This window comes from Eulemur rufifrons, chromosome 7, assembly GCF_041146395.1.
Source record: "Eulemur rufifrons isolate Redbay chromosome 7, OSU_ERuf_1, whole genome shotgun sequence".
NCBI classification, from domain to species: Eukaryota; Metazoa; Chordata; class Mammalia; order Primates; family Lemuridae; genus Eulemur; species Eulemur rufifrons.
This window is the reverse complement of record NC_090989.1, coordinates 223,032,186-223,104,274: the sequence shown is the minus strand read 5'-3', so window position 1 is coordinate 223,104,274 and position 72,089 is coordinate 223,032,186. Positions and strand designations below refer to the sequence as shown.

General features: G+C 35.2%; 1 protein-coding gene across 3 annotated transcripts; it reads right to left on the bottom strand.

Annotated features, from left to right (window-relative positions):
* Positions 1-33,135: 33,135 nt before the first annotated feature.
* Positions 33,136-71,471, bottom strand: PTAR1 (protein prenyltransferase alpha subunit repeat containing 1). Of its 3 annotated transcripts, none has more exons than XM_069474131.1 (8): positions 71,362-71,471; positions 61,854-62,023; positions 53,282-53,348; positions 47,662-47,766; positions 45,638-45,851; positions 35,876-36,180; positions 33,507-33,541; positions 33,136-33,425 (listed from the first exon to the last, which is right to left on the bottom strand). In XM_069474131.1, the coding sequence occupies exons 1-8, from the start codon at positions 71,445-71,447 to the stop codon at positions 33,199-33,201; spliced, it is 1,209 nt and encodes a 402-aa protein (XP_069330232.1). In that variant the 5' UTR covers positions 71,448-71,471; the 3' UTR covers positions 33,136-33,198. The 3 variants fall into 3 exon arrangements, with proteins under 3 accessions (XP_069330232.1, XP_069330234.1, XP_069330231.1); XM_069474133.1 differs by having other exon boundaries at positions 33,136-33,422; XM_069474130.1 differs by having other exon boundaries at positions 33,136-33,541.
* Between the last annotated feature and the right edge of the window lie 618 nt (positions 71,472-72,089).

Here is a 72,089-nt window from a genome sequence, read left to right as displayed (position 1 = left end):
AAATGCCATATAAACAAAAATAATAATTGTTATTAAATATAATGGCAGCTTAGAGACCTCCAAAACTAATTAGTTACCAAATATTCATATGTGGAAATCTCCCTCTCTGCCCGCCCCCCATGAAATACACAGATATCCCTATTTCTTTGGGACAATGTGAATCATTGTCTTAAGTGCTCATGTTAATCTTTGTGCCTTGGCTGGCAGGAAACTCCAAGCCAAATTTGTAGATCAATGTGGGAAATGGGTGGATTCATATCTATGCCTTAACCCTTCCTTTGGTCTTGCTCTATTCTATCTATAGATTTCCTGTGTCTGCTTTGTTGGTATTTTTCTACTTTTGAATAGATTTCTTATAAGCCACTTCAAATATTTGTGTCCACTTTCTATTAACAGAGGTCAAAACTGCTATTCAATATGTCAGGAGGCAGCATATACTATAAAATACTGGCAACCTGCCAGCCATTGTAGCAGGCAACAATACTAAAAACACTGTGCCAAGTGACTTGAGTTTAAAGTAAAGCCCTGTCCACCATTGCATTGGGATCAGAAGTCTCTGTGCATGCTAATGTATGAAGTCTCATATTATCGGCAAACTTAAATATGTTTGGCTCCTTTAGTGTGATCTCTGGGGTCCCAAACTCCCTGTCAGCCCCCCATACCTACAAGTATAGATGGTTCCCAACTTATGATGGTTCAACTTCAATTTTTTGACTTTATAATGAGTTTATTGGTGTATTAAATACATTTTCAATTTATTTTTGACTTAGGTAAGCCCGTCATAAATCAAGGAGCATCTGTATATCTTACTGATACAAGCACTGTTTATCACTTGGTAAGAGAGCAGGGATCCATGAACTTTTATTCATTTAGGATTCTTTTTGTCAGCAAAGACCTGAAGATTCCAGGACTCACTAAATTCATTCAAACTCCACAAAAGTGACCATATCTTCCAGCCTTTGTCTAGAACAGCCACTGTTGTAGACAGTGAAAATTGGTATGTCTCTTCTAATAGCAGTAGATACTTCTCCTTGATTTTGAGTTCTTTAGTGATTACCTTATTTCTATCTCTTATAAACTGAGGTTGTATGTAGGACAAACACAGAACAACCTTTTGTTTTTCTTAAGGATTTCAGTTCTGCTAATATGTGGTAGTTCAGCATCATTTCTAACATACAGTGTAGCCATTTTGTCCCAGGATTTAAAATGTATGAGTGAAATGTATGATTATAAAACGTGTGTGTCTTAAACATCAATGAGTTTGCTTTTATATGCCAATACTTATTTCACCAGCTTTTTCTTTGAACATAAATTCTGTCCTAGGTACCTATAATAGTCAGGCTCTCTCTTTCCTGAATCACATCCACTGTGCCCTTTAATGGTTCCAAGAATTTTATACTATGACTATGTTTATCTGATACATTGGAAAGCATTCTGGTGCCACATATAGTAATTCTACCTCTGAAAATGAAGTTTTTGAGTAAAGAGTGTCATGAGAACATTTTGACTTTTTAAAATGGTTATTTGCCCATCCCCTGAACCAGCCTTCATGGGCAGGGGCATGGGTTACACTGACTAACTTAAACCAATCCTGGAGCTGGGCCAATCCTCCCCAAACCGCACGGCCAATTGAGGATAGAACAAGATCTGGGAACCACAAAGAGGGTGAAATGGACAGAGGGAAACAAAAACATCAACTACCCTGCTCATCTCAGGCTTATAATAGTGAAAAACTAGAAACTTTAACCTAAATGTACAGCAAGAAGGTCACTGGTGTATAGATTGGTATGTCTTTACAGTGGAATTTTATGCAGGATTTAAAGATACCATATCCATAGATTTTTTTTAATACCATGAAAAAACTTCACATCTTAACTGAAATCTGGATACAAAATTGTACAGATGGATGATCACAACTTTTAAAAAATTCACAGGAAAAAAAGTACATCAAAATGTTAATAGTAGCTTACTCAAGTAGTAGGGTGATTTTCTTCTTACTATGTTTTGGTAGTTTAAAAATATTTTTAAGAATGTACATATGTCCTTAATTTGAAAAATAAGATTATTAAAAATGTGGCTGTGAAAATTAACACCCCCTACCACCAGATGCCATAAAAACTATTGGGTCACTGTGCATTTCTAAAGCATTTTTTCCCAAATGTGATTCATCCTTCAAGATTTATTTCAAACACCACATACCTTAAGAAAACGTTTCTAGACTAATGTTGCTCATTGACAGACCTTATTATTTGAGCATCTGTTTGTGGCACTAGCAGTCTTACAGACTCTGTAGAATGTCAGCATATAAATAGACAAAAATTGATAAAATTGGTTGCTCATTCCATTTAACACTTGCTTATATACTTACATACCAAATGTATTTCAGTAGTAAAGTACCTGAATATGATGGTCATCTGGTAGGAACACCATAAAATATTGATATATTTAATTCATCCTACAAACCAGGGACAATTTTGCCAAAAGAAAATATGACATTGCATTTGTATATAAAATGTACCATTACAATTAGTAATATATTTCCTTAAAAATAAGAAGCTGTGAAATTAAGTGCTCAGCAATTTCAGAATTTTTTTCTCTTACTATAATATGTGTTTGCTACAGATGTATATCTTTTTGCCACCTTATTAATTAGATTAAATGGTACTAAACACCAATAGCTTAAAGAAGATATCTAGGATAAAAATATAAAATTGAGAAAATGCTAATCAATTTTTTTTTTCTTTTACCAATTTGTAGACCAAAAGAAAATAGGCTACCATGGTGTTGTTTCTAGAATGGCAATGACATATGGAAGCATGATTTAAAATCACTGTCTGTTCCTGTTTTCTGTTAGGTATTTTGTTCTAGGTATGTTGCTATCGTCTCCCCAGGTAGTTCATGAGCCCTGAAAGATCAGTGACCAAATGTCAATTACATTCCCCCGGTATTTCCTCCACCAAACATCTAGCATATTATAGAGTAGCTAAGCAGTACTCATTAAATATTTGTTGGCTGATTGATGTACAGACAGATACTCCGTGATATGCAGTGGGGTTACAGTTTCAACTGAATGCGTATAGCTTTCGCACCATCCAAAAGTCAAAAAATCTTAAATTGAACCATGGTAAGTCGGGGACCATCTGTCCTTACTATCTTTCCAAGTATTCCAGTTAGATTGTTCAAGAAGATTATCAAAATGATTTGCCTTTAAAATGATTTCCTTTTCCTTTGCTACTATTTTTATTAGTATTCAGTAGTATCTGCAAAAAAAGTTATGGATATGTTTATTGACTCAAAAATCAGGAGCCTGGGCAAGGCTTCAATAGTATATAAAATCAATGTCAGCAATTTTATCAGAACTTCATCCCCTCTGTCTGCCAGGGTAATTCATATTCTCTCTCTCTCAACATACACATACCATAAGTGATATCCTATGAAATTCTATTTCAATTAAGCACTACTTCCTGGGAATTTTTCCCATATGCTTGCACAGTATCAGTATTCAGCATGAGGAATAACAATATAATTAACAGTCATGACTATATTGAACATTTCCAGTAGCTTATACTATTAAACAGCCAGATCAGAATATTTAGATCTTCATTCCACAAGCTTCATTAATCTCCTATTATGTGCTAGCTAATCTGGTAGGCATTTGAGAGTCCAAGCCAAATATCACAAGCTCTATCCTCAAGGACTTTTCTATTTGAGGACAGTCAGACCTGTAAACAAATAATTTCAGTGACGTGTATTGGCTATAATAAAAGATATAAAAATGAGGGCCTGGCCAAATGATGTTTTTATGGTTGTCATTTGTTTGTTTTGCTAAATCTATGTGTTTGGGGAATTAATTCTCTATCTTTTAAAAGTCAAGTCTATAGTTAAATGAGCAGAGTTTTTCCCTTAAAAGGAACTTTATTTCCTAATAAAAACTATTATCACCTAGATTGGATGATTTCCATTTAACCAGAAGCTTGTGAGTTTCTCTAAGGTGAGAAAATTATGTATTTAAAAACACTATGGGTAGACAAATGTGTCTGCTTCCAGAAAAAGTATAGAGATGATCATCTTTCTATGGATAAACCTTCTGATTGTTGAAAAGAAAGAACGTAGGGTCTTGATATTTTCTGTCAAACAAAAAACTGACCTTAAAGGGACATTCATCAGCATATAAACCCACAACATTTTCTAGTTTTATTTTATTCCTCAGAGAAATTTATCCTTCCTCTGCCTTTTACCTCAAATTCATATCTTTTTATTAAATCTGACTGTGGAGATGCTTCTAAGTTAGGCCAGTTTTGCTACGGATTGAATTTTGAACGCACATTTTAATTTCAGCATTCATGTAGCTGAACACTGCTCAATTGAACAGGCTGTGGTTATGGGAACTGCAGAAACTGAGATGGAACCAAGAAATCTGTTACTGGAGGAACCTTTTGAGAGCTGACAGATTTTAAGGCACTCTCAGTAAGGTCTGATAGGTTAAGGAGTGACATGTTGTGGGATTCAGGAAAGCAGCTTTTCACCCTTCCTTGCCATTTTGGAATTATTTTCATCCTCACACTGCTGCAAACCTATCAAGAAAACTGAATTGAAATGGTTCTCAGTGAGCCGTGTAGCATAAATCTGAACCTTGTGCAATAAGAAAATTCTCTTGCCAAGCGGATAGGTAGGGCTGTGCTGGTAGCATGCTTGTCAAAGAGCATCAGGTATGCATTGTAACTCTATTTGCATAGAACAAAGAATAATCCCTTAGGCTTCTGTATAGTCTGCTTAAAAAAAGTCGTTGAGAGGTTTCAGCTATAGACTCTCTTGATCAATGTCGAATCTTAATATTATTATAATAGGAAGTCAAGTTTTCCCCAAGTTCTTCCATGGATCACTAGTTCTGGGAGAAGACAGAAGTTATTATGTGGAAGAAAAAGGTTCCAGGATCAAATGAGTCTGGAGAACTCTGGAATAAACTAAAATGTACAGGTTTTTGTTTTTGTTTTTAAATTGCAGGGCTTCTATAAGCCTTTAATTATGAATTTCCAGGAGGGGAAGAGAGAGGAAGGAATTACCAAACTTCCAGTGTTCCTTTTGCAAGAAACCTTTTGAGGGACAGGCAAGGCTGTGTTATGAATTTTGTGGGCCTCTTGCTCCATAAACAAATATTAAAGATTTTATTTTGTAACTATGTTGATATAAAGATGAATAGATTAATATTGTATAACAAAACATTTTCTTTGACCCCAAAGTTCATTTTCTTTTTGTTTCTTATTTTAAAAGAAATTAAAACATTTTTGTGGGCCCCTACATGTATTGTGCTTAGGCATCGTACCTACTCTGTCTAATAGTTTAAGTCTTCCCTGGAGCCAGAGATTACATAGGAGGAGTGAGTCATTGCACAAAACCCACAAAATGGAATCTAAAGGCACAATATGGCATTCTATCAGAGATACTGAGATTGTAGGATGCAGGGTCATTCCTTTCCTTCATGCTGTGGTAACTGAAGAAAGAGTCTCTCTCTCTCTCTCTCTCTCTCACACACACACACACACACACACACACTATGACAAATGGTAGACTGTGGCGGGTCTCCATGCTGTTGATTCTGTGTGAACTCTACCCATTCAGAATGTTCCCTAAGATAAAATACTACATCTATTTTTAATGTTTTCAATGAAAATCTACACAGAGTTAGATGCACTGCCTGGAAAAGGAGATTCTTAGTAAGTTACTCACTTCTACATATATATCTAAACATTCATTCATACTCAGAGCATCTTTGAGAGAGAAAGTTCCATTGCTTAGATTGATATTATCAACCTCTATTATACATAAGACTTTCAATTCAGGGGTCTATTATTTTGTCACAGTGAACTCACTGGCCGGAGATATTGAAGGATGAACATTGTTAATCCTTTGACAAGTAAAGTTGGGGTAAGGACCTGTAGGTAATGCTCACAGTATCTTGGGAATAATACTAAATTTGACTTTGTTAGCCATGTTAACCAAAATTCCAAAGACTGATGATTCTTGTTGCAAAATAAGTTAGTACAAGGGAAGTTTCCATATCGTCTCGGGATGTTCAATTCCAGAATAAGAATATTTTCTCAACTGGGAGTATATTTACAAAAAGAATTGCCATTTTCTGGCTCAGAAGCAGAGGTAAATGGATTCCAGAGATATACTAAGCATATAGGAAAATTTAGTCCATCATAAATGTGGCATTTCAAATTAGTGTAGAAAAGATGGATTATTTAATAATGGTATTAGGCCAACTGACTAGCCATTTGTGAAAAAGTTAGCTGGATATCCACTAACCCCTTGCATCAAAATAAGTTCCAGATGCTTCAAAAATAAAAATGTAAAATAAATCATAAAAATACTTGAAGAAAACATAAGTGAATATTACTTATAATCTTTGAGTAAAGGGCTTTCTAAGCATGACACAAACCCAGAATTAGGAAAAAAAATACTGACAAATCTAACTACATTAAAATTAAAGAATTTTTATACAAAAAATTGAAACAACAAGAGTCAAAAGAAAACCTTATAAAATTATACAACACATAATTAAGGACTACATTTCTTTATGTAAAAAGAGCTTTTATAAACCGACAAGAAAAGATAAGCAAATAGAAATATGGACAAAGGACAACAATGGCCAAATCCTAGAAGAAAAACAAATAATCAACAGACCTAAGAAAAGATGGTCAACATTTCTAATAATTAAAGAAATATAAAAGAAAACAAAGGCAATATTTTTCACCTCTTAGATTGGCCGAAACAACACATGATAGTAGATTGCTGAACATGTAAGGAAATAGGCATTCTCCTTACAGACTAGTTGTGAATATAAACATTTATAAAAGTCTGCTTAGCAATAAGTTTTTTCCAAAAAATTCCATTTTTAGGAATTTATCATACAGAAATATTTAAGACTGTCGTGTGTTTATTGTAATATATTCAAACATTTTTTTTGCACAGGTGCACAAAGACGTGTGTATACCAGCAATACTCAACATTTTTGGCACCAGGGACCAGTTTCATGGAAGACAATTTTTCCATGAACTAGAGGGAAGAGGGGAATGTTTTGGGCATGAATCAAGTGCATTACATTTATTACATTTGCAGTTACTCCCCAGTGCTAGCATCACCACCTCAGCTACACCTCAGATCATCAGGCATTAGATTCTCATAAGGAGCCCACATCCTAGATCCCTTGCATGTGCAGTTTACAGTAGGGTTCATGCTCCTATGAAAATCTAATGCTGAGGCCGGGCGTGGTGGCTCACGCCTGTAATCCTAGCACTCTGGGAGGCCGAGGCGGGTGGATCGCTCAAGGTCAGGAGTTCGAGACCAGCCTGAGCAAGAGCGAGACCCCGTCTCTACTAAAAATAGAAAGAAACTATATGGACAACTAAAAATATATATAGAAAAATTAGCCGGGCATAGTGGCGCATGCCTGTAGTCCCAGCTACTCGGGAGGCTGAGGCAGGAGGATTGCTTGAGCCCAGGAGTTTGAGGTTGCTGTGAGCTAGGCTGACGCCACGGCACTCACTCTAGCCTGGACAACAAAGTGAGACTCTGTCTCAAAAAAAAAAAAAAAAAGAAAAGAAAATCTAATGCTGGCTCACCTGACAGGAAGTGGAGCTCAGGCGGTGATGCAAGCAATGGGGAGCAGCCGTAAATACAGATGAAGCTTCTATGCTCGCTTGCCCACTGCTCACTTCCTGCTGTGCGGCCGGTTCCAAACAGGCCATGGACCAGTACTGATCCACAGCCCAGGGGTTCGGGACTGCAGGTATATATATTCAATGTAGCATTGTTGATAATAATGAGGAGTTGCTAACCAAAATGACTATCAATCAGGAATTGGTTAAACAAATGTTGGTATACCAAAAAAGGAATATTATACATCATTAAAACAACTGTGGGGAGCCCATTTTTTCTTACAAGGGACATTGTCTTGTAACTGAAAACTCAAGTTACAAAACAGTCTGTTTAGATTGATGCCATTATTATTTTTCAAATGTTAAATATTCATCAAAAAAAATTTGGAGTACTACATAACAAACTATAATAGTGATAGTCACTTTCTCTGTCATAAATATCTACAACACTTGAAACTTTTAAAAAAGCATTTATTATTCCTGTACTCAGAAAAGGTCATTTTTAAAAAGAACAGACTCAAAATTATCATTAAGAAATTTTAGTATAATTGTATTTTTCCTAAAAGATTCTTTTTTGGCCTGAGACCCAATTAATCTTTGGATTTCTTACAGTGTCGAAGCACCTAGCAAAAAGAGTTCTTGGTCCGTCGATCTTTTTCCTATACCTGTCCTCTCTGTGGCTGCTAGTGCTAGATGGAATTGGGAAAATTGTCAGCCTTTGCTTAAAAATTCATGTAGAGTTCCTTTATTACAGTCACAAACCTGGACTGTATGGTTAGCAAATACCATGAAATTTCTCTGCTGCTCTAGACACAGTAACAATTATTAATGAGTTACATTATATAATTATAAAAAAATTAACAATTTTCCTTAAAGAAAATTTGGTAAATGTAAAAGAGTCAAAAGAATAAAATTACTCCTAGCCTCTCCACTCAAAGCAACTACTGTTAGCACGTATTAATACTTTTAAAAATTCTTTTTTCCCCATGTCTTCATTTTTACAAATATGTGATCATAACCTATAAAACTTTTGCATCTTGCTTTTAGTATTGAGCACATTTTACCATTTTATTTTAAAAATTACTCTGTAAACACCATTTTAATGGTAATTTAATAATTTACCTTAAAACCTCCTACAGAGCTTGACATTTAAGTTGTTTCTGAGTTTCCATAAATATAAAAAATGCTTAGTGAATATCTTTGCACATAAAGCTTTTTCTTTTTTTCAGGATCTTCTTTCAAGGTGATTCCTAGAAGTGGTATTACTATTCAAGGATGCAAGACTCTTGATACAAGTGCCTAAATTATTTATTCTAACTTTACATCCCCACCAATAATGAGAAAGGGTACCTGTTTCATTAACCGTGGCAAACATTTCATATTACTACTAAAAACAACCCCCAAATTTAATAGATATAAACTGAAGTCTTGTTTTAATTTGCATTGCTTTGCTACTGAGTATTTTCTGTCCATGTCTGTAAACCACCTGTTTTACTTTGGTGAGTGTGTGTTTATGTATATACTTTCTGTTCATGTCCTTTACCCATTCATCTACTGAAGTCTTAGTGTTTTTCTTATCAAGTTGCAATAATTCTTCATATATCAAAGATATTCATAAATTTTATTTTGAAGTACTTCTAAACTTACAGAAAAGTTGGAAGTACAGTATAAAGAACAACAGCATTTTTCATCTGTGGCATTTCCTGCAAATGTTACTTCTAGTTGTTTTTCTGTTAGTTGTTAGGATTTAGTTTTAAATTCAGACTTAAAATTTGAGTTACTGAGCATTTTTATCTGAACTATTTAATCCTTTAGAAACTAGATAGTCCTCTCCCATTGGGAAATTCAGTGTTTACTTGTATTTTTGTCAAGATTTTTAAAAATGGTTTGATTTATTTTACATTTATCATTTTGGTCCATTCAAAAGCGTGTGATGAAGATTTAAGTTGATTTTTCCCAAAATTATAATGATTGTTTTCCTCAAAATTTATTGAATAATCTTTTGTTATTGGTTTTTAATGTCCCACTGATCATATGTTAAATTCTCATATACAGTAGAGCCTGTTTTACAGATGTACTTATGTCTGCACTATAGGTATTAAATTATTATGGCTATTCTCCACTGATGTAGTTGCTTATTTTTCTAAACTTTCTAATTATTTTATAAAGAAAATGTGACTTTTACTGGCATTGAATTATATGAATAAGAATTTTTTCTCTCCATTGAAGAGATGTTTCTTTTTCATCTTTCAGCAATTTTGTGGTTTTATTCATATGAGTCCTTCACATTTCTTAGAATATTAGGTGACTTTGTGGTCAAAATCTCTTTCCATTGTATTTTATACTGTTTTGTAACTGATTATTGCTGCTATGTTAAGAACAAAAAAATGTTATGAAACAAAAACCATTGACCCTTAAAAAAATTATAGGAGAACACCCAGCTTTAAGCTATCTTAACTCTAGGTGCACTGGTCAAGGTAAAACATATGTATAATGTACCTCTAGGTAACTGAAAAAGTTAATGTGTATAGGATTATTATTTTAATTTTTTAAGTGTTGGGACAGTCTTCCATAATAATTCATCTGTAGTTTCTCTATTTTGTCAATAATTGGAGAATGGGGTCAGTTGTCTTTAAAACCACTCTTGGTTTGAGACAATAAAATCACAGTGTCTGCACACAAAAGACTGCTTGTCTTTCTTTTTCTTTTACTTTATCTATTAATATTACATTCAGCTCACCCCAGAATGGTAAACTCATTTGAAAAACAAGCTAAAAAGCAACGCTGTTTTATCCTGTTGGAAAAATTTAGCCATCTGTCAAGGGGCAATTTCTTCTTAGTTCAACTCTTGTATTGATAGTAGTACAATGTGAGGCAGGCTCCTCAATGAAGCTAGGCTGTGTGCTTGCAGCTGGCCTAGAACCAATTCCCGTCTGTAGACTCATAAGCCAGGGCACAGAGATAAACTATATAATCTAATATTATCCCTGGACATTTCTCCTCATGGTAATAAACAGTATAATGGAGATTTGAGGCAAAATAGTCATGCCTAAAATGTCTGCTTCCTGGGAGGTTCATTAAACACTGTTTAGAAATGGAAAAATTATATGCTAACAAACTGGAAAACCTAGAGGCGATGTATAAATTCCTGGACAGATACAACCTACCAAGATTGAACAAGGAAGAAATAGAAAACCTGAACAGACCAATAATGAGTAATGAGACTGAATCAGTAATAAAAGTTCTCCCAAAAAAAATCCTTTGTTTTGATTCACTGATCCTTTATATTGATTTTTTTAGCCTCTGTTTCATTAGTTCTGCTCTGACCTTTATTATTTCTTTCCTTCTACTAATTTTGAGTTTGGTTTGTTCTTTTCTAGTTCCTTGAGGTGCTTCATTATGTTGTTTATTTTAAATCTTTCTACTTTTCTGATGTAGATGCTTATTGCTATAAACTCCCTCTTAGCACTGCTTTTCCTGTATCCCGTAGGTTTTGGTGTGTCATGTTTCCATTTTCATTAGTTTCAAGAATTTTTTATTTCCTTCTAAATTGCTTCACTGACTGAATGTTCATTCAGGAGCATGTTGTTTAAATTCTATTCATTTGTACAGTTTCCAAAGTTCCTCTTGTTATTGATTTCTAGTTTTATTCCATTATGGTCTGAGAAGATACTTAATATGTTTCAATTTTTAAAAATCTGTTGATAATTTTGTGGCCTAACATATGTTCTATCCTGTAGAATGTTCCATGTGCTGATGAGAAGAATGTGTGTTCTGCAGCTGTTGGATAGAATGTTCTGTAAATGTCTGTTAGGTACATTTGATCTAAAATATAGTTTAAATCAAATATTGCCATGTTGATTTTCTGTCTAGATAATCTGTCTAATGCTCATAGTGGGGTGCTGAAGTCCCCAGATATTTATCTCTCTGTTTAGATCTAGTAATATTTGCCTTATATATCTGAGTATTCCAGTGATGGGTACATATATATTTAGAATTATTATATCCTCTTATTGAATTGATCTCTTTATCATTATATAATATATAAATGTCTGTCTTTACTGCTTTTTACTTAAAATCTGTTTTATCTGATATGAGTATAGCTACTCCTGTTTGCTTTTGGTTTTCATTTCCATGGAATAACTTTTTCTATCCCTCCACTTCCAGTCTACATGTGTTTTCACAGGTGAAGCAAGTTTCTTGTATGCAATATCTAATTGTTTCATTTCTAAAATCCTTTGAACCATTCTATATCATTTAAGTGAGGAATTTAATCTGTTTACCTTCAAGATTATTATTGATAGGTGCAGACTTACTCCTTTCAACTTAGTGTTTTCTGATTTTTGTGTATATCCTTTGTTCCTTTTCTCTTTGTTATTTATTATTGCAGTTTGGTGGTTTTTTGTAGTGGTGGTTTTCTGTACTGGTAACATTTGAGTCTTTTCTCTTTGTCATTTGTGTGTTTGCTCTAATAGTGAGTTTTATAAATTGTCTGTTTTACAATTGTAGATTTCATCTTTTTGCTTTCAGATGTAGGATTCCTTTAAACATTTCATGTATGGCTGGTCTAGTGGTGATGAATTCCCTCAGTTTTTGTTTGTCTTGGAAAAAACTTTATTTATTCTTTATTTTTGAAGGATAGCTTTTCTAGGTATAGTATTCTTAGGTAGCAGTTTTTTCTTTCAGCATTTCAAATATATCATGGCAGTCTCTCCTACTCTGTAATGTTTCTGCTAAAAACAAAAATCCACTGTTAGTCTAATGAGTGTTCCCTGTTATGTTACTTGAAGCTTTTCTTTTGCTTTTTTTTTTTTTTTGAATTCTCTCTTTGGAATGGCCTTTTTTTTATATCAAATCTATTTGAAGATTTTTTGAGCTTCTTGTGTCTGTATGTCTATATCTCTTGCAAGATTTGGGAAAGTTTCATCTATTATTTTATTATATATGATCTCTATGCCTCTGCCCATGTTTTTTCCTTCTGGAACACCAGAAATTCAAAATTTGTTGGCTTTATGCTGTCCCATGTGTCACATAGTCTTTCTTCATTCTTTTTTCTTTTTTCTCTTCTCTTTGGTATGACTGGGTTATTTCAAAAGGACTGTCTTCAAGTTCAGTAATTGTTTCTTCTGCTTGATCCAGTCTGTTGAAGTTCTTGATTGTATTTTTTATTTCATTCCTTGAATTATTTCATTATAACATGTTAGCATGCACAGCCCTCTCACCATCTGATACCCTCTGCCACCTCGGGACTATGGAGAGAGTCCCCACCAGCAGGAAGGCTCACAGCAGATGTGGCCCCTTGATCTTGGACTTCTCAGCTTCCAGACTATAAAAAAATAACTTCTTTATCTTTATAAATTACCCAGTTCCAGGCTTTTATAAGCAACTCAAAATAGACTAAAACAGAGAATTTTGATCTTCCTGTACTGGGATATTTTTTATCTTTCCCCAGATTTGGAAAGTTCTCTGTTATTATTTCTTTTAATAAGATCCTTTGTCATTCTCTTTTCCTTCTTAAATTCCTATAACTTAAATATTTGCTGTTTTGATGCTGTCCTGTATGTTTTATTTATTCCTTTTTAATTTTTCTCTTCTGACTACATACAGTGATCTTCACTTATCTGTGGGGGATATTTTCCAAGCCCCCCAGTGAATGCCTACAACTGTGAATAGTATCAAACCCTATATACACTATTTTTTTCTTGTACATACATATCTATGATAAAGTTTAATTTATAAATTAGGCACAGTAAGAGATTAACAACTGATAAAAATAGAAAAATAATAATGTATACTATAATAAAAGTTATATGAATATGGTCTCTCATTTTATTGTACTCTATTCATGCTTCTTCCTGTGATGACATAACATGTTAAAATGCCTACGTGATGAGGTGATGTGAGGTTAATAACAAAGGCATTGTGACATAAGTAGAAAATTCCAGAAATAAACAATTCATGAGTTTCAAATTGCACACCATTCTAAGTAGCATGATAAAATCTCATGTTGTCATGCTCCATCCTGCCCAGATTGCTGTTAGTCACTTAGTAACCATCTCAGTTACCAGATTGACTGTAATGGTATCACAGTACTAGTGTTCAAGTGACCCCATTTTACTTAATAATGGATCCAAAGCACAAGAGTAGTGATATATATTTCCAGGCTGTAGTGAAATGCAAGAAACTGAAACTGTGGAAAGTTAAACTACAGATAAGGAGTAACTACTGTATTTTCAAATAACCTGTCTTCAAGTTTACGCGTTCTTCTGCTTGATCAATTCTGCAATTGATACTTTGTAAACAACTGCATTTTTTAATTTCAAGCATTGTATTTTTTAGCTCCATAATTTTTTTTTACAGTTTAATTCTGTTATATTTCTAAATTTGGTCTTTTATTATTTTTCCTGATTTCATTGAATTGTTTCTGTTTTTTTCTTGAAGTTAACTGAGATTCCTTAAAATAATCATTTTGAATTCTTTGTTGGGTACATTATAAATCTCCATTTCATTAGGGCTAGTTATTGGTGCTTTATATTGTTCCTTGTTCTATGTCTTGTTTCCCTGATTGTTCTTAATCCTTGTGCCCATGTGTTGGTGTCTATACATTTGGAGAAATTCTGGGGAGGCCATCTGGCATGGTGTATAGGTGGGCTTACTGCTGGAGTCCTCAGACAGTCTGGCCTGGTGCCTGAGTCAGCATGTGGGTGGGTCTGAAGCCTGTACCTACCTATAGGGACCATTCTGAATCCTGGATCTACAGGGGCTGACCTGTTGCTCTGGTGGGCCTTGAATCTGAATCTCTAGGGGCTGGCCAGGTGCTGGAATAGGCCTGGTTCCTGGGTCCACTAGGAGAGTCCTGGAGTTCATAGGTGTTATCTTGGTGTTGAGGCAGGCCTGGAGCCAAGTCCCTGGGGTAGGCCTGGGTCCTGGATCCAAAGAAACTGGCATGGAGCCCAAGCTGCAGGGGTGATCCTGGAGCCAAGGTCTGCAGGGTCCAGCCTGGCACTGGGATCTACTGAGGTGTCTCTGGACCTTGTGTCCATTGGAGTCAGCTTGGTGCTGGGGCAGGCATGGTGCCTGATTCCCTAAAGGTGTCCTAGAGGCTGGGTGTGGAGGTGCTGGCCTGAAGTCTAGGTCTATGAGGGCCAGCCTGGAACCTGAGTCCTTAGGGGCAGACCTGGAGCCTGGTTCTGCGGGGTCATCCCAGTGCTTGGATCTACTGGGATGGGCCTGGCCCCTGGATCTGTTGGAGCATGGGGTTGTAAGGGATGGTCTGGAGGATAGGGCCGCAGGTAATGGCTTAGCACGGGGCAGGCCTGAACCCATGTCCGATAGTGCCAGCCTGCTGCCTGAGGCCAGAGGTGCTGATCTGGCAGTTGGGTACCTAAAGCCTGAAGCTGTGAAGGCTGTCCTGGCTTTGGGCTTATTTGGAATCTGGGGAAGACCTGGATCTTGGGGCCACCAGGGCTGGCCTGGTGCTGGGCAGGCCTGGAACTTGTATCCTAATGGGCCAACCTAGAGACTGGGTCTGTGAGTACTGGTCTGATGATTAGGGGTGCAGGGGCTGGACTGGTGCTGGGGATATTGCTGAAGTCTAAGGCCAATTGCTCAAGCCTTAGTGATCACAATATCTTGATTTAGATTTTTCCCCTCTGATATATTACTTCAGTTTTGATACATATTTATTTATACTCCTTTACCTACTTTGGTATAGACCTAAGCAACTGAATAAAATTCCAAAGTGTGTTTATTTGTGCCTATATGTTCAACTTGCAGTTTGGTTCCCCTGTCTAGCCACAACGTTCATCTGTCTCTGTGATATCTAATTTAGATACATAATAGCCATGTGTAATCTCATCTGCTGATATAACACAACATGATTTTTCAAGTGATCAATTATATCAGTTTTTAATTGGTTTGTGTATGAGTCTTTTCCTTTCACTCTATCTTCAAAAATGGGAATATTTTAAAAATTACTTGAATGTATGATAATTTAAGCACATGAACATCATAGGGAACATAGAATAGAAAGGTAAAATTTCTCATAATTCCACATCCTAGCTGACACCTAGTTTTTTGTCTGTTTGTTTTAAAATTATAGCCATCCTAGTGGATGTTAAGTAGTATCTTAGTGTGGTTTTGATTTGCATTTCCTTAATGACTAATAATGTTGAGCATTTTTTCATGTGCTTATTGGACATTTGTACATTTTCTGTGGAGAAATGTCTGTTCAAATCCTTTGCCCAGTTTTACAGGATCTTTGATTTTAATTGTTTAGTCATAGCAGCTCTTTATACATATAATTTGAAAATATTTTCTCCTATTCTAAGGGTTGCTTTCTACTTTCTTGATAGTGTCCTTTTAAGCATAAAAGTTTTTAATATTGAAGAAATCAAATTATCCTTTTTCTTTTGTTACTTATGATTTTGGTGTCATAACTAATAAACCTTTGCCTAATACAAAAGCCATAAAGATTTACACCTGTTTTCTTCTAAGAGTTTTATTGTTTTTGTTCTTACATTTAGGTTTTTTAATCCTTTTTAATTTTTGTGTAAAATGTGATGTAAGGATCCATATTAACTCTTTTGCATATAATATCTATTATATTTGTTTTAGAATCATTTGTTTAAAAAACTTTAATCCTCATTGAATAATCTTGGCACCTTTATCAAAAATCAATTGATCATAGGGGTTTGGGTTTATTTTTGGACATTCTGTTCTACTTCATTGATCTATATGTCTGTCCTTATTCCAGTACCATACTGTCTTGATTAATACAGCTTTACAGAGGTTTTGGAATTGGGATGTGTGAGTATTACTTTCATCTTCTTTTAAGGATTTATTTTGGCTATTCTTGGTCCTATCCAATTACATATAAATTTTATAATCAACTTATCAATTTCTAAAAAAAAAGTCAGCTAAGATTCTGATAAAGATTGTACTGAATGTGAGGATTAGTTTGGGGAATGCTGCCATCTTAATAATGTTAAGTCTTCCAACCCATGAATATGGCATGGTTTTCTATTTATTTAGATTTTCTTTAATTTCTTTCAACAGTGCTTTGTAGTGTTCAGAGTGTAAGTTTTGTTGTTAAATTTATTCCTAAATGTTTTATTTATTTTGATGCTATCGTGAATGGAATTGTTTTCTTAATTTTACTTCTGGATTGTTCACTGCAAGTGTATAAAAACACAAGTGACTTGCATCCTGCAATCTTGCTGAAAGTTTTTTAGTACTCAGTTTTTTAGTGGGTTCCTGAGGATTTTCTAAATAGAATATAATATCATTTGCACACATATAATTTTACTTATTTCTTTTTCTTGCCTAACTGCTCTGGCTAGACATTTTAATACAACGTTGAACAGAAGTGGTAAGAGCAGATATCATGTATTGTTCCTGATCTAAGGGGGAAAGATTTCAGTCTTTCACTATTAGGTATGTTAACTGTGGGCCCAGTTTTCATAGATACTCTATCAGTTTGAGGAAGTTCCTTTCTAGTCCTAGTTTGTTGACTTTTATTTTTTTATCAAGAAAAGGTTTAGCATTTTATCAAGTACTTTTTCTGCATCTGTTGAGACCATCAAGTGATTCCTCTCCTGCCTCCTTTATTATATTAATGTGGTATACTACATTGGTAGATTTTTGTATGTTGAACCAACTTTGAATTCTTAGGATAAACCCACTTAGTCATAGTGTATATTCTTTTTTAAATAGTGCTGAATTCAGTTTGCTTGTATTTTGTTGAGCATTTTTGTGTCTACATTCATACGGGATATGGATCTGATTTGCTTTTCTTGAGATATATTTGTCTGATTTTGGTATCAGGATAATTCTGGTCTCTCAGAATGAGTAAAGAAGTGCTCCCTCTTCTATGTTTGGAATATTCTGTGAATGACTGGTGTTAACTCTTCCTTAAACATTTGGTAGAATCACTAGTAAAGTCATCTGGTACTTGACTTTTGTGGAAAATGTTTTGTTTCCTAATTCAATCTTTTTATTTATTAGAGATCTATTTAGATTTTCTATTTCTTCTTGAGTCAGTTTCACTAGTTTGTGTGTGTGCGCCTTTTAAGGAATTTTTCCCTTTCATCTAGGTTATCTAAGTTGTCTATAGTATTCCTTTTAACCCTTTTTACTTCTGTAATGTTGGTACTAATGTCCCCCATTTCATTCATGAGATCCGTAATTTGAGGTTTTTTTTTTTTTTTTTCAAAGAACCAACTTTTCATTGCATTAATTTTTTCTGCATTGTTTTTCTATTTTGTTTTATTTATTTCCACTATTATCTTTATTGTTTTCTCCCTCCTGCTTGTTTTGGGTTTAATTTACTCCATTTTCTAGCTTAGTAGGGTGTAAGTTTAGGCTATTATTTGAGGTCTTCCTTCTTTTTAAATGTAGGCATTTATAGCTAAAAATTTCCCTTTGGGCACTGCTTTTGCTACATGCCATAAGTTTGGCTTTGGTATGTTTTGTTTTCATTCACCTTAAAGTATTTTTAAATTTTTCCTTGTGATTTTTGTCTGATTCCTCAGTTATTTATGAGTGGTGTTGTTAAATTGCCATATATTTGTTAGTTTGTCAAATTTCTTCCTGGTATTGTTTTCTAATTCATTTCATGTGGTCAGATAATATACTTTGTATTATTTGAATGCTTTAAAATACATTAAGATTTGTTTTATGGCTTAACATATGGACTGTGATAGAGTATATCCTTTGTGTCCTTGAGAAGACTATGTATTCTGCTGTTGTTGGGTGAAGTGTTCTACAGATGTTTTTAGGTTTAGTCAGTTTATAGTATTGCTAAAGACTTCTATTTCCTTCCTGATCTTCTGTTTAGTTGTTCTATTATTGAATGTGGGATATTGCTGATATTTCTCTTGTCAATTCTATCAGTTTTGCTTCATGTATTTGGGGCTGTTATGTGCATATATGTCTAAAATTGCTATGTCTTTTTCATGGATTGACACTTTATCATCAGAAAATGTCCTTCTTTATCCTAGAAACACTTTTGTCTTGAAGTCTATTTTGTCTGATATTAGTGTAGCCACTGTAGCTCTTGGTTAGGGTTTGCATGGTATATCCTATTTCATTATTTTACCACCCCCACCTGGCTAGAGTACAGTGGCATCATCATAGCTCACTGCAACCTCAAACTCCTAGGCTCAAGGTAACCTCCTGCCTCAGCCTCCTGAGTAGCTGGGACCACAAGCATGTGCCACCATGCCCAGCTAATTTTTTCTATTTTTTTTTTTTCTTTTTTAGAAACAGGTTCTTGCTATGTTGTTTAGGCTGATCATGAACCATCATTTTACTTTCAACCTGTCTTTGAATTTTTACCTGTCTTTGAATCTGACATGTGTCTCTTGAAGAAAGCACATAGATGAACCATTTTTTTTTTAATGCATTCTACCAATCTCTGCCTTTTACTTGGAGAGTTCAATCCATTTACATTTAATGTAATTACTAATAAGGTAGAATTTGTTTCATTTTGTTTTCTCTGTGTCTTTTTTGTTCCTCAATTATTCCATAACTGTCTGCTTTTTTGTTAGATGTTTTCTAGTGTACAATTTTAATTCTGTTGTTTTTTTCTTTTACTATATATTTTTATTTCTTACTGATTGCCCTGGGGAATACTCTTAGCATCTTAATGTATAACAATCTAGTTTAAATTAATACCAGCTTAGTTTTAATACTATACAAAATTTTGCTCCTTTATATTTCTTTTCTCCATCCCAATTATGGTGTTTTTGTCATAACCTACATCTTTATACAGTGTGTGCCTATTAATGTACATTTATAATTATTGCAACATGCAGTTGTCTTTTACTGGCACTTTGAGTTACTCCAGTGCCTTTTCATTTCAGTCTGAAGCATTCCTTCTAGTATTTTTTAGGGTAGATCAGCTAGTAAAAACTGTTTTTATTTATCTTGGAATGTATTACTTTTTCTTTCATTTTTGAAGGATAGTTTTGCCACATATAGACTCGCTGGTTGATAGTTTTTTCCTGTAGCAGTTTGAACATGTCTATCACTGCATTCTGGCTTCTTCATAGTTTTCTTTTTCTTTTTATCTTTTTGAGACAGAGTCTTGCTCTGTCGCCCTGGACAGAGTGCAGTGATATCATCATAGCTCACTGCAACCTCAAACTCCTGGGCCCAAGTGATCCTGCCACCTCAGCCTCCCACATCACTAGGACTATGGGTGTGTACCATAGTGTCTGGCAAATTTTTCTATTTTTAACAGAGATGGAGTCTTGCTGTTGCTCAGGCTGGTCACAGGCTGAGCTCAAGCAATCCTCCCACCTTGGCCTCCCAGATTGCTAGGACTACAGTTGTGAGCCACTGCACCGAGACTGGCTTCCATAGTTTCTAATGAGAAATTGGTTGTTAATCTTATTGAGGATTGCCTATACATGACAAATTCTTCTCTCTGCGGCTGTCAAGATTTTCTTTGTTCTTGGTTTTAACAATTTGATTATGTGTTTTCCTGTAGGTCTCTTTGCATATATCCTATTCTGAATTTGTTGAGTTTCTTGGATTTGTAGATTCATATCTTTCATCAAATGTAGGATGTTTACAGCCATTGTATCTTCAAATATTTTTTCTGAACCTTTCTCTTTTCTCCTATTGTGACTCCTACAATGTGTGTGTTGGTTGGCTTGATGGTGTCCCAAAGGCCCTGTGGCTCTTCACTTTTTTCATTCTTTTTTCTTTCTGCTCCTTAGTCTGTTGGTTGTCAATTGACCTGTCTTCAAGATCACTGATTCATTCTTCTCTCTACTCAAATTTGCATCGAACCCCTTTAGTTCAATTTTTAATACAATAACTACAATTATTCAGTATACTTTTTCAGAATTTCTATTTCATTTCTTTTAAAACATCTTTCTTGATAGTCTCTATTTTATGAGGCATGGTTCTCATATTTTTAGTTCTTTAAACATAGTTCTTTGGACATATTTAACATAGCTGATTTAAAGTCTTTACCTTGTAAGTCTAACATCTGGTTGTTCTCAAAGACCATTTCTTTTGATTGCTTTTATTCCTGGGTTTGGCCATACTTGTTTCTTTCCACGTGTTATAATATTTTTGTTGAAAATTAGACATTTCAAATAATATAATCTGCCAACTCTGGAAATCAGATTCTCCACTATTCCTGGGTTTGTTGCTCTTTGTTTTAGTCATTGGTTAGTGATTTTTCTGAACTAATTTTGAAAAGTCCTTATTTTTTGTTGCAGATGGCCACTGAAGTCTCCACTCAATAGCATAATGGTCAATTAATGACTGGGACAGATATTTCCTTAAAAGAATAAATCTCCCAGTTCTTGTTGAGGAGCTCCGTGCATGTTAGGGCATGACATCCACACTCATCCAGGTAGTTTCCAATTCCTCCTTAGCCTTCACTTCCTGCTTGTGTAGAGCCTAAAAGTCAGTGCAAGGTGAGATTGTATATAGTAGATGAAATGAATGAATTCCTAAAATGATAAACTACTAAAATTGACTCAAGAATTATCAGAAAATCTAAATAGACCTATAATAAATATAGTTAGTAATCAAAACATTTCTCAGGTTTTGGTCATGTGCATAGCCCTACACATGTGTGTACCATCTCTTTCTAGATTTGAATTTTTTTCTATTCATGTCCTTACTTTTTCGTGTCCTGTCCAATAAAATCTTTGTCTATCTCAAGGTCATATTGTTTTCTAGTGGTTTTATGGATTCCTAGTTTGTGTTCCACTCTATGATTCATTTTGAATTAATTTTTGCATATTATGTAAGGATTGAGGCTCTTTTTTCCACATGGAAAACCAATTGTTTCCATACCATTTACTTAAAGATTTCCCCATTGAAAAGACTTTGTGTCTTGGTCAAAAATCAATTTACAGTATGTGTGTAGTACTATCTCTGGACTCTTTGCTCCAATAATCTATTATTTGTCTACTCTTATGCCAAAACCACAGTCTTGATTACTGTAGCTTTATAGCAAGCCACCTTTATCAAGACTGCCTTGTTTATTTTAAATCTTTTTCAGTCCCTTATACGTTTGAAAGCAGCTTATCAATTTGGAGAAACCCACTGGAATTTTGAGATAGTCTTGTTCAACTTGGGAAGAATGTTTTGTATTGTCTAGTCATGAATATGGTACCTTAATTTTTAAAAATGAATTTATACCTTAAGTTTTCAATGTTTTTCTTCTTTTGTTGTGAATACAACAAGAAAACTGCATATATACGCATATATATAAAACAGGTACCAAGGCCCAGTCAAGAAACAGAACCCTGTCAGCATCCCCTAAGTTCCTCATCTTGTTCCTGTCCTTAGTCATGACTTCGTTCTTCTCCAACTAGATGCAACCACTATCCTGACCTTTACAATAATTTTCTTGCTTGCTTTAAAAAAATAAGTGATAGGCCGGGCGCGGTGGCTCACATCTGTAATCCTAGCACTCTGGGAGGCCGAGGCGGGTGGATCGCTCGAGGTCAGGAGTTCGAGACCAGCCTGAGCAAGAGCGAGACCCCGTCTCTACTAAAAATAGAAAGACATTATATGGACAACTAAAAATCTATATAGAAAAAATTAGCCGGGCATAGTGGCGCATGCCTGTAGTCCCAGCTACTCGGGAGGCTGAGGCAGTAGGATAGCTTAAGCCGAGGAGTCTGAGCTTGCTGTGAGCTAAGCTGACGCCACGGCACTCACTCTAGCCTGGGCAACAAAGTGAGACTCTGTCTCAACAACAACAAAAAAAAATAAGTGATAAATGTGATTTAAAAAAAAACTTTATATGAATAGTCATATGGAATGTTTCTTTTACCCACATTCCTCAAGAATTTTTTCTGTATTTGTAATTCTTGATTAGCAGTTACATAATTCCAGCACACTGAATTTATCATTCCTACTGTCTTCTTTCAATGTTGCTGTTGAGAAGTGAGCTATCAGTTTAATCTTTTATCTTCAGCTCCTTTTAACACTCTTTTTCTATTGGTGTTCTACAGTTTAAGTATGATGTGGACTTTTTATTTATTTGGCTTTAAGGAAAATTTTTAATATTTTTTCCAACATTTTTAGTTGGGTCCAATAGAAGGGTTGGTCCTGCCGTGATTGGAAATGGGATTTAAAATTTTTTAAAAATGAGAATCTTACTTTATATACTGCTTTATATCCTACTCTAAAAAATGAAATTATGAGTTTTTTTAATTATTAATTCTTCTATTTTTATGAGTCTATATTCCACTGTAGGAAAGCACCAATTTACTCAAATCTACTCTTCCATGATGAAATTGTTTGTGATTTTCTACTATAATAAATGCTACACAAGATGCTTTAATTTTTTTCACATGGAATAATTGCTATTAAGACTCATATCAAATCAGACACTAATTAGATCTGTCCTCAGTTATAAACAAGAACTAACTGGTGATTATTTTTGCTCCAAGGGACCTTGGTAGATGATAAGACTACACATTTTACTTGAAAATAAAACCAATCCCATTTATTCACCTCCCTTCCAGTATTCTCTCAACAATTATGTCTGGTGAGATCACCCACAATTTAAAAAATATAAGAACACAAAAATAACACGACAGAGGGCCATTTCAGCTCAGTTAGCTTCCTTACACAGAAAGCAAACCTTTCGTTAATCATGCTGTAATTACCGTGAGGAGTATATGAGGAACTTAACACAAGAGATAATTTGGGTATCTTCAGAGTATTACAATACTAAAAGAATTCAGAAATATTCTGTCTGCTGCTCATATCATTAAGAAGAGGTAAGGGAATCAGAATCCTGGCAGCCATGATTACACAGAATCTTTCTGTGAAATACAGGACACTGCAAATTATTGCTTTCTGTTAGAGCTCAGGTGGCAAGCAGCCCTTCCACTTCTATTGTAACACAAGACACATATAATAATACTATACTTCTCATAAAAAGGCACACTGTAACAAAGTTAATGCTTAATATGGCCATTTTGAAGTGAGTTACTAGCAGACAGGAGGTACGCTATCTTTTCAAAAGTACCCTTTCCTCTTCTTTTACATGCTTCCAACATGAGGAAAATGGTGATATCTGCTAAACGTAGCCAATGACAAAAGGGTTACCATATTTAATAAATTTAATTGATTAGTGTATCACCCCTGTATCTATTATTATTGCTAATCTTTCATTTCAAGAAGCATGCTATTAGCAAAGCAATTTCCCAGGGAAGCACTTTGCTAATATAGATTTTTGTTAAACTTCTTATATAATTTGCTTACTAATTCAAATTGAGACTGTCTTGAAGTTAGCTAGTTTCCTTCCGTAGGTATCAGTGCATAACCATTACTGCAATCTTAAACATTGTGGTACTTTAACATGATGCAAAATAAATTCCATAGTCTGTTTCCTAAGTTATTTAAAATATCACCCTAAATAGTCTTGGGACAAAATAATAAAGGCCTTTCCCACAAAGTACTTTTTAAATATTTAAAATCTGAGTAAAAACGTATCCACTTCACCAAATACTTTTCAAAGTCTATGTATTATACTGTTTAAGCAACTGCTGTATTTGACTTTTAACATACAGAAGGCTCAAGATTGAGAAAATATGGGATGTAACACTAGAATAACTTAGTAATTCCCTGTTTTCTATCTTCATTTGAAATATATGGGAAAAAGCACCTCTGGTCATATAACTTTCATAAGTCAATTAGTCACTGTTAACACAATCTGAAGATAACTGCAACAATTTCTCTAATTTGTTTTTGACATTTTTTTATACCCTAGAGACAGTGAAATTTTTTATTACTTCTATAAATGTAGGTAGCAAAATTATTAGTTTCACTTAAACACCTCATATCCACTCCCCCCATCAAAACAAATAAAAAGAACAGTTTGGTAGACTGGAGTTGAGTTTAAACTACCACCACAAGCACAAACAAAATTACACTTAACGCTCATTTTAGGACATGAAAAGTTTACTTAGAAATTGCAAACATTTAGCAAAGATAAGACAGATGCTATTTTCCATATTCTACAGAAATACAATAATTTATAGCTGGCTTGATACATGGTCACATGATATTATAAAAACAAATCTAATGGAAAGAAGAACATTTCATTCTACTTTTCTGCCACTTATCACAATTTAATAAGTACCGGTAAGTACTGGAAGACAGCTGCATAGGAAGATTAGAATCCTAGGGCTGTTGTTAATATACATTATTATATTGTAAGAATAATATAAAAAGAAAATAGGTAAGATATACAATTAACATGCAATTTAAGCTATTATTTTGAGGAAACAGGACATAATTTAGTGAACACAACTGAAAAATGTGTTGCCAATAATGTGTTGTTTGTTATAATCAGCATATCATGGTATTTTACATGGCATGGAATTGCTTCCTCCTTAAATAATGCTTGGCAAATTGGAACGGGTTGATCCTATCTCTAGAGCGTATTTAAAATGAAGATGAAGGAAAGTAAGTGGGTAATTCTACTAGATGCTTTTCTAAATATTCTAAATAATTTTTAAAGTACCATAATTTCAAGCCTGTATCACCATCTCTGAATTTAAAATAAAGTCATACTTTGTACTCTATGAATCTGTACTGTCCAATATAGTAGCCCTTAGCCACATGTGGCTATTGAGCACTAAAATTTGGCCAGTCAGAATTGAGATGTGCTGTGAGTGCAAAATACACTGAAATTTTCAAGACTTAGTATAGGAGAAAAAAGAAGGTAAGATGTATCATTAAAAATTTTTTATGTTGATTACATTACATGTTGAAATAATATTCTTAATATATTGGGTTAGATAAAATATATCATTAAAGCTAATTTCACCTGTTTCTTTTTTTAATGTTAATGTGGCTACTAGAAAATTAAAAATTACTTTGTGGTTCACATTACATTTCTACAGAACAGTATGTATACAGATAATCTATAGTCATTATATTAGCCTTAGAATTTACCACCATACTTTAAGCACTCTGGGATACTAACTCCCAGAACACCATAAGTAGAACATTCTGCACGTAACTTACTGTAAAACTTATTCTTATCCCTCTGTAAGGTATACATTTTAAGTGTAAAAAAGAATTCACAAAATAGTTAATGCTTAAAAAATGTCAATTAATATATGGTAAGAAGTAAAAGAACTTCAATGCAGACTGCTATGCTGGGGGGAAAATAGACTAAGAAACAACGGTGCAATCAGACTGAAGACAATTAGTACCTTCAGTAAAACTAGTTAGCCAAGTTTATCTTTAAAATTAGTTCAGGATCTGACCCTTGCACCACCGATCATATATGTAACTTGTCCATTTAAACATAAACTATAAGAAAATCTTTAAAATAATATTGATGGCAACTTACTTAAATCTTCAAGCAATGTACAATTAACAGGCATGGTGAATTCTAATAGCAGAATATAGTATCTGAGAACTTTTCCTTAAATTTAAAGTCTCTCTGCATTAAATTAAGCAACTGACTAGTGGCCAAGAAACTTGAGTTTTAAAAAAAAATTAGAAGCAATTAAAAAAATCATTTTGACCTTTTATCTTTTTCTCTGTGTCCATTTTTTTAGGTTTTGTAGTAGAGTATATAAATATTTGGCATACTTATAATACCTCATCTTTTATTTTTTCCAACTCAAAAACAGTACGTTAACCTAGTACACATTCCCTTATTCTCCTAGGAACAATAGACACTGAAATACAATACTGAGTGTTCACCTCAGTCAGCAGCCAGCATCACAGTCATGCATCAAGAACCTCGCCAGGAGGCAACGTCTACTTGTAGTACATACTCTGTTCCTCACAGCTCAGGCAGGAATGCTGGTGTTTTTTGAAACCATTTTATCTTTTTACATTAGGTAAACTCTGTCAAAAATGCTCTGAAAGCCACAAATTAACTGATGCTGAAACTACTATATCATTCATAAGAACTTCTCCCTCATGTCAAAGATATATTGAGAAAACAAGTAGAAGTCATTTAATGAAACTTCATATTTTATCTTTACCACTTTTAAGATAACGGAAAACTACTAAGATTCAAGGAGAAATAAAAAGAACCTAAACCAGACAGTACTGGATATACTAATACGGAAACTGATTGCAGAAGACTACAGTACTTCTCTCCAGAGTTCAGCCGCCTATGAAGACATTTCATCACATTTATTAATGTGCCTTGCACAAGAAGAGACTACTTAAACTTTTCACATCTCCTATCTTCGGACCACGTTCTATATAAATATTTTTATTACATGTTACTACCTCCAGCCTAAATAAGCCTAATAATTCATGTCAAATATTTTTAATTTCACACATATATTACTCTACAAATATACTCCTCAGTGAAAAGATGACAGCAGTCTTTCTGAAAGCTGTTAGTTTGATGTTAGATCAATCACTAAGTATTTATTGTGCACCTACTATGACTGCACTCAGTCTACAACCATTCTTTAACCAATAAGAAAAAATACCTGCTCCAAATGCAAGATAATATTTGTAAAGGAGGACAATATATGAGCATTTATAACAGAATGCTGTTTGAATCAACTTGTGGATGTGTAAAATTGTACATCCCTATGACATTAAAAAAATCCTCAAATTTATTACCCATTACCTTGTAAAGATAAACAACTAAAATATGCTGCATAGTATTTTGAGGAAAGTGATTGCCATACATAAAATTAAGGCTGATTCTCGAAATGTACAGAAGAAAAGCCAGAATGTCATGGTTTATAAACCATCAAAGACTTAATATAAACAGTTTACACAAATATCTGGTTAATTGAGGCAAATGGGCACTTGTGTTAGGTTTCCAACTTTGCTGTAAACTGCCTTAAACAGCAACATTTTTAGCAAATATGAAAATAAAAATCCTTTGTAAATTTCACTTGCAATGTTGTACAATTGTGTATCTTTGTCTTGTACATTTGAACTTATGTATTTTATGCAAAATGGTAGATTTTTCCCAAAGCTGAGAATGTGGATAATGATGATGATAGCAAACAAGCTAGTTTTACCTTTCGAGCCTTTATCCATTATGACGAGGTGAATCCCTACAAGATGCAAGGCATTATGCAATGCGTTGAATATGTATGGCATCTGCATATAGAACACTCTCAGAAAAACTCGGGTCTTAGGAAACAAAATAGTTGTCAACTTGAAAACCAACGGTAATCATTTTCCTCAATAGTATAATATTTCTAAAAATTGAGAATGATGTCAACTAAAACAAAATACAATCATCCCCACCTCTGCCAAACATGGAAATATAATACAGAAATAATTTCTATAGAAGACACATATAAGAGAATGTTGATAACAGAGCCATAGGAACCGAAGCAGCGAGATAAACGAGGCAGTCACAGAGCATCTACTAGCTACTGTACTAGTGGTGATTTATAAAAAATACTATCTATACTAAAATTTTAAGAACTAATAATATAGTTAGCATATTTTTGCCTTTTCTTTTTTGCCACTGAATATAAAATTTTGTCCTAAATTTACTACATCTTCTATACCCTGAGGAACAATAACAGACTAATAAAAGAAATGTCAGGGTTAGCTTTGTGGACCATATTATTGTCCAGAAAGCACAAACTATATATAGCTAATAATCTTGGAAGCACAAAGTTTCATCAGCAGACTAAGCTACTGCCCTATATATTTTTAGCAAAGAGTTTGGTTTTACAGTGTTAACATGGCCTGGTGAGAGCAGAGAAGTCAAAGTTGGGAGCCTGAGGTTTCCCCTCCCACCACAGATCCACAACTGACACACTGGTTTTCTGTCTCCACTATGAATATGGCATATTGGTGCCCTTTAGGAACATATTATCCAACAGTTCTCTGTAAAGCACTTTGGAATCTTTAGTTATATATTTTTATGAAATTACAATGAATATTTGCTGTCTTGAAGTATGGAATTCCTGTCTCTCTCCTCTCCAAACACAAATATATAAAATAACACATTTAAAATTTTATCTATTTACTTTTCTTCCAAGAGCTAAAAGAAAACAATTCCTATTTTTCCCACTTTCAACTATCTTATATTAGGCCTGATTTGGGAAGGAAGGAAGGTCCTTAAAGTAAGGCAAAGGACTCATTTAGGACAACTATCTGGCCTTTATTTTAGGGTGGAGTGCTACTGTTTCCTTTTGAACACAGTTTTCAGGCTGATCTTTAATTGTACACATACTGCCCTCTAAGTGGGATGCTTTCCAATCCACAAAATGTTAGTTGTCAGAAAAAAAGAACTAATTCTTGGTGGGATGCTTAAAAATGATAACTAATGAAACATAAATCAAAGCATCCTGCCTACTTATATTAATATCAGTATCTCACCAAAGGATAAAACACCTCATGGGGCCATGTCTAGCAACAGGAATAAAAAAACAATGGGCCACAATCAACAAGTGTTTGATAAAACTTCCGTCCTCTGTTTTCTACTCAAATATTACACTTAAATATAATCTTGCTCCCAAAAACCGTAAGAAAGGCACTCAAATTAACACAGTGTGTATAGTTATTCCTTAAAAAAAACTGGGTGATGGTAAGTAGACTTCTTGGGGTTGATTTTTCTTGCTCATTGCCTTCATGACACTGAATTTGCCTAAACTTTCCCGTACCTCCACACACTTTTCCATTAAATAGAAGCTCACTACAGAGCATACCTAAATGTGGGGAGGTAGTAGCACATAAAGTGCTAGGGTTTGCACAGTTCTATTTGAGAAATTTATTCAAAAGACAAAAGGTTCAGTTGTTATAATGCGGTTCAAAATTTCTCGCATACTTTAAATATCTTAAAAGTTTTAAAACATATCTTTCTAGTAAGAAATTACCAGTAAGCTTAAAATGGCTTTATGCAAAGAAAAAAAAAAAAGGATCATATGTTACTTCCTTTTACAACTAAATCTTTATCTTCTATAGTTCAGAGGAACAAAGGTAGAGATTAGATGTTATACAGTAGGTGGTAGTTGCACTCCTAATCAGATACCATCTGTGCTATGTAAGATAAAATTAGACAATTTGTTCACCACAATTAAGAGTTCTTTTTATACACACACCCACACAGACACATGTCTGTGTGACCCAACATGCATAAATTGGCATGACTTGAACATATCAACATATCTAAATGACAAAATCTATCATATACACTTTCCTACAAACGGCTGCATAAAAATAAAAAAACTTTTATTTCCATATCACATGTCACATAAGTCCTTATTTGAAGACTTAAGTGGCTTTTAGTGATAACTTGTACACATTTAATCCTATTAATAATTAAGGTAGCCTTTAATTTAAATTACACACATACCATAGGAATAAGAAATATAACAGAAGGTATGGGCCCAGAGTTTCTAGAGAGGTAAAAAAATGTAAAATCTAGGAAAGAAAAAGAGGACACCAATATGTATCAAATGCTTAAGCTTAAAAAACTGACTCATACAGGTTTAAGAAATATCTAAAAGATCCACAGTTCAAGTTGGGAGGCAAAAAGGAGAAGCATAAAATGACTATCCATGTATACAGATCAACAAGTCACTGAAATCAAAGAATTTCTTCAGATGACCAAAAGTGGCAAGATCTGTTCTCTAATATAAATGAACAGAAAGTAGTGTTCTTAATGCAAGTGGGTTCCATTAGCTCTATGGATTTTTAATACACATTAAAGTACAGTTAATTGATAATTATAGAGCTGCATGTCTTGGCCAAGATTTAACAAGTTTAACAAAGGTAATTAAATGAAGAAAAAAAAATCTAAAGGAACTTACTCTAAATGCAATAGCTCTCCACAAGTATTACGAAACTAGAAAGCATCATTAGTTCACAATCCATTGCACTAATCCATCAATTTCTCAATCATCACTCACTCTACCTATCACTCACGACCAATCTTTCTCTTCTTCAAACAGTTAATCATTCATTAACTTAATAAATATTTAATGAGTCCTCACAATGTGCAAGGCACAAGTAGAATCTGGAAACACCATATTACCAAAATAGGTATACTAAAAAAAAAAAAAGTGGGGCAAGGCTGGTGGTGGAGACAGAGATCTTACTGTTTTTTGCTTGTCAGTAGTAGTATTAATCCACAGGATGGTACAATGACTTGCTATTCTTCCAGTGAAAGTTTAATGAAATGTGTTTTAATGTAAGCAACTAGGTATTTATAGAAAAATAAGTGAAAACTAACAAGCCCCTGAAAATAGACAAAGTCTTTCCACTGCATGAACTCAGTCAAAGATATTATCATGCTACAGCCTGTGAATTTAAATGGTGACCACTTAGGAACAAAAACTTAACCATATAGGGTAATACTAGGATTTTCTGTGAATGAACACTTAAAAAATGCAAATTTTAGAAATAAAATAGCACACAAAAGTCACGTACTAACAGTATCCTTTGGATATTTGTATTTTCACTCCCTACTTAAAACTTTATTAGGAAGACAAGAGACCAAGATATATTAAAGGACTGCATGGCTTCAGAAAGGGGTAGCTTAAAAGCCTTAGAAGATACGAAGATAGTTAATACCAAAGATGGGCAAGACATTCAGTGGAAGGTATAAAAAGACATGGAGCTCTATGAAAATGTAGCTAATTCACAGGGTATTGTCTATATTCGTGTACTGATACTTTCTCATATCAAAGTAAGAAGCCTTACCACTTAGGATACTAAAAATGATGCTTGGAAAAAAGGTAATACTGAGCGAGGCCAGAATTTGGCAACATGTATTAGCGGAATGAGTTGAATCTCCCATGTCTTCTTTGTGTAGTTTCCCACCAACTCCTGCAGGAGCTAAAAGTCATAAACTAATGGTTTTATTCATAGAGGTCTAGGTAGACCTTGAGGTATTTGATTCAAAATATGATTTGTACACAAAGGAACATGGAATCTATGTTCATAGTGGCAATTATTTTCTCACCTAAATACTATAAAAGCTATAAAAGGGTAATCTCTTTGTCCCAAGAGAGAAGAGCAAGTTCTGTTTACTAGGGCCAAGCAAAGGACCTCCTCCTCCTTATGACAATGCACCTAACTCAAGTCCAGGCTTTTCATAATAGTGACATAGAAGAGGTTTGCCTTTCCTTACATCTTTCTCCCCACTTTACAGATTACCTAGCAAATAAAAGGGAGAACAGGGAAAGCATGGTGGTCACACTTATTTCTGCCACTATTACATTCTGCACACGAACAGGACAACAGACAGCTTACATCATTAGAGGAACTTTTAGAGGGGCAGCTCTTGTTCTTATTTCCCCTGTGTGTATGTTTTAGAGGGGGTATGAAATTATTGCAAATAGGGAGAATATCTTCAGGATGCATCCCTGAAATAAGATAGGAAAAATATACAAAAGGGAAAGTGACAAAAAATAGAGAATGGATTGGCAAAATAAATAGGAAGATATGTGGAAAGAAGAAACAAAGACCATTTACAAAGGGGGAAACAATAAGAAAGTAGACTTACTTGGCCCTTTCCCCACCCCCACCTCACAGACCTGAAAAACTCAGCCCTTGTTATTAAAAAGATAAGATACGGCTATATTATGGATACTTTGGTACCTCATCCCTGATAAGTTCAGTATCAAAGTGTTATGTTTTGAAAATAAAGACTGAAGAACTAATCTTCAAAACTATTCTTTCCCCCTGGCTTTTGCCAGTAAACTTTTTAATAGTCACTTTAAAATAATTTTGTAGTTTATCTAGTATATCCTCAATAATTTAAATTTTTAAAGAGAAAGATTTTTATGGATACATTTCTATGTATATTTCTCCCATTTTTTTTCATAAGTAAATTTAAAAGGGAAATAGTAATAACTAAAAATGGCATTCCAGGTTTTTTTAAAAAATCAATTTTATAAGGGCTGACAAGTGTTTTGGCATATACCAAATTTGAGGTAAAAACAATCTATCAAAACTAGTAATAAAAATAATTTTTTAGTGCTGTAATTACATAAACACTTAAATTATTTTAAAATAACCATTTAAAAAATGGATTACATTGGAAGTATTTTTTCATATAAATGCCAATACTTCTGACTTTGGTTATGTTAGTCTATAACTTGAGTAGAACACGCTAGAGAAGAGAATTGGTTTGTAGTTTGACATATCCATCCATCTAGCCATTTGATTCTCAAACAATTACATTAAGTCATTCTGTATTTGTATTAATGTTCTTTAGCTGAATTATAACATAAATTTTTAATTTTTTAAAAAATTTGCCTGCGCAGCAATTGCAATGAGGTGGGTGGAGGTGTGTGCGAACCAATTAGGAGAACCAAATGAGAAGCCTCATCTATAGAAATATAAAGAATGAGAAGTTAAAAAGAAAATTTAAGACTCACTGTTTAGCAGGAAAGAACTATACAATTATTTTAGCCCCAAAAGAATGCCAGTTCTTACAAAATAAATAAAATGAAAGATTTACGATGGACTTTTAACCTAAAGATGAAGAAAACATGGTTAGTCAATAATAGTAAACAGTTCATGCAATGTAAGGAAAGCAATATTGCACTAAAAGGAGAACTCTGTAAGACTAATCCACCTTTCATTGACTCAAAGTAACCAGCCATTTCCTGTATGCATTTGCAAACCTGGCTTGCTCTACGTTCCGGCAAGTGGACAACACTTGATCAATGAACCTGTGTTCCATTTCTAGGCCTAGGGAGTCTGGAGCTGGGGTCCGCTTCAGGCGTTTGGTTTCCTGGGAATAGCCTTTCTTGCTTGAGTCATTCAGTCCATCCACTTCCATTGCCTGAGATAGTTGGGGGCCTGCTGGAATAAGGTGCAAGTCACTCACAGTCCCCCTAGGGCTGTCCGCAGGTGACAACTGGGTCATGCTGTGAGGAAACCTACCATTTAAATGATGCTGAAGGTAGAAAACATGTCGCCTGTGATGGGGGAGAAGGAAGAAGAGAATAATGAAAATCACATTACAGAGTTAAGCGTTTCAGGAGAAATAAAAAAACAGTTGGTAATTTCAAAACATACAGCACTCGGTTCACTGCCCACTTCATAACCCAGAGTTATCTAGGGGAAGGAAGATAAACAGTTGAGATGAAGTCACTAACTATAACATGAAACTAGAAATAGGTCTTAGCCCAATTTCTGCTATAAATTATAATTCAAAACAGAACCAAAAATTAACCTCACTGATATCTTAGAAGACAAGTGATTCAGAAATAAGGGATTAAATATTTCTTTTAGAGGCTTATTCCGTGGCCTTTATCCAATACTTTCTTTCATAAGAATAACAGATCTGCTGCAATTGGTCTCATTATCTAGAAACCAACTGAGCTGTCTCTTAAATCCATCGCTATAGTTTTGAATATCCACATGCACTGGAGATGTGCTGGGCTCTGAGCAAAGCATGTAAAAAGACACAGTTCCTGTTCTCCCTCTAAGGAGATCAATTCTTCTGCCCTTAAAATCACCTGGAACTGTTTGTTAAAAATGAAGATACATGTGCCTAATCTCCAAAAATGCTGTGGTGGAAACAGCAATAGAATTAGAAGTGGAGCCTGAAGATGTGACTGAATTGGTGTAATCTCATGATAAAACTTGAAAGGATGAGGAGTTGTTTCTTATGGATGAGATGGAATCTACTCTTAGTGAAGATGCTATGAACGTTGTTGAAACTACAACAAAGGATTTAGAATATTAGATAAATTTGGTTAATCTGGCAGCGTTTGACAGGACTGACTCCAATTTTGAAAGAAGTTCCACTGTGGGCCAAAATGTTATTAAACAACATTGAGTGCTAGAGAAATCTCTCATGAAAGGAACAGTCTATTGATGAGGCAAACTTCATTGCTGTCTTATATTAAGAAATCGCCACAGCCACCCCAACCTTCTACAACCACCACTCTGATCAGTCAGCAGCCACCAACATCAAGGCAAGATTCTCCACAAGCAAAAAGACTGACTCACTGATGGCTCAGAGAATTGTCAGCATTTTTTATTAATAAAATATTTTTTAATTAAAGTAAGTATATGTTTTTAGAGATCATGGTATTGCACACTTAATAGGCTACAATATAGCATAAATATAACTTTTATATGTACTTGGAAATCAAAAAAATTATGTGACTCGCTTTATTGTGATATTCACTTTATTGCAGTGGTCTAGTACTGAACCTGTAATATCTTTGAGGTATGGCTGAAGCAACAAAAGTCTGTAACAACAAAACCTAAGTTAAGATCTATCTTCTCTCCTGCAAATGTGAAATAAGAATGTCTTGGTTTTAAGAGAAAAAGAGAATTCTCTACTTATGAAAGTGCCAAGGAGGGGAGATGGTCTTCTGTCTTCTGAATATATTTAACATGGGATAACAGCTGACCAGGTTTCCTCAAATAGGCTACAAGAAAGACTAGACTGGAGAAAGGGAGAAAATCTTAATAACTTCAGAAATAGACAAATTTTTAAAAATGCCTGCCTCTTGCCTAGCAGAGGTAAGTCTTTTGTTTATAAATAGAATCTTACGATATTTATGAAGGTGGAGATGTCTCCAAATAAAGGAAGCTTTGAAATAAATGAAACAAGCAAGGGGTTCATATACCTCAACTTCATTCTAGTATGAAATTTGCTTTACTGTCAAATGTACTCAAAACTCAGGTTAATAGATGGCTTACCTTCTGTCATTCCTTCCTACCAGTCTTTCCCTGCTCCCAAGAAGAAATTCTCTTATACTTTAGATAATCAAAAAGTATCAAGATATTATACATAAAGTAAGTTAATTTGCAGACCATCAGGGTCTGAAAAATGATAAAGCTTACCTTGTTCTTGGGGTTTAATCAATAGTCTCAATACTGTGCACGAAAATTATGTTAGGGTTTTTTCTTTTGTTTTAAAAACCAGAAGGCAGCACTTCATCCTAGGTATGCTAAATAGAAGGATTCCCAAGAAGGGGGTCCAGAAACTTTTGTTACTATTTTATTTTGCTTGTTTTTATTTTGTTTTGGAAGTAATATAGGTAATTCTGTTACACAGTCATGGTTGCACATCACTATCCTAAGCTATAGGCAGAGATCTGCATGAGGAATCTCATATTGATGATGATGATGATATGGTTAACACAAACAAACCCTCTCACACTCATTCAGTCAAAGTTCCACCATGAGATGACCATGTTTACTCAAGCAGGCAAGAATTAGGTGTAATACCTCCTGCAGCTCTCATAAGGACATGTGGTTTTATGCAGAAAATGGGTTTTCTCTTCTCTTACCTATGACACCAAAGGGTTTCATGTCCTGGGTAGGAATCGATAAGATCAGTGCTGAACTCAACTTCTTCTTCTAGAAGATGAGGAAGATTTATCCTTGGTTCCTCTGTTGAAGCTGCTGCTTCTTCATCTTTTGGAAGAACTGGGGATGGCTCGCTTCTCAAAGGGTTTTGCTCCAACACAGAACTGTCTGTCACAGTTTGGCTAATCAAAGACTTTAACAAAAACTGGCGGTAGTGAAATCCACTGTGGTCTGAAACGTGTATGGACGCCCAATGTTTAGTAGAAGATAGTTCATCAAGAAGAATCTTGTAGGAAGAAAAAGGGAAGTGAGAAGAGGAATTCCCAAAAATTTTTCTTTTTCCACTAATGCTTCTGATTTCTTTTGGTTTGTTCTTTGTTTTGCTGACAATACCATTCTTACCAATATTTTGTATATAATGTCCAGCACAGCGCCGTTACTTAGTAGAAGCTTAAGACATGCCAGTTTCCCCTTTCCCTCATAAAGTGATAGTTAAACAAAACAAAACAAAACAACAGAACAAAATTTAAGGACCTATCATTCTTTCCCTGGACCTTGACAAATCACATTCTGATTGGTACACACATAGAAAATTCAAATTCTTCACTAATAAGTTTCATGAGGGCAGAGACCAGGTCTGTCTTTTTCACTACTTAATTTTAGGGGGTTAGCACAAAAACATGATGCGTGAATAATAGGATTTTTCAAGAGCTCATGATTTTCACTATTCATCTCAAACTTAACATCAATGATAAATGAGTTTTTTAAACAAAAGAAATAAAATTCAGCAGTAAATTGTTTAAATCTTTGTACTACCAATCCTGTAAATAAAAGAAATTCAAATGAAATTATTTTTAAAAGCAGCATTTATGGAAAAAATTATCTGGCAGTGTCTTGGACAGGTAGCAAATATACATCAGTTTTGATCAGTGAAAGGTATATTGAGGGCCTACCACATTCCACCAGAGGATTTTCAGACCAGCTAAGGAAAAAAAGACACACTTGTGAACAGTGAATAATATACACAGTGTAATGCCAAATGACACCTTTACCTGCTTGTCAAGGGTCCCAGGCAAATGCCATTTCTTATACCCCTTTACTTCCCTAGAAAAAATCTTTCCTGGTTCTGCAACTCCAACACTTGTATACATAACATATTAAAGAATTTTCTGTGCATCGGTTCGTTCCCACTAAACTCTGCAGGTGCTTTAAGATATTTAGTTATTCCTAATTGATGTTTCAATCCCCTATACCTACTGACATCAGAGTGGATACATAAATATTTTATGAACAGATGAATGAACAATGTAATAGAAGAGATGACTAGTACAAAGGAATAAGGTTACTTCCAGACAGGATGGTCAAATTATATTAGTTGTATCAGTGGAATGTTTTAAATATCTCCTTTACGTTCTAATGAGTTTATTCATAGCCATCTAAATTTATTCTAGAGGCTATAGCTGTCCAGTCTCTGAGAAATAAAAAACGAGATCATTTATTTGAGTTTAAAAGATGAGCAATGTTAAAGTACCAGATAAAACCTCTACCTGAAAAAAAAATTCTCTTAATGTTATTACTGTTTTGAAGACTTAACCTGTAGGACATTTAGGCTATTAATACAGCAGCTTTTTAACTTTGGTATGGCTTCTTAATATGGACTGAAAAGAGGACTCCATTTGTTTACAATGAACTTATATAACATAAAAAAAACCTTCAGATTATTACAGAGTATTTCTATGTACAAAAATTGTAATTCATTGTTTAATTTTACACACATGAAAGTTATTCAACAAAATCAACTTAATGTCTTAAAAAAATTCTTAAGACTTTTTTAGAGAAAAATCCACTACATTCTTTTCCCTAAGATATAAACATGCATATTAAACCAAAGAGGAAACTTTAACAGGAATCTAGGACATTTTCTTATTAAAATAAAAAGGTATATAAATAAAGGCAATGATTTAAACAAAAAAACAACAACTACTTTTAAGCAATCTATATGGCTTAGGCTGAGTGTGGTGGCTCACGCCTGTAATCCCAGCATGTTGGGAGGCCGAGGTGGGAGGACTGCTTGAGCCCAGGAAATGGAGGTTACAGTGAGCTATGATCAGACCACTCACTGCACTTCAGCCTGGGCGACACAGTGAGACCTGGTCTCTAAAAACAATAATGATGATGATGATAATAAAAAAATAGAAAATTAAAGATATGGCTTAACTGTAAGGTACTGAGAGAATGAATGAACTTTATATGACATACCTGAAATGTCCTTATTCTTTTCCAATTTCCATATAAAAAATGAGTGAATAAATAAACTATAAGAAAACTATAATCAGGGTTATGAAACAAGAGGAATAACAGGTTGAAAACGAAAGGCTACTAAAAATGTACATGCCATCAGTCTTGTAAATTTTTAAAAATAACATTTGATTTTCCTTCTGATTTTTATCACTTCTAAAAGTGATCATTATAGAAAATTTCAATAATATAGAAAAATATAAAAAACGCAAACAAAAATCACCTATGATTCTATTGGCCAGAGATCATTATTCTAACATTCTGACATAAAACCAATCTTTTGGATATTTTTTTTGTGACTACACATGCACATAGTTTATTTTTAACACAAACTTGGGATACTCTTTTATACTGATTTTATTCCACTTAAGTTATTATCATATTCCTATGGCATTAAATATTATTCTATAATATAATTTTTAACTCTTGTATAATATTTCGCCCTCAATATTACCATATTTTAACCATTCCTCTATTTGTTTCTACTCTTGTATACATAACACTCTTATATATAAATCTATGTGCTATCTATTTATTTAGGAGAAATTTCTAGAAGAATACTTGCTGAAGCAGAGAAAAACTATGTTTGGTTCTTGATATGTACTGCCAAAGTGCCCTCTGGAAAGGTTGTATAATTTATACTCCTACTGGAAGTACATGTTAATGCCTATTTCCTAAATTAAATTCTTCATTAATACTTTAATCTTCACTAATGCAATAAATAGAAAATCACATTTCAATTTATATTTCGTTAATCATTAAGCCTAAATATTTTTTTCTTATATGATTGTTTTTCCTTTGTTTCTTCATTTATGAATTGCCTATTTTACCTAATTATCTATTTTTATAAATTGCCTAACTTACTATTTGTGATATTTACTATTTGTGAGTCATTCTTCTTCTCATGGGTTTGTAAGAGATCTTTATATATTAAGGATATTAAATCTCTCTCCTATACGTTATAAATATTTTTCTCCATAGATTATATTATTGCAATTGATTTTTAAATTTTTTTTCCTTTTTTCCCTGCAGCTTTGACAAATAAAATTTATATATATATTTATTATATATATTATTATATATATTATATATATTATTATATATATTTATATATATTTATGGTATACAACCTGTTTTTAAGTATACACTGTGAAATGATTACCACAATCAAGATAATTCACATACCCATCATCTCATATGGTCATTTTCCTTTTTGTTGTAAGAATATTTAAGACCTATTCTCCTAACAATTTTTAGGTATACGTTATTATCTAGAGTCACCATGCTCTGCAACAACTGATCTCCAAAATTTATTCATCCTAACTAAAACTTTGTACCCTATTACCAGCAACTCTCCTTTTCCCAATCCATCCTCTGCCCCTGCAGTCATTATTCTACTTTCTGCTTCTATGTATTCAACTTTTTTAGACTCTACCCATAAGCGAGGTCATGCAATATTGGTCTTTCTGTGCCTGGCCTATTTTACTTAGCATAATATCCAACAGGTCTCTTTTTCTTCATATAGATTTTTATTTCACTTAGAGTTCAGAGTTCAGTTTGGTATATGAGATAAAAAGTCTAACTTAATTATTTTCTAAAAAGTCAATCAATTTTACCTGCATCACGAGTTAAACAAAGAATCCTTGCTCTAAGTAATGTGAAATGCCATATTCACTATTAATGAAATCTGTAAGTATTATGTATTGGGATTTGTTTCTGGGCTATATTCTCTTCCATTACTGAGCCTATTCTTAAAACAGTACCACAGTTTTGATTACTCTGTCTTAATAAACATTTAAATATCCAACTGTATAATCTTCCTTATTTTTCCTTTTTTCCAACAATTTCTTAAAGCTTTATTCTTTCTAATGAATTTGAGAATAAATTTTTGAAGTTGAAAAAGAAATCAGTAATTTTTAGCATATCTACAGAGCTGTGCGGCCATCACCAGTATCTAATTTCAAGAATTTTTTTTTAGTTGAAAATTTTTTATTATGCAGTTTCCTTCTATACTTTGTCCTGTTTCCCCTAATGGTAACATTTTGCAAAAATGTGTCACAACTAAAATATTCAAATTTATACAATTTAGTTCTCTTATTTAGATTTACCTCGTTTTTGTACTCAATTATGTGTGTTTTGTTCTACACTATTTATTCAGAAGTGTGTACTTTCCACTATAGGCAAGATTCTTTATGTTGTCCTTTTATAACCACGTCCACTTCCTCTCTCCTGTCCCTAAGCCCCTGTAATCACTCATCTTGCCTCTGTTTCTACAATTTTGTTTTTATAAAAATGTTATATAAATGGAATCATATGGTATGTAACCTTCTGGAATTAGATTTTTTCATTCAGAATACTTCCCTGGAGATTCATCTGAATTGCTGCCTGTATCAACAGGTCCATATAGATATTTGTTTATTTTTGTGGTGATAAAAACACATAACATGAAGTCTACCTTCTTGGAAAGTTTTTAAGTGTATAGTACATATTGCTAACTATAGGCACATTGTTGTACAGCGGCTCTCAGAACTTTTTTTTCTTGTATGAAGCTCTATACCCAATGAACAACAACTCCCCATATCCCCCATCTCAACCCTTGAAAACCAACATTTTACTTTCTTCTTCTATGAGTCTGACTACCAGAGATACCTCATCTAAGTAAAATCATGCAGTTTTTGTCCTGTGCCTGGCTAACTCCAAGCATTTTTATCACCCCTCAGAAAACCCCATTCCTATCATAAGCTAAGCTCCATCCCCTCCTCTCCAGCATCTGGCACCCCCTAATCTGCTATGCCTATTGTGAACATGTCATATAAATGGAATCATACAGTATGTGGCCTTTTGAATCTGGCTGCTTTTAAGCAGCATAATGTTTTCAAGGGTCATCCACATTACAGCATGTATCAGTACTTCATTCCTTTTTTATGGCCAATCTTCCACTGTATGGATATTCTACATTTTGTTTTCTATTCCTCATATGATGAACATTTGGATTGTTACCATTTTTTGGGCTACTATGAATAATGTGGCTGTAAACGTTCTTGTCCAAGTTTTGGTATGAAATGTCATATATAGTAATTTTTTAATAATATATTGTTATTAACTATAATTTTTTCCATATATGGTAATTTTATGTTTAATATTTTGAGGTAATGCCAAACTATTTTCCACATGGCTGCACCATTTTACATTCCTACCAGTCATATATAAGGGTTCCAATCTCTCTACATCCTCCCTTATCAATACTTGTTATTGCCTATCTTTATTTTAGCCATCTTCGTTGGTGTGAAGTGGTATTTTACTCACTGTGGTTCTGATTTCCATTTCCCTACTGGTAATGATGTTGAATATCTCTTCATGTCTTTATTGGCCATTTGTACACCCTTTTTGAGGAAATCACCCTATGTGCTTTTTCAGGTGATGCACCCTATCAACTTTTTATTTTTTATTTTTTTGAGACAGGGTCTCATTCTGTTGTCCAAGCTGGAGTGCAGTGGCACCATCAAAGTTCACTGTAATCTTGAATTCCTGGGCTCAGGTGATCCTTCTACCTCAGCCTCCCGAGTAACTGGGACTACAAGCGCATGCCACCATGCCCGGCTAATTTTTTGTAGAGACACAGTCTCACTGTATTGCCTAGGCTGGTCTCCAACTCTTGTCCTCAAGTAATCCTTCAGCCTTGGCCTCCCAAAGTGCTGGGATTACAGGCACAAGCCATTGCACCTGGCCACCATATCAATTTTTAATTGGCTAGTAGTAATAAACGCTACATGACTGTGAGGCTTTCCTCCCACCCTACTGTCAAAATTAAGAGTATTTTGAAATTTACTTAAATATATGTTCATTTAAACATGCAAACATCACAGGGAACATAAAATTGAAAATTAAAGTCTCATAATTCTACCCCATAGCACTACTAACCATTATCCTCTAATTCTTTTTATCTGACTAGAAAACTAATCCATGCTCATTATAAAAAAGAAAAAATATCCCACAACATTGTGTACGTATGTATAAATAACTGCTGAGCACTTAACTACGTGCCAAGCACTAATTCAAACACTTTAAAGTATTTGCTGTCTTACTCAATGATAATAAATATACTAAAAATTATATTAGGCCTACTCCATATTTATAGTGTTATATCCTCAACCTATTGTGAACAGTTTTCTTCAAATAATATTTTTAGTTGCAAAAAAAATTCCACTTGTGATGGACTGTAAAGTAACTAATCCCTCACTATTGGAGGGTTACAGTTGTTCTAGTTTTCCACTATTATAAACTCTACTTTTATACATCAAACTTTCGTATTTAATATAATAGCCAGTGTTTATTGAGCACTTAGGAAGAGCACTCTGATAACCACTTTATGTGGATCTTCTCATTCAATTTGCATCACTCAGTGAGATAGGAATTATCATCATCCCCATTTTATAGAAGAGGAAACTGAAGGTTGGAGAGGCTAAGTAACTTCCTTAAGGCTATAAAGCAAATTGGTGGTAAAGCCAGGATGAAAATGAGGTCTGTATGACCACTGAGTGGACCCTTTAATCACTATACCATACGTCATCTCCCATTATTTCTTTAGTATGAATTCCTGGAAGCAGAACTCTTACAGATAACACTCTTTTTTTAAAGTGTGATAAATGCTGCCACTCTGCCCTTCAGTAAGATTATAATAATTTTTATAATGCTCATTTTCAAACCCTTATCCAGCACTTTAAAAAATCATTTTCAATTTTCTAAATAAAAAAATGCTAGTTCATTTTACATACATATATATATACACACACATATATAAAACTAAGCTGCTTTAGACTACTGGTACTTTTGTGATTACCTCCTCTAATAGACAAAGCATAGAACATGTTCTCCTAGCTGGGTCCACTGACTTGTAACAACAGAAAGGAGATTTTGCAAATTTAGCACTCTTCACTGCAAACAAAAGAGTGAAATATGCTGCAGCAGTAGTGGGGACAGGAAGAATGGCAAGTCCCCCCACAAGGGCAGGTCAAGGAAGGCTGATAACATGTGAACGCAGGACTGGACCTGGGTAGCTGAGGCAACATGCCCCTAATGAGTTGTCATCTTTAACATCAGATGGTCTCAAGTAACCAAGAATTTCACCTTGGCTCTTCGTTCCTGATTTTATGGGAATGCCACTTCAAAAGGTCCACAGCATGGTAGAAAATTTCCGAAGACCTCTCAGTGTACCTGGACTCTACCCTCCTTTTTATCCCCAACCATCCCCATGTCTCTCCCCACCTCTATACACTATCAAGTTGTAGAGCTGAGATGAAGGGCTATATATCACTCCCTATCACCCAGCAGCCCACCAGATAACTTGTACTCACTCCTCCAGACTCAGACTGTGTATTCCCCCTCCTTCTGGCGGCTGTTTCCAATGAGCCCAGCCATTGGAGCCATTTCTCTGTGCTCCCACTATATTCTGAGCTTTCCTCACTTCCTTCAAGTGTCACTTCCTTCAAGTGTCTCACTGCTTTGTAATTACTGATCTACTTCTTCAAGTAGATTTTCAACTATGCTGCTTTGTAACTGCTGGTCTACTTCCTCAATTAAATTTTCAATTCGTTAAGGGTGAGCACTTTGCTTTTACTGCCACACCCAGTATACATGGCAATGGCTGGGAACGACAGGGTTTCAGCACATTTTCAAGAATAAACTACACTAAGTTGGAACAAGCAAACTGGAAGCCAATTTCACCTAAACTTCCTATCTATGGGAGAACAAAGAAAGGAATTAAAATAGAGTGAGCTGCTATCAGGTGCCTAGCACTTCACACACATTAACTCAAGCAACTCTGAAGCAGGCCATAGAGTCCCTATGTTATAAATGAAAGCATTAAAGCCTTACTTTGCACACATAGCCAGTAGGGTCAGAATCTGAACCCAGGTCGATGTGATTCTAAGCCTTTGCTCTCTCTACTCCATCAGGCAGCCTGGTCTCCCCTCCTGAAACTCACAGCTATATAAACTAGAAGAGAAAGGCTACTCTTTCAGAATTGTTAGTTTAAAATCCCCTGGAACTAAAAATTCTCCGACGTGTCCTGGAGGAATCTGGCTAGGAAACAAAGAGGAGAGAGGGAACCTAGGGAGGGACATGTAGGAAGAAGAGGGTGATAAGCTAAAATTACACAATACTTCCCAACTAATCTAAGCACCATTTGGGGTGCTATGACTTTCAACTTGACCTCTTTTAACTGTCCTAAGCCTGAAAAACTTTTTGGCCAAGTACCCTAGATTCCTATGGCACTGTGATACCATAAGAGGAGAATAAAAAAATTGAGACTCTGTAGTATATAAGAAGCAATACAAGGGATATGAGGCTTTCATTCTGATGAATAATAAGTGGTGCAAATGTAGCTAAGTTTAAGCCATTAAAATTCTCTGAAAATCTCCATCTTCTCATTTCTAAACTGAAAAGATTAGGCTGTGAGTTTCCAACCTGGCTCTGCATCCAAATAACCCCCTGAGCCTGTGGAAAATATTGATCTTTAGATCCTATCCTCATTCTGGTTTAGTTATGCCTACAGTGGGACTTAAGAAATCCCCAGGTAATTTATAGGCTCAGCCAAGTTTGAAAACACCTAGGTGAGATCGTCTGTGTCTGCCTCCCTCTCCCTACTTCTAGGAGAGGAAAGTGTGAAAAGACAGACAGGTGACTCAGCATATTAAGTCACATAACCAAAGACTACCAAGAAATGGCAATCTAATGCTGTAAGTCTCAATAATCCCTTCCTGTTTCAGGGTAAAGTGAGTTACGCTCAGTCTTCCTCGACTGGTTAAATCTGCCTTTGTTTTTACCAATACACTAGCTTTAAGAATGCCAAAAAACTGGCTGGGTGTGGTGGTGGCTCACGCCTATAATCCTAACACTCTGGGAGGTCGAGGTGGGAGGATCGCCTGAGCTCCGGAGTTCGATACCAGTCTGAGCAAAAGTGAGACCCTGTCTCTACTAAAAAAAAAAAAAAAATAGAAAGAAATTAGCTGGACAACTGAAAATATACATAGAAAAAATTAGCTGGGCATGGTGGCGCATGCCTATAGTCTCAGCTACTCGAGAGGCTGAGGCAGTAGGATCGCTTGAGCCCAGGAGTTTGAGGTTGCTGTGAGCTAGGCTGACGCCATGGTACTTTAGCCGGGGCAATAAAGTGAGACTCTGTCTCAAAAAAAAAAGAAAAAGAAAAAGAAAAAGAAAAAGAAAAAGAAAAAGAAAAAAAGAAAGCCAAAAACTGCACTGGTGGGGAATACAACCTTTTTTTTAATTGCTAGGGTTTCTCTGGAGGTGTTAGCTGTCATGATCCTCTTGTGTTGCTAGATTATTAGGTTCCTCTACTCCTTTAAAGCTCTTCTGAGGGTAAACTTCTACCAGAATATTTTAATGGCAGATGGGCAGCCTACCCAGGAGACTGAGTAATATCCTACCTTGACATCTAGCTTGGCCAAGTGTTGTAAAACCCAGATGCGATGGGACCAGGCATTATAGTTGCTTGGGTATCTCCCTGCTGCTTCACCACAGACCTCCATCTCTTCTTGTATTAGCCGAAGTGTCCTTTCTGCAGGAATTGTTCCCAAGTTTCCTTTGGTTACAAAGGAAGGCAAGGAGGTTTCCTGAATTAGCTGTTGTAGCACCCATCTCCTGTTAAGGTGGCATGCGGGAAAGAGAACAAGGAAAGAACATAAACCAGAGAAGAAAAACAATTAGTTTTTGTTGTTCTTAATTTAATTTCCATTCACAGACAATGCAAAATAATACCTATCTATAAGCCTAGTTTTTGGGATATGGGTAGGGGATATTGTTTTGTAGTTTTTAAAGACAAACTTAGCAGTATGGATGAAGAGGCTGGGGGTGGAGATATACAGGGAAAAAAAAATCCTTCTAAAACTTTAAAATTTGTCAAAAAGAAATGTCATTAATTCTAAAATAACTGTAAAAACTTCACCTGGCTAGGAAATGTAAAGGCAGTTCTGTGTGTGTGTGTGGTGGTGGTGGTGATAGTAACGGTGACGGGGTATAAATTAATGGCTGCTAAATATTAGAAGAGTCATAGTTCACATTTTTAATTATATGTGAATGCCTTACTCTATGTGTATTTGTTTGCAAACAAGAAAATGCATTTTAACAGCTTTCATTAAGCAAAATTTCTACATTACAGAATAAAATCTGAAAGAGAACAAATACAATATGATTAGATAAATCATTAAGGAGGTTTCAAAACGTCTTTATCCACAGATTTTCTTTTGGTCTATTTAAGATCTGCATTAGTACGCATTTAAATAGAAAGCACTAAGAAAGTATTTCTAACTACTTAATGTCTTTAGTTTGTACAAATATTTTCCCCATATGAAAGCAGTCTTTTAGACTAAAAATTTCTAACCCAAAGGTACAGGAATTTGAGTAAGAAGACTCATTTTGTGATTTTCAAATAATGAGATTTTTTATTTAATAAAATAGTACTTTATAAAATAATTAGACAAGCCAATAAATTGATGGATGCATATTCAATAGTTCTTTCCCCTGCAATCACCTTTCCAAACCCCCAACCACAAAATCTTCTCTGAGGTCTACTAACCCAATTTCTAGTAAGGAAGAAAACACAACTGACTGTGTGGTTTGGAAGGAGCTGATAGATCTGCGATGTTAGTCAAAGACAAGGTTATAGCTAAGACACCTTGAACGAATGGACATAAGATCCTAAAAATGCCCAGGATATACGAAAAAGTTAAGAGCTGCTTAATAAACTGAGTAACTTCTCTACTGATGCCAACCAGCAAGCCCACACCATCTCATTTTAGTCAAATGACAGTAGTTACATAGGGCCTGAGAGGAAGATGATTCCACATAGCCAGGATTCTGAGAGTCCTAATGTGTATTCTAGCTATCGTAGCCATTTAACCAAAAAATGTTCTTTGCATTTATGGTCTTAACAACTTTAGCTCAGCTTACACATCACTCACCTTGGCTGCCCTTAACTTCCTCTGTAAGTTAATTTTAATAACCACAATCATCACTACTATCATCTTTACCAGGAACACAACAGAATGCATTTAAAAATCCAAGTTGTTCATTATAGTTGAGTATATAAATGCAATCTAATAATAATAATAATGATAATAATAGCAAACATTTGAGTATTTAGTATGTGCCAGGCACCGTGGTAGTGTTTACATGCATTATATCATGTAAATGCAACCATTAACTCTATGAAAGAGGTATAATTATTATTCTTATTTTACAAATGAGAACATTGAGGCTTGGAGAGGTTAAATAATTTCCCATGAACACTTAGGCAGAAAGTGATATAGCCCCTACATTTAAACGTAGGTAATATGACTTTAGAATTCCTGCTTTGAACCAATATGTGACCCTGCCTCACTCACATGCTGCGTTTCTTTCTCCAGCCATTCTGAATTCTAAGTAAGAATACTATGTTGTAAATTAATCATACCTGTGAATCCATGTTTCTGGACTCTTTGGAAACTTAGTTAAGGCCAATTTTCCCAGATGTAAATCTTTAATTGGATTTAAAGTGCCAGACAGGATCAGCTCTTTCCTGTAGAAGAAAAATTAAAAAAAAATTACTTTACCCTTTTATCAAAACATTCTGCATGGCTTTTAATATAACCTCATTGTGAAGGGAATTGCCAAGAATTAAAAAGAAACCTAAAACCATTCTGGTATGTGAAACTCTCATAAATGTCCCACACAGTAACCAAGAACGTATTCTCATAATCTCAAAATGACAAATTAATAAGCAGAAGGAGCAGCTCTTAAAATCAACAATGGAACTTCAGTTGACTGGGAGAGGAAAAAGGGATTTTCTGGCCTATCTCATTTCCAAAAGTTATAACGCCTGACAGCAGTATTTATAGGGCCAATCCAATACCAGTGAAGAATTGCTCTAGCTTTCAAAATAGGACTTGACATGGTCTAGTTCATCACAAAACCACACATAAAACAAACACAATATGATTGGGATGTAAGGAAAAAATCTTTCACTGAATCACTAACAAAATTACTATTTTTATTTTTGAATTTGAATTTTCCCTTCTACCTTTTCCCATATGCATATATATTTTAACATATAATTTTATATATCTTGCTCACTGCATCTTAAGAATTTCTCCATGGCTCTATTTAATCTTTGTAATGAACATTTTAAATGATGAAAGTTTTCATTCAGTAGTTATGCTGTAATTTAATGACCTTTTCCCCTAGTGTTAGATATTTAGGTTGTTTCTAACTTTTTGCTATTTTAAAAGAATTCGGGGGTGGGGGGGACCTTTGTGCTTATGACTTCTTTCTTTTGTACTCTTACTTAGGATAAGTTTCCAAAAAGGTATTACCATATAAACACTTGCGTGACCCTTGATATACTAGGCCATTCCTTTTTGAAATATAAGCAGAAATAATAGAAATGTAAGGTTTTTGTTGTTTTAAACTATTCAGTCCCAAGCAAAGCTTCAATGCAATTACTATCATCCCTTGGCATCTGTGGAGGATTGGTTCCAGGACCACCTGAAAATACCAAAATCAGAGAACGCTTAAGTCTCTGATATAAAATGGTGTATTATTTACATATAACCTATATATATCCTCCCATATACTTTAAATCATCTCTAGATTACTTATAATACCTAATACATAAATGCTTTGTAAATAGTGTTACACTATTGTTTAGAGAATAATGACAAGAAAAAAGTCTGCAGATGTTTAATACAGACACAATTTTTTCCAAATATTTTCAATCTGTCATTGGTTGAATCCACAGATACAGAACCCAGGGATATAGAGGGCCAACTGTACAAAGAATGTCATACAAGAACATTCTACCTGTTTCTCAGGTAAATACAACTTATGTTTAATTTCTCTGATGGGTTTTTCATAGGTGCTGATATTACTGATTATACTACCAATTAATTCTCAATGTATCTATTATTTTATAATAAAATAAGATCATATGCTAATATTTGTTCATCTTAAAATATCCTTCCTGTGGTAGGGCTGATTATTCATTTATTTTAGAGAACTTGAAGCCAACAAAAACAGAGTCCAGCTTTTACTGCTCACCTATTAATATTTAGATAGATTTAGTTCATAAATACCACAATACATTTTCTTTCCAACAGCAATGTACTATTTCTAAATTTGTATTTGATAAGGAAAATAACTTCCTTTTTAATGTAAATATTAAACAGTGATAAATACTTGCATTTTATAACCATTTTTAGGTAAGTAACTTAAGTGGAGCGCCTGACTATAACATTAGCATCATCTGGTACTTAGCAAAAGAAATGCAGATTCTCAGGCCTCAGCCCAGACCCACTGAATCAGAAACTCAGGTGGGCAAAGCAATCTGTGTTTTACAACAAGCCCTTCAGGTGATGCACATTAAAGTTTGAAAATGACTACTGCAAAGAATTTATTATATTAAGCTTAATTTCAATTTACTTAAGACCTCTTATTTACAACTGCCTATTTGTACTCCCATATATACCTATATATAAGAAGAGACAATCAAAATTTCCTTCAGAAAAGAGGGAGTCACCTTATAACTAACTTTTTATAAAATTTCTTAAATTATAGACACTCTCTTAATTCTTTATTTCAACAACCAAGTAGTATTTTGGGAAGACATATGAAACAATTTCATCAATGGTATGTGTGAATGCTTAAAGAGATCACCTGACAGAATAATTTAAAACAAAGCAAAATTTTAATATCAATTTAATAAACATTCCTGTGGGGAGGCTTGATCATTTGTAAGGGCAGGATATTGTTGTAAGCAAGTTTTTTAAAGATCACTTTAAAAAGATACTAAATATATGCAAAGTGTTTATATTATGGTGATCACATAACCTAGTTTTCAGGCATATTCTTTAGTTTTTACCAAATGTCTTTTTTCTGTTCTAGGGTTCCCTTCAGGATACATTACATTGGGTTGTTATACCTACTTTAGGCTCCTTGGTGGTCTTGACAGTTATGAGAATACTGGTCAGTATTTTGTACAATGTTTTTCTTATCATTAGATTGGGGATATGGGTTTGGGGGAAAAGACCACAGAGGTAAAGTGTCATTTTCATCGCATCCAATCAGCAGCACATAGCATCAACATGAATTATCACTGTTGATGTTGATCTAGATTACCTGGCTGACGGTTTTTTCACTACTTTTCCGAAGAATGTCATTATGATTTTCTGATTCAGTGCACAGCTTACTCTTAAGAAGTACAGAGCTATGCTCCACCTCCTTGAGGAGGGTTATCTAGGTAAATTAATGGGTACCATTTGTCTCGTCTCTTATTTATGTATTCATTCACCCATTCATTCCAGTGTGGACTCACAGATATCCATTTTATACTTTGGGATATAATACAACACTATGTTATTTATTTTGTTGTTCAAATCATTCCAGCTTTGGCCACTGGAAGCTCTTTCAGTTGGCTCCTGCATTCCTTTGACATATTTCCAACAGATTGTTTTTTAAGCAGTTTCTTACTTTCTGGCTCTACAAGATGCTCCAGGCTCATCTTGTACATTTTCTGCCCTGGTTCAAGAATCAGCCATTTCTAAAACCATTAGAGTGTTAGAAAAAACAATTTCATATGGTTCAAGCTACTATTATCTCAATGTTACAGATGAGGAAATTGAGTCTTGGAGGAATCCAGTAACTTGCTCAAGGTTTCCTAGCTCAAAGTGTCAGAACCAAACATCAAATCTGCATAAAATAAAGTTGCCAACTTAAATCAATAGGCTGGGAGTAAAGACATCAAAGAAACACCGGAGTTTTTGGTGTCTAGTTGTTCAAAGATGTTTTGCTTATTCTAAGTAGACAGACTGATGAAAAAAATAGGACATTATAATGAAGTCAACCTCTTTCATCAAGCAATTCACCAATTTTCAAAACAAATTCAAAGCAAAAAGTAGCAGTTTTTTTTTTTTTTATTACCAGCTGGAATTTTAAACCATGTGCATCACTCACTATAATCACAGGAGATGAGTTCAAAAACTTAGCCCTTACTTTTTTTCCCTAAGACTGCAACACCCACAAATTGAACTAGAGGTGTATTATATCATATTTTAACAGTTTAAAAAACACAGTCAGAATCACTCAAGACCTTCCAGATTACTGCAGAAGAAATAAACAATTAAACATAAAGTGCTGAGTATCTGATCTGCAAAGAGTTTACAGGGTTAGAGCAGTTTACTTCCAAAGTTTTGCTCAGAATGTACCCATGACTCTATGTCTTCATATGTCAATCAATCTTACCAATACTAATCAAGATTTACTAGAATACATATTCACAATAAATTTAAAAAAAAAAAAATCAAGATTCCCTTTCTACTTGTCTAACACAAAACTTTACTAATCATTTTACTACAATAATTTTCAAGATTAATAAATATCTGTAATAAATATCACTGAAGTTAGATTAATGGAGCAATTTCCCTTCATAAGACCAAATCACACATAATCAAAAAAGAGTTTCAAAAGAATCATGAAAAATTTGCCTAGTTCAAATCTTTCATTTCACAGGAAAAGAAACTAACTCTTGAGAAATTAAGGGTTTTGTGTACAATTAAATGCTAGTTAACTGATGAAAATGGACTAAGTTCCATGAATTGTAAGACTAGGTTTTTTTCTCTTATGCTGAACTGTCCTATAGAACATACAATGAATGTGTGTGTACATGTGTTACAGATATATATACACATATATGTACATATATACATTGTGCTAGTAAGAATTTTTTGCTGAAGGATTTCCAGTTCCTCTCTATTGATGAGGAATGTTAGAAAATGAATAAAAATGGCACTCCCACTTCCCTATTACCCTCATTTCTTTTTCACTGAATTTGATTTGTTTTCAGTGCCCAGTTTGCAAACTGCATATCCATTACGTGACAGGCACTACAGTTTGATACTAAGGAAACAAAGGGGGAAAAACACAGTCCCTACCCTCAAGAAAGCTCTCAATTATAAGTTCATAGTACCTTCCTAAAAGTCTCCTTTGCTGATTCTTCCTCATCTTGCAAACGCTAGAACAGTGCTGTCCAATAGAAATATAATGTGAGTCACAAATGTGAGCCATATATGTGATTTTAAATTTTCTAACAGCTATATTAAACACAAGTATAAATATATTTTATTTACTTCAATACATCCAAAATGCTATAATTTAAACAATCAGTATAAATTATTGAGATATTTCATTTTGGGGGCATTTAGTCTTCAAAATCTGATGTGTAGTTTACACTTACAGCACATCTCAATTGAGAAAGGTCACATTTCAAAGGCTCAACAGCCATGTGTGGCTAGTGGCTACTGTACTGGACTGTTCTACTCTAGGAAACTGGAGTGTCCCAGTGCTCAGTCTTCTCTAGCTCCACCAACTCTTTTGGGGAATCTCAAACAGCTTCAAGGCTTTCAAAACACATGCTAGTGATTCTGAAATTTTTATCTGGCCCAGACCTTTCCCCTGAACTTCAGATTAATATGCAACTACTTGTACATAAACCTAACATGCTCCAAACCAAATTCTTGACCTCTAACCAGCACCCCTTGCCCCCACCTAAATCTACTTCTCTTCCAGACATCCCCATTGCAGCAAATGGCAACTCCATCCTTTTAGTTGCTCTGGGTAAAAATCAGAGTAAAGCTTGACTACCTTCTTTTTCACCTCACACACTTTCCACTGCACTGTAGTGCATCTCAAATACGCCAACCAAGGCCTTACGGTCCAACCAATTATGCCATTGCCTGTTACTCCCCCATCCCTCAAAAAGAAAAATAAATACAACATGTATCCACAGTATACTATAACTCAACATGAGAATTTATGTTTCAGGCAAGAAAGTTGACGGAGAACAGACATAGATGTGCAAAAAGGGGCAAAGTGTATGTGTTACAATCTTCATGGAGATATTATAAAGAATAGGTAGAAGATGTAAGATGCCATGGATATACGGTTTATATTTCGTTTTCAAAAAGCTAACAACTCATGAGGTTTATATGTCTTCAGAAAGTGAACAAACTTCAGCTTATCACTGATGAAAATGACATACCTACCTCACATTCCATGCAGTGGTAAAGTCTGGGTTTAGAAGCAGCAGGGTGCATGTGACATCTATCAATTCTAGAATAAAGAGAAGCCATATTAAAAACAAGCAGTCCTACCCTTTAAAGCCCAGCTTCTCTTTCTTTTAAGGCTCTCTCTGTAGCACATTATACTAACATATGTCACATCATATTAATTACAATAATAAGTACCTTGTTCTAAACTGTCAGGGAAGTGAAAATTATCCCCAAGACTTTCTCCTACTTATGGTAAGTATAACTCTTCTGGAAGTCAACAGTGAAACAATTTTACAACATACCTATAAAAATAATCTAATTAATCTCTTCATTCTTTTACCAGTTTTTGACACTGCTTTAATATTTACCAAGGAAAAGAAACACAATTTCTATGCCACTATTCATTTCATTCCACAAATATCTTAAGTATTTACTATGTGTGCATATTTCAAAAGAAAAAACCATTCATAATCCAACCCACTCAACATAATTCATGTACATTCTCCTACAAAAATCTTTTCTTGCACATATTTTACATGTGGCTTTAGCAATGATAAATGTACAATTTTGTTCTGTTTTTCACTATTATTTTATATGCATTCTCTTATATTGCTACAGTATGTATTTTTAACAGTTGCATAACAATCCCTTACTTTTATATACTATCATTTATCTTATTCTTTTTTTTACTGTTAAGATAATAATGCTATAAACATTTTTAAACAGACTTTTTGTCTTATAGATTATTTTCTTAAGATATATTTCCCAAAGTAGAAACACTATGTCAAAAACAATATAAAAATCAGCATGGTCCCTACTAAGCATTTCCAAATTGTCCTCCAAAGGGACTGTATCTATTTACACTACCAAGAATAACATGAGTGTACTTATGTCCTTATAACTGTCCTCTATAATTACACTTAAAAAATGAGTGTGGCAGATAAAAAAATTATATTTTGTTTCTATTTTAATTTATATCTTAATTTACATTTACTAATATGAACATTTTTCCATTGTTGTATACTACTTATAGTTCATCTTATAAAAAGGCTATTCATATTCATTAGCTATTTATCATGGTCTTGACAGAATTCTAATATATTTAAATAAACTGCATAAGTCTGTATTTAAAAGAACAAAATCAGTAAAATTTACACATATTTTCTTTGTTTTACTAAAATTAAAAAGAGAATTTGAAGATTATCAATCTAGAGGCATAATACTAAATTAAGGCAACATTACTAAGCTCATATTAAATGCCAAGTAAATAAAAGAATGAAGACAATCATTACTACTGTGTACTGGGCATGGTATTAAGTACTTTATTTACATTATTTCATTGAATTCTCATCATCACAGTCCAAAATATTCTTATTCCACTTTACAGATAGGGAAACTAAGATTTATAGAGTTTAAGCAATTTGTCCATAGTCACCCAATTAGCATGACGCACAGTCAACATCTGGCTGCTTTTAACAAATCAATTATACTACAGTTGAAGTATCTGTCTATAATAAATAACTGGGACATTTTCGGTGTTTAAGTAAAAGATAAACTTTTAAAATCTAAGAACACACGAAAATACATCCTATAGTCATTTTTAAACGCTCTAGTTCACAACAAAATCAATTATTCTACGCTCACCATCTTAATAAGATATAAACATTAATTTTGAACTCATGATTTCATTACCACTGAATATACTGTAATATTTACTAAATGAGCAACAAACAGCTGGATCAACATACATTTATTTTTGACCTCCATCCTACTCATTACAAGCCATTACATGTATAAACACAATCTGCCCATAAAGAATAATCTAATTGACCTCTTCATTCTCTTGCTTTTAGTAGTTTTTGGCACTAATTTAATACTTACCAAGAAAAATAAATATAATGTTCTATATCACTATTAACTCCACAAATATTCCAAGAATTGACTATGGGCAAAGATCAAACTAGGCCCTTAGGACTGAGAGAATGGATATAATGACAAATAAGACCTGATTTTGCCCTCTAATTTGGAGAGAACATACAAACAAATAATTATAGAAGGCAAAATTAAATAATTATGATGTAGAAGCATATACTACATTTTGGGACCCACCCTTACAGCTGCAATTAATTGTTGCTGGAGTACCCCTGGAAGACTGTAAGTGAATAAAGCTGTAAAGGTGTTGCCTTACCATACTGGAAAAAGTTAAACAAAGATAAAGAGGCATGGGACTTCACACACTGTCTGCTCTCTGAGAGGTTATGATTACCAGAGTATCACTACAGCACAGGGTGCTGGGAACATGAGCCAGGAAATGAGGCCTTCTGGAACCTGGTCCCAATCTCCTTATCAGCTGAGCCATCCATTACTTTCTTTCACATGCTACGTTCCACCCCAACCAAACCCCACCATCTTCTGAACACACTTTTTACCTGCCTACCTTCTCTTCTCTGAACATAACTCAAGACTTACCTACTTGCTATTCTTTCTGCCAGAAATGTCTTCCCATCTCTGAATACTAAAAAATATATAATTTTTTTTTATTTCTCAAGAGCTCTTAAATACCTTTCTCCATAAAAGCTACCCTGACCTACCAAACTGGAAAAAATTTTTCATTTTAACTTTATACAATCTTTATGAGTATCTTACTTGGTTACTTATATAAATATTATCCTCTTATTCAGATCATAAATTCTTTGGAAGCAGGTCTTCCCTAATACATCTTCAAATTATTTACCCACTTAATAAGTTTTGTGAGCATCTTCAACAAGCCAGGTACTGAGCTGGCTGAAGATGAATAAGATTTGGTCCCTTCCCAAAAGCAGCTCCAAGGAGTCATAAGAGCATATGCCTTCCTTAGAACCACACCACGTGGGTTTGAATCCCAGCTTCTCCACCTACTACTCACAGGTACCTCTTGGGACCTCAGTCTCCTCACCTGTAAAATGGGGATGGTAACATCAACCTCACAGTGTTGTGAGCTACTGCGACTTACCAGCCAAGAGATGAATATTTTTAACATCAATTAATCAAAGAAGTTGAAATAATGAGGCAGTTGTTCCTACAGCAAAACCATCTAAATTTCTAAACTTGTAAAATAAATGGCAATAACAAAAAAACCACCTAGTAGTCAAGTAGTTATATGGAAAAGTTTATGTATGATGGGAAAGCCTCTGGAATTTCTTCTGACATCTACAATTTTTCAAAATGCCATTATACTACCTAGGTAAATTGGTACTTAGTCCTTTGGGCTCTCCCTTTCCACATTAAAGAAAATGTGTGTGATCAATGGCAGGTGCTATTCGTTTGTACTTCTAACACAACTCTCCTCCCTGCCGCCGTAAGTGAAGACAAGTTTATCCTCCATGAGAAGACTTCTGTACAGCAGCACAAGACAAAAACTAACAAAATACCTAAGCCTCGCTTTTCATTTTGTGGCTGTGTGAAGAGAGAGGAAGGCTGATCAAAGTAATGCTTCCTTTACCGGTGGGTCTCCCCCAGAAGGGCAATAGTAGTTGCTGGGTTTAGAGGCCAGCTCCACCATTTATGGGAGTTCTTGGGAAAATCACTTAATCTCTCTGTTCCTAGTGTCCTCTTCATATGTAAAATGGAGCTATCATAGGGGTATTAGATGATTAAAACCCCTGGAGTGTTAGGACAGAATCTGACATACAGTAAGCACTGAATGGTAATTCCTGTTACAAAGCCTGTATCTCTTAGCCATCAGTGGTGCCCAGTAACACATACAACCATGGGCCCTCTCTCCTCTCTGACAAACTGCTGAATCTTCCTGACTCAAGCCCAGACAGGGTCTCCTTCAGGAAACACTCCAGTCAGCTATAAGAACTGAGAGTGAAGTGGAATGTCAGAAAAAGGAAAGGACAAGGAACTAGGTTAGAAATAACTTGACATAACTAAAGAACGAGATCCTCACAACAACCCCCTGAAGTATTGATTAGTATTCCCTTATTTTGGTGTGGAAATAGGAACAAAGAGGTTAACTAATTTGCCAAACGTCACTATTAAATGACTTCAGTGTGCTGATGAGCTGAATTTGAATCCAGGTCTGTTGTCCTGCAAAGCAGATGCTCTTTCCATTCTAGCACACTGTGGGCAAATACTTTGCCTCTACAGCTCTGGACCAAATCAAAGACTTAAAGATAAACACGTACAATCAATAGTTGATTGTAACTATTTCACTCTCTAAATTTCATCAACTATATACCACTTCCCCTGCAGTTTCACCCCAAAGACATGCACAATCCCTACAGTCTCTTGAAATTAAACAAGTCTCTCTCCAAACACCAGAGCATATGCCAGGCAAATAAATTTTCCTTTGTTACGTATACTCTAATGTGTGACTAACCCATCAGCACATCATAAGGAGAAAATGAATCAGGGCACATTATACGTAGGAAATTAGCTAAATACCAACTATAACAAGGAGAGGATATAAAGATGCTACAGGAGTCAGAAAAAAATCAATATGCATTCATCGGCATACTGCATTCTAGAAAGAGCCCAAGGCCAGCAGGTACCCTGGTAATGGTCACTAAGTTTGACAACAGTCTCTGACAGAGAAAGGTTTTCATGAAAATAGAAATAAATCCAAGGTCAACTTGCACCAATTAATCTCTTTCTCCAAAATACATTCAGGATACCACAAGGAGAGAGGCTTGAGGTAAAGCTACATGGTAAACACCAAGAGGCCTTGTTTATTATAGTACACAGTCACTGAATCAATAGCTAAACCAAGCTAAAAACTCTTGCTTAACTCTTGTTACTTACCTGAAAAATGTCTGTTGAACATGTAAAGATGCTGAATAAACAAAGAAAGACAAGCCATAATCCCTGTTTCTAATAAACTCACAATTCAGCCAAGAAAAAGTTTTTAAATAATCAACTATGATACAGTGTGATGTGTTATTATTATGCAGTCTGAATAAAGGACTCCCATAAGAGAGCAGAGAATAATTATTGCTTCCTGAAGCAGTCAAAAAGGCTTCATAGTGTTGAATGCGTGCGCGGGGAACCACACCAATGATGACAACGTAAGACATGAGCCTGGCCTCAGCAAGGGCATGGAAGTAAGGCAGTAGTAAACAGCAAAGTCAAATAATGAAACAATACAGGTTATGGCTGGAATGAACACATATCAAATGGCTGCAAACACAAATACTTTTAGGGTTCAAGTGAACGTCAAAAAAGCAGCAAAGCAAACCTGATGAGAAGTTGCAACTGACACTCTGCCTCAGTGTCTGAAGGGTGGGAAGAGGTTGTGATAAACTGGAACAGACTTGCCCAGTTCAGAAAAGTAGAAGCTACAAGCCCTGGCTAACTGTTACCATGCAGAAAGCTGTGCACCTAAGCTGCCTGATTTTTCAAATGAAGACAGACTTCCAGATTTTCATCCTGATTTTAAACATTCATCCAACTAATTAAAAACATTTTTAAAAACATTGTATAAGCCACAACAAAATGTATCTGTAGACAAGCTTCAGCCTGGGGGCTGAGAATCTGCAACCTCTGATGCTGAATATAAAATGGAGAAAAGGCTGGTGATGGAGGCTGGGGACAGATTGTGAAGGGCCCTGAATACCATGCTAGGGAATCTGAACTCTACACTGACCCCACAGGCATCATGAAATAGGATGAACAGACACATATTTCAGAAAAGCATCTCTCAAACTGTTTTTAAAAAAATGTTGTTGGGAAGTGTTTGAAATGATTGGCTAGTGACATGATGGACACGGATCACAAAAGAACCTGGAAATGGGATGGACGAGTTATGAGGTAATAACATTTGTCCAGATGAGAAATAATGAAGGTGTGGCCGGACAAAAAAATGGAGAGCAGAAGACAGCTTTTAAAGAGAGAGCTCAGTTATTCACTGAGTGGATATAATGAGAAAGAGGGAAGAGCAAAAAAGGACGGCAGGAGAGCACACTTGAAAAGAGAGAGAATGTGGGAGAGAGTTCTGCCCAGTCAGTAGTCCAACGCTGTGGTCTTCTCTCTTGCTTTCTCTGTATCTGTCATGGATTTCTCAAAAATCAGAATTATAGTATCATTCCTTTCCTAAACCAAATATGGCTATCAGTGTAATAAACTTTTAAAAAATATCAAATCTCTAACCAAACAGGGACGCTATCACTTCTCGGCCTTTTGGCTAAGACCAAGTGTAAACAGGGATGCTTTCCAATCATCTAAGGAATTCAGCAGGTTAATCAGAACTTGAATTCAGTTTCATTATGGGGGGAAAAAAAATCTATGCTAGGAGTAGAGGTCACAGAAATTCTTAACAGAATTCAGTTACAGAATCTTAGATTACTGGGATTCTGGCATGATCAATCACACAGACACTGACATTCTGAAACTGTCCTATACTATAAATTGTCAGCTTTCTTCATTTGGCTCTTCTTATATGTATAATATTTTCTACAAAAATGGTTTCAAAGGTATAGTATTTTCATGAAATAAGTGCTTTTTCCTAGTATTTTTGAAATGTTTTTCTTAGCAAGATTCGCCTCTATGCTCTAATTGCTTCATTTCATAAGTTTGGCAGAATTATATTAGTCAGCATTTTCAGGTATCTTTTTCTGTCAAACCAAAAATTCACTACCTTATTTTTACTGATAATATGATATGCAACCTGAATAGTATGTGACACCACACTAAACTATGCTCTCCCCAACCCCTTTCCAAAAAGTGAAATTGAAAACTGCTTCCATGAGGATATAGGTTAGGATAAACTCAAAAGCTGCTTCTGTACACATGCACAGTTGCATGAGAATTCAAAGTTTAGATGCCAGCTATCTGTCAGTGAGCTTAACTAATTTCATCTTTTGCCTGGGTCTTCCTGGGCCTATTAAGACTAAAAGTACATGGTGAGGAGACACAGCAAAGCCTGTAGGTAGTACAGTGCCCAGGAGGACAAGAAACAGAGAAATGGAGAAAAGAACTTGGAAGGCCACAGAAAGGTAGGCTGAGAGCTAGCATACACGAATGGGCAACTATAGCCTTGAACATTTTAAAATTCTTGTTTCTTCTCTACAAGATAATCATTCTAACTCCCTGTTAAAGTTAGTTATGCATTGGCTCATTATACATTTCTGTGCACCAGAACATAAACAATACAGATTTGGCAAAATATAACTTGATAAATTCGTATGTTGTTAACCTTTTACCTCAGTGTTACTGAAACCTATGACACAGTGGTAGAACAGAGAATTAAAGAGGGTCTAACAACAGATAAATACCCTTACCTTTATGTTTATGCCTAAACTTATGCCTTAAAGTTTATGCCATAAACTTAGGCATAGCCTTCTATTAGTAATTAAGAAATATATATCAGAGGACTGAGTGTAACAATCACATGCAGAAAACAGAAATCACTGCTCATTAAATTTTAAAATCAGACTCCTTTTCTATGGTCAAAACAGGGAAAAGTGCTATTATGATAGTATGTTAAGGATAGTGCTGAGAGAAATTAAAGGAAATCAGTATGTCATACCTTTGGCAACACTCTTCCCCACAGCTCCCACCCCGAAAGAGATTGTCACTCAATTGTAAGACGCTTGAATAAAGGGACCATGTATTATTCATCTTTTTATCCCCCACAGTACTCAGAACAGCTTCTGGTATGAGCAGGCCCTTGGTAATGGCTACCAAACTGGCAATTAAAATTCTCTAGGAAACAAAGTTCTCATTCAAAATCAGCCCCTGGGCATACTGAGCACTTTGGAAGGTACTGCTATATGTGGGAAGGGGAAGAAGCTCTACAAAAACAGTAGAGGACATAGTCTTACATGAGTACTCTCCCAAAAAGTGAGACCTGAGGTGAGCCTAAAATGATAAACAGAATCTGTGCACACAGAGGTGGAACACTAAGAAAAGAAATGAGGTAGAATGATTAAGGATTGTCTGATGCAGTAAAGAACGGTCTCAGGAATGAAGAAATGAATGCTGGGGTGGATTTCTTTTGCTCATTTCAGCACAGGAACAGGACACAGAGAGCCAGAGTTCAACTGGGATTCACAGTGCAATGGCACATTCGTAAATCATGCGGTTCACAGTACGGCTACCACCATCATGCCTCTGTTACCTCATTTGGACTGCTGCAAAAATGAGTTCTATTGGTCATATAATACTAAAGGACTAGAAATCAGAGACTGAGCCCATAGGGAATAGAGTATTCTTCAGTGACATTTAAACTTTTTTTTTTTTTTTTTTTTAAGCCATAGGATGTTTCTTCAAATAAAATCTTACAATGACCCCAACACAAACAGATAAAATCAGAACTGTTCTGGTTGCAGGAGGTGGCCTAGAATCCTGCTTGAGGCATTTCCATATAATTACTATGGATGTAAAATTTGAAAACTACAGGTCTAGTCCAAACACCTCACTTGACAGAGACGTTAACCACCTACCCAGAGAGTGAATGGAAGAATCAGAACTAAAATCCAGGAATGCCAACACCCAAACAAGGGCTCTTCCTACTGTATCCCATGTTGCTCCTAAAAACCAAAGGAAGAAGAGACTGTTCACACTTACCATCTCTGTTCACACTTACCATCTCTGTTCAGCCATTGTTTTCTCGTTCTGTACAAAAGGAGCTTGTTGTGGACATATGGTAAAAGGAACTTGACACACCAGCTCTCCACACCAAGTTTGTTTTCAACCAGGACTATGGGACTCCGGTTATACCTAGCTTCAGGACATGGGATCAGGCCAATTTCATCTCTTAAAATGTAAAACAAACAATGAAAAAAAGAATTAAAGATAAGAATACTAGCTTTTTCAAAAATTTTCTAATCCACAGAATATTTTTAAAAAACCCATAGATTTCCTTTCCTTAAAAATATTTACTTTACTTACTGGATTGGTAAAACTTAAAAAAACAAAAAACTAGTTTGTTAACGCTGGCAAGACCATGGGAAAACCAGTAGTATGCTGTACTCTCCATTGATGGGAGTGAAAACTGGTCTTATCTTTGGACGGCAATTCAAAAATGTCTTTCAAAATTTTAAATGCACATACCCTTTCATCCAGCAATTCAAGTGCTCAGAAATGGTCCCATGCCAAAATATATGAATAAGATGTTCACTGTCACAGTGCAACAAAACTGGAAATAATCTGGTAAAATAAACATGGCCCATTCATGTGATCGAGCTGTTAAAAAATACGAGGTGGATCTGCATATGATGGTATGAAAAGCTCACTAAGTTATATTAAATGAAAAAAAAAAAAGCAAAATGCTGAACACAGTGTATAGCACAAAGCCTTCTATGTAATTTCTTTACAAGATATATAGATGCATTTAAAAATTTTAGAGGGATAACAAGAAATTTTTGAACAGAGAAAGGTGTTGAGGAAGGATTTTATCTTATAGTTTAAATTGTCTAATCACTTGTACATATTATTTCTATTTTTAAAAAATGTCAACAAATGTGTTTATGCTTCCCTGCTAATAAATCTATGTGGAGAAGAAACAAATTAACAACAAAAGTTATCTTAGTGAAATCTTAGGCCATTTTTTTCTTCTTTATACTTTACTAAATTAAAAAAGCTACTCTAATCAATGTTAAAAAACACAAATTACATTTCAGATTTTGATCGTTTTCATCTGGGGTAGCATCTATATCCCTCAATCCACATCAATTTGAGCCAATTTACGTTACAGGCAGAGATTTAATAAACACTACGTAGGGCATTTAACTTACATAGTAAATGAACCAACAAACATAAAAATGTTTTTACAAAACCTACACACACATTTCAACTATAAAGGAAGTTATAACTCTCGTACACATGAAGCATACTTTCCCAAACAGAATGTCCTCTGTTGAATGAGTAACAAGAAATCTTTTAACAAGAGTAGGTGAAATAACATTTTTAGAGTGTCAATATAGATTTTTTAAATATGTCTTTAGAAAACAGAATAAAGAACTGTTTTTCAGAGTTTGTGTGTGACTTTATCTGTTATGTCCCTGGATTCCCTTGCCAAAAAGATAGTAGTCTGACAGATGGAAAAAAGGGGAAAACTGTTCAATCACAGGTTATAAGAAATACCCCTTTTTTGGGGGCGGCGGGGGCGGTTAGGCCACTATCACAAATTAGTAGCACCTGTGGATCTAAAATAAATTCCCTCCTGAAAACTCTAAACTGGATATCTCAGAGATAACTTACTTTCTACTGATCACTTCTTTAGTGACATAGGGATATATCAATAAACAAGGGTATCCCAGGGATTGCAAGTTACTAACAATTCTTTCAAGATAATTTAATTCTCAAGTATATTTTGGGACCTATGGCTTTTTGTCCTGACAACTGGTTCAGCTGACTCCAAGGTGTTCCAATATACCATGTCAATACTATCACACATTGTCTGAGTACCTATTAGCACAATGCACTGGGTACTCTGTTAGGTTCTCACACAAAAATAAATAAAGCCATCTCAGATTTTGAAGAGCTAAACAGATTTACTGGGGAGTTGTGTCAATATCTATAATATTGACACAATATTATAATATTATATATAATAAAATGTCATTTTACCATTCCAGTAATACAGTTCTGTAGGAAAAATCAGGACAATGCTGAGAGAGCACCCGAGGTCAATGCCTAGTATTTCAAAATATGATTTTTGTATTTATAGTTGGTAATATTAACCTGAAATCTATCTAATTCACTATTAGAAAAACTAGCCACATCTAACTATACTTGACTAATACATGACCGAATCTCTGGTATTTTCTGGGGTTCTTATTTTACTATCTAAAGAACATTTACAAAATAAACAAAAATTAGTTTAAAAAAAAACACTCAATGTAATTATTTCAGGAAATTCTGTTCTCTGAGATCTACTAACCACTTACAACACTTCAACGAAATGCAAGAGTCAATAATATAAACATTATAGTAACAAGAATAAAAGAATCCTAGGTTCTGGATATATTTTGTTTTTCGGAGGGATTTTTTTTAACTTAAATTCACAATGTAAAAACCTGTCCTGCTCACTAGCTAAATCAGAATTAAAATGCCCGACTAATAATTTGGTACCCTAAATTACAACAAAGAGCCATCTGCACAATTAAAAAACATATTGCTTTGGTTGGCTACCATTCTTTCAAGAAATACTCTTAAAAAACAAGAATGATGGATATAGAAGGTGCTCGATAACTGCTTACTGAAAGGCTGACTATCCTTGCACTTCACTGGTAATATGCAAATAGTTTTCAAAGGCTATTACTCCTCAATCCTCCAAAAGAACATTATCTCTGATTTTCTTTTAATGCAGTATACTGAAAACAGCATGGGTCCAAGTCTTGGATGGATGTGGAGATACATGGATATATACGTGTGGGGGGTGTGTGTGTATGTATATATAAATATCTTGTGTCATTTTGGCCTCTAACGGACCTCAGCTTCCTCATCTGTAAAATGTTGGAATTGCATTATATCTCCAGTAAGGGAAAAGAGCTAGATCTTCTACAACTTTCAAACTTTATGACTGAGAAACCTGGCAGCTATGTTCATGTAAGAAGAATGAAAACAGTCATAAAAGAGAATATAAAGCACTGTGGGGGGGGCGGGGGAACACAGGAAAATAAAGGTAGTAAGATGTAGAAACAAAAGCACTTGATACGAAGTCCAGAGTTCTCCAGTAGTTGGTCTCCATTCTACCACTGACAGTCAATGTGAAGTTGGCAAGTCACTTGCAATCAGTATCCTCATCTGAAACACAGGAATAATAATACCCGCTCTGCTTGTTATGAAACCAAATAATGCAATGTGAAGAATGTGGTAAACTCAAAAGTGCTAGGCAAAGATGAAGTATATCATTATCAGTTCATTTAAGAACCTGAGATCAGCCACTAAAATTCCTTAGTTAATAGATAACAGAAGCACAGGCAAAGAATATTAAGCCTTTGTCAAGTTATGTAACCCTAAGATACAGAGTTTTGCTGTTTCCTAAAAAATATAGCACGTACTTTAGAAAGATAGGTAGGTCAGTAAGCTTCCACAAAACAGTGCGTTTGACTTCAGACTTCTGTGCCTAGTCCCTTAGGTCATAGTCCACTTTTTTTCAGACAATTAGAATAGGATTCCAAAATCATTTTAAAATTGGAAGGGACCTCATTCTTCCAGGCTCTCATTTTATCAGATTAGGAAACTGAGGTCCAATGAGGTTTAAGGGGATTACCAAAGGTCACATTATTAATACTAGCAGCTAAGTTAAGAATCTGGGCCTCCTAATACTTAGCCCAAACCCCTTGACATTGGAGTGAAGAACAAAACAGGAGTTAGATCAATTCTAGATTTTTGGCTACTTAAATTCTAATTTCATACTCAAAAAAAGTTGGAAAACTCAGGGGAAAAAACTTGAGCCATTTATCACCATTCTATACTACTGATGTTTGAGTACACATCCTATTTTTCTAAGTATTTTACAAAAGTGGGATTATTTTGGGCATAATCTTCCATAATTTTTTTTAAAAGCTTAGCAATTCACATTAAACATTTTCCTATAATTAATTTTTATATTTTTAATGGTTGCAATAAAAGTATTAATACTATAAATATCAAATCCATCTCCAGTTACTTCCTTACTAAATATTAGGTTATTAAGTAGGAAATGTTTGATTTCCTTAAGTACTAAGTTTGACAGTTGTTATCTCTGACATTTCATTTCATTTTGACACTTCGTTTTTATTTTTATTGTGAAGGTACATCCTCAGTCTTTCAAATGCGTGCTTTGGTTTGTGATTATCTTTCAAATTTTTTTAGAGCAATTTTTGTGAAACCATGGGTAAGTCAAAAATTCGTGTTATTTTCAAATATGAGTTCTGTTGTAGAACCAGTGCAGTGCAGACAGCTTGAAATATCAAGTGTTTCTAAAGGATATGGCTAACGAAGGTACAGTATACTGATCGTTTGAGAAGTTCTGTTCTGGTGATTTTAATCTTGAAAATGAGCCACATGGGGGACCTGAGACCACGGTGGAAAACGATGAGCTTAAAAACTGTAGTGAAAGTGAATCCATCTCAAACTATGTGTGAATTAGCAAAGTTTGACATTACTATTCCAACAATATTGAATCATGTGAAAGAAATCACCAAGGTAAAGAAAATGGATTGATGGGTACCACATGAATTAAATGAGTGTCAGAAGAGAAATCGTCTCAAAGCTTGTCTTTCTTTACTGTCACGACATCAAGGTGAACCACTTCTATACCATATTGTTACATGTGATGAAAAATGGATTCATTTTGACAATCATGAAACCTGGTCAAACAATTACAGAGGCCATCTACTGCAACCAACTGGACGAAATGATGAAGATGCTTGTGATTAAGCAGCCAAGATTAGTCAATAGAGACAGACCAATCCTCTTGCAAGACAACTGTCAACCAAGTCGCACAAACAACGACGCTGCTCAAACTACAGAAGTTGGACTTGAAAACTCTCTGTCATCCACCAGATTCACCAAACCTTGCACCAATTGACTACCACTTCTTCCAGGCTTTGGACCATTTCTTGCAACAAAAAATATTCAATTCTCAAAGATTTAGGAAATGCTAAACATCTTTTAAATCTAATGGCAGTTATTTGGTTTTTACTCCCCCCACCTCCCAAGTGGAATTCTTTCCAGAATGACCAAAAAGGAGAGTTAATAAAATATCTAAATGAACGGACCCTTGCATATTGATAATTAAAACTTTACTGGTGATTAAGATATTTCAGAGACCTCATAGGCTTTCTCATTAATTCTAAGGACTACCAACTTTGTGTATGACTGAAATTACATTACTGACCTTATTTAGAAAAAAGCTATACAAATCATTACAGTTCACTGTTTATTATATGCCATGCTCTGTGTTAGGTTTCATATATACTATTTCATTTATTCTGCACAACAAACTTTCAAAGTAGGAATTTTAGTCCTATTTTATAGATAAAGAAAAAGTCCTGTCTAAGTATACCCAGATAGTAAATGACAAGCCAAGATTCAAATCTAGGACTGTCAAACTCTAAACCAAAACTTTTACAACTGTATTACACTATTGTTTAAAAAAACAAAATCAAGTACAAGAAGCTCAGTAGACTCTGTGGTTTTCTATTTTTCAGTTCAACTTGCAGACAATCTAAAACTGCCTTTCATTATTATGTCCTTAATCAAAAATTTTGACTGGGGCCTACTCACTGCCTAGGAAGTGTGTTTCCCTGAGCCAACTCTTCCTTATTCCTCATGTGTCAGTTTAAATCCTATTTCCTCCAAAAGAACTATCTTGACCTTCTAATCTAAATTAGGCCTCCCTGTTATTATTCATTCAAAGTACCCTTCTTATTCTTTCTGGCTCTTTTATAATCTGGGTGCTGATTTATTTAAAGTTCCATTAGGATAGGGACCATGTCTGGTTTGTTCATCAAACTACACCCAGCTCGCTCCTAGCCCTGTATACCCAAAGACTGGCTCCATGCCTGTCAAACCGAGGTGCTCTTTTGCTGAATGTATAAATGGGATGAGAGAAATAAAGCTAAAGAGTCAAGGACTTCTGGCTGGGTGTGGTGGCTCACACCTGTAATCCTACCTCTCTGGGAGGCCGAGGCAGGCAGATCGTTTGAGTTCAGGAGTTCGAGACCAGCCTGAGCGAGAGCGAGACCCCCGTCTCTACTAAAAAAATAGAAAGAAATTAGCTGGGCAACTAGCTATTTTTTTATATATATATATATTAAAAAAAAATTAGCCGGGCATGGTGGTGCATGCCTGTGGTCCCAGCTACTTGGGAGGCTGAGGCAGGAGGATTGCTTGAGGTGGCTGTGAGCTAGGCTGACGCCACAGCACTCTAGCCCGGGCAACAGAGTGAGACTCTGTCTCAAAAAAAAAAAAAAAAAAAAAAAGAGTCAAGGACTCCCATAACCTGGCCCTATTGTACCTTCTCAATCACATTTTCGTTAATCTAGGTCAAGTCACTGCTCCCTATGGAGGTCTCTAATTCTCTCTGAGACTATAAATCCTACCGAGACTTTACTGTTCAGCTTAAAACGCATCTCCACTAAGAGGCCCAACCCAGAAATACCCAGCCTTTGCCATGAAAGGCTAGCAGAGTAGGCTCTGCAGGGTTAACTTACTGTTCATGCAGGTAGGTCTTAGGTCTGCACTTAGACCTGGACTGTGTAATGAAGTAGTCACTGGGCATGTGTGGCCATTAGGTATAAATCGATTAAAATTAAATAAAATTTAAAAGTCAGTTCGTCATTTGCATTAGGTACATTTCAAGTGTTCAATAGCTACTAAGAGCTAGAGAGAACCATACCGAACAGCATAGATATAGAAAACTTCCATCATCACAAAAATTTCTGAGTGCCATACAGTGAAGATGGTACCTATAACACCTCATAAACAGTGACAGCTCAATAAATATTTAATAGAGTAATAAAAAATAACTTGCTGGATAAGAGAACTTTAACATGACCCTAATTACATTGTAGACAGTTGTCTTCCACATTAGCACAGGGTCTACACATTAAGTTAATGCCCGTTGCTAGGTCACACCTTCCGTTTTAGAGAAGCCAAGACAATTCTCTAACAGCCAACTACACAAACAACATTTGTACAGTATTTATCTGGCTTATAAAGGACTTCACATTCTTCAATCATTTGGCTAATATATTTTCGGTGAGGAGCACAGGGATTCAGGTTAAGTCTAACATTTACCTAGTGGCAATTAAGTGCCACAGTGTGAGGTGATTTTCCTGTATTTTCATCAGCCTCACAAGATCAAGATGAAACTGAGGCTGAGAGACAGTACCTATTCACATCGAACAGGAACAAAACCCACATCTCACCCACTGTATCTTTGATTCTTTCTGGCTATTTCTACATAAAGTCAATATATTTAATAGAGTGGACACTGGCTAATAAAATTAAAATCTATCTTGAGTTTGGAGAAAAGAAGAAAAAGGTTAAAAATGAAAACCTTTTATAATACTGAAAGTTTAATTAGATACTGTAAAGTCAGACACTAACTTTAAAGATACTGCATTTTTTTCCCTTTTAATTAGAAATAAAGCCACTTTATTTTGGGAGTAAAAGGGCTAGATTTGGAAAGCCCAAATTATAAGACATTTTAAAAGATGAAGAGTAATATTATTGAAGACAGTTTTACAGTAGGGAATATATACTAAAATATAGCTGATGACTTACTAGGTTAAGCTATTTAAATGTTTCAGACCCATATACAAATTGTTTAAAATTATTTCAATGCCCAACTTATCTCATTTCTGAATGACCCAAATGCTTATTAATTGTTAAGTTATATACTGATAAAGAATATATTAATGAGATTTCACAGTAAAAAAAAATTACTAAGGGTGTGGCATTAAAGTCCTTTAAGAGTTTTGGTTTAAGTGTCATCCAGAAGAACTGGGACATGTTCCAAACTGCACTGTCAACCTGCCAAGCCAGTGACCACTCAATCTCAGTTTCTTCAAATATGAAATAACGATGCTCTATTTAGTCTACCACAAACAAGAGAAACTAAGATGATTACTGCATTTTTATTAGACTTCTAAGCTCTGCTATAATTTCTTTTAGAAAAATAACACCAATGATGAGAAAATAGGCCCTACATTTGTCCAACTTTTTTTTTTCTTTTCTGAGGATGTCTCTTATTTGCACTAAGGCTCCCATTCTCAAGACAGGACTGAAAGACGGATACACAACAAGGCATCAAAGCATTCTTTAGAAGACCCAGAAACCACTATGGATACTGCCAGGAAATCATTCCAAATACTCTCATTTTGAAAAAGGCAGCAGTTATAAAGCGAAGGGAAGTGGAAGCTGTCAGAGGTGGCAGGTGTGTTTTGAGGCCAGCAGCGTTTTGTTTTTTAATGAGACACAGTTGCAGGTCTCCAATTGTGTGCCACAAGGGAGCAAGACATCTGAGGGCTTCTTTTATAATCATCACCTTGGAGGAAGAAAACACTTTTAAGATGTAGGTCTGGCAACTCTTTTAGGCAGAAAAGCTGAAGGGGTTAGAATGCTTAAAAAATAATTCATGTGTTCCAGTCTAAAGAAGAAAACATTAAAAATAAACTCCAAAAACAATAAAGTGAAAATAATTCGAAACTGGATTCCCTATTTCTTTCCTTTGGAAAGGAGTAGGAATGGGAAAGGAGTTACATTCTTGCTTCTTACTCCTTTCTAAAATGTTGTAGATCTCTCTCTCTCTTTTAATAGCTTCCTTTTCACTGGTTACATAAAAGCAGAAGTGTCAGAAAGAGTAAAGACTCTGGTGGTATCTTCCCAGAGTACTCCAAGAAAAAGGAAAGAGGAAGGTATTACATGTGCCAGTCCTGTAGTGTCCTGCTGAAGAAGGCAGCAGTGCTGGGATAAAAATGAGTTTATATGTTCCCTGTAACTATGAATCAGCTTATGCTAATAAGTGTCGAGGTTTCATCTGCTTTATGCCAGACTCCACACTATGCCCACAGAATCTTCTCTTGAGAACGCTGTTCACCTTCGAACCACAGTATTTTATCAGTCACTTTACAATCGTGTGATAAGTAAGGAGAAAGTGAAAAGCAGCCTCAAACTACCCTTAGTTAGTAAACGGAGGGGTTTTTGGCCCATTAGGAATAAGAGGATCGGTAACCCCTTCTTGCCAACGCCCGGGATGAGCCTCAAAAGAGTTGTGTTTACAATGCATACACAGACCCATAGTGCTGTGTGTGCCTGTGTACCTTAAAGAGATGTCGGACATGTACCTACGGGGGAAGTCTTTGGAGTTTCGTGAACTCCAGGGAAACGGTAGGGAGGGAGAGCGAAACAAAGTCGTTCGGATTTGAATTTCCGAGGTCACTTCCAGGGACTCGCCTGGGAGTGAGTCCCGGTAGCGGAAAGCCGGCCCGGCGGCGGCAGACAACGGTCCGCCCGGACCTCACTCTGCCTCCGCCCGAGAAGGGCGCGTGGGCCAGGACCTGCGGTCAGCCCGCCGCCCGAGGTCGGCTCGAGGCGTGGCTCCGCCCTCGCCCACCCCCGACGACCCCCGGAGGCGGCGGAGGCGCTCGACTCACATGTGCGGGTTCCTCCTGAAGGCGTTGGTGATGTCCTTCACCACCCGCTGCACCAGCACCGCCACCTCCTCGCTAGTCTCGGCCATGTTGGCGGCAGCCGCGGCGGCTCCGGCGCGCCGCCGGGAGAGCCGGGAGCCGGCGGGAGTTCCGCGGGGAGCGCGCGCGTGTGCTCTGGTTTAACCGCGCTTCCGCCGCCGTGGCCGCCGCCGAGCACTTCCGGGTCAGCCTTCCGCTGGCAGGGACGTGGCGCGTGCTTCGTAGGATTGGCGGCTGTCTGGGGCGTCCCTGACTTTGCCTCGGCGCCGGTAATCCAGTTTGTCAGCGTCGGAGAGGATGCAGTAGATTGATTTGCAAAGTTACCTGAAGCCAATGATTTTATTATTTTATTTTAATTTTTAGTCTACTCGGAACCGAGGAGGAAGAGGTCCTCAAGACACTCCCCAAGAGCCAGAGACGTTCCAGGAGGAAAGTTAACTGGTAGTGCAGGCCTGTTGAACAGTTAGTCCCCAAGCGTTTTGAGAGCTTGTTCGATTTATTTTCCGGGCCAGAGGGATAAGGAGGTCCAGAGACTTCGCTGCGGAATGCGTCCCTATTTGACCGTGTTGGTGACCTCCTTTTGTACCTGCGTGCCAATTTTGGCCTCTGAAATTAAAAGCAGCCCTTTTTTTAAAAAAAAGTTAATTAAAAATTTTAAATGAATTCATTAAAGGAAGGCCAATGAAAGGGAA

What these genes read in the sequence shown, in the direction of transcription:
- PTAR1 (XM_069474130.1), bottom strand. Translation starts at nt 71,447, where the DNA reads ATGGCCGAGACTAGCGAGGAGGTGGCGGTGCTGGTGCAGCGGGTGGTG. An exon ending in TTCAGGAGGAACCCGCACAT is followed by an intron (nt 62,024 to 71,361) that starts GTGAGTCGAGCG and finishes TTACATTTTAAG; the next exon opens with AGATGAAATTGGCCTGATCC. An exon ending in ACAATGGCTGAACAGAGATG is followed by an intron (nt 53,349 to 61,853) that starts GTAAGTGTGAAC and finishes TCTTTATTCTAG; the next exon opens with AATTGATAGATGTCACATGC.